Source organism: Oncorhynchus mykiss, chromosome 23 (assembly GCF_057628025.1).
Source record: "Oncorhynchus mykiss isolate SJ-2025 chromosome 23, ASM5762802v1, whole genome shotgun sequence".
NCBI classification, from domain to species: domain Eukaryota; kingdom Metazoa; phylum Chordata; class Actinopteri; order Salmoniformes; family Salmonidae; genus Oncorhynchus; species Oncorhynchus mykiss.
In genome coordinates, this window is record NC_143044.1 from 39843052 (window position 1) to 39915140 (window position 72089).

The 72089-nt window shown below is 41.9% G+C and overlaps 4 protein-coding genes and 1 long non-coding RNA gene across 10 annotated transcripts in view; 3 read left to right on the plus strand and 2 right to left on the minus strand.

Annotated features, from left to right (window-relative positions):
- LOC110502914 (uncharacterized) overlaps positions 1-7206 on the minus strand; it is a 31459-nt gene extending 24253 nt beyond the window's left edge. For 3 of the 6 annotated variants that reach the window (XR_005039229.2, XR_016491131.1, XM_090217462.1), the window contains exon 1: positions 6806-6958. The gene's annotated coding sequence lies outside the window, so the exon portion shown is untranslated. Of the gene's footprint in view, positions 1-6805 lie in introns of all 6 variants that reach the window. The other 3 variants (XR_005039231.2, XM_090217461.1, XM_090217459.1) reach the window with 2 other exon arrangements.
- An 11996-nt stretch (positions 7207-19202) lies between these two features.
- LOC110502915 (parvalbumin-2) lies at positions 19203-22203 on the plus strand. Its single transcript, XM_021581260.3, has 5 exons — positions 19203-19483; positions 20288-20357; positions 20485-20617; positions 21110-21219; positions 21906-22203. Exons 2-5 carry the CDS (start codon positions 20297-20299, stop codon positions 21929-21931), a joined length of 330 nt encoding a protein of 109 aa, XP_021436935.1. The 5' UTR covers positions 19203-19483; positions 20288-20296; the 3' UTR covers positions 21932-22203.
- Positions 22204-26366: 4163 nt separating this feature from the next.
- On the plus strand, positions 26367-28969 carry LOC110502916 (parvalbumin beta 2). Its single transcript, XM_021581261.3, has 5 exons — positions 26367-26437; positions 27508-27571; positions 27870-28002; positions 28302-28411; positions 28569-28969. The coding sequence occupies exons 2-5, from the start codon at positions 27514-27516 to the stop codon at positions 28592-28594; spliced, it is 327 nt and encodes a 108-aa protein (XP_021436936.1). The 5' UTR covers positions 26367-26437; positions 27508-27513; the 3' UTR covers positions 28595-28969.
- Positions 28970-38754: 9785 nt separating this feature from the next.
- LOC110502917 (parvalbumin, thymic CPV3) lies at positions 38755-47634 on the plus strand. The gene is made up of 5 exons (XM_021581262.3): positions 38755-39076; positions 39905-39972; positions 40646-40778; positions 43351-43460; positions 47290-47634. The coding sequence occupies exons 2-5, from the start codon at positions 39912-39914 to the stop codon at positions 47313-47315; spliced, it is 330 nt and encodes a 109-aa protein (XP_021436937.1). The 5' UTR covers positions 38755-39076; positions 39905-39911; the 3' UTR covers positions 47316-47634.
- A 1436-nt stretch (positions 47635-49070) lies between these two features.
- On the minus strand, positions 49071-54803 carry LOC149972599 (uncharacterized). The gene is made up of 2 exons (XR_016491132.1): positions 54682-54803; positions 49071-50709 (listed from the first exon to the last, which is right to left on the minus strand). It is a non-coding gene; the product is annotated as an uncharacterized LOC149972599 (long non-coding RNA).
- Positions 54804-72089: the final 17286 nt, after the last annotated feature.

A 72089-nucleotide genomic window follows, 5' to 3' on the forward strand; every position in this document is an offset into this window, starting at 1 on the left:
GTGAGATCACACCAGCAGAGGGGGATATCTGTGCGTGGGGAAGTCTCTCTCCTGGTCTTTAACCAGGAGAGAGACTGGTCTTTAACTGGGACGGGTGTTTTTCTCAGTAAACAAATTGTTGGTTAAAACATTGTCCATTTAATTAAGAACACCTAACAGTATGCAGGTAAGTTGTATTTGATTAAAAGTGTTCATGCAACCCACCTGATAACTGTCTCCATATATTATGCCTAGAAAACATCTGGTCATTTTCATCCCTGGATAAAACTATGTCCTGTTGTGTTCATCCTTCCCTCACAAACCCACAACGGTGTAGCCTACCCTTGGCTCAAGTGCAGATTGCAGAGTGTATGTGAGGGAGGGTGCTTAGGTTGTTGTTGTGGAGCTGACAGGGTACTCAGCCAGCCTGCCAGTAAGTTAGGCCGGAGGGAGGAGTAACGTGAGCATTGATGATCAGAAGGTGAGCAGAAATCAGACAGAAGAGTCTTGTTTTCCATTGGTTCCTGTGAGAAGTGGGACAGGGTCACTACAGGGCTCCCATCAACACACACTTGCACTCACGAACACACTGTTTAATCTTGAGTGATTAATGTCAGCGCATCAGGAGAGCGAAACAAAACAGCTTGAGGAGGGAGAGGGAAGGAGAGGGAGAGGGGGGTTAGAGGTAAAGAGGAGGAGACGTGAGGAGAGAGGGACTGCGGAGGAGTGGAGAGGGAGGGGAAGGAGAGGGAGATGGAGAGGGAGGCAGAGGGGATGAAGAGGGGAGGTCAGGAGAGGGGAGGAGTGGAGCGGGGAGGAGAGAGAAGAGGGGAGGAGAAGGGAGTAGAGGAGAAGGGAGGGAGGAGTTTGGAGGGGAGGAGAGAGAAGAGGGGAGGAGAAGGGAGTATAGGAGAAGGGAGGGAGGAGTTTTGAGGGGAGGAGAGGACTGGTGATGGGGTTGGGGGGGGGGGTTGGGATGAATCTGAGAGCGCTATCGGTATGTCCCCTGAGTCCAGGAGAGAAGAGGAGCAATCGCTTTCCCAGGATGGATGGAGTTCAAGCAGTCTCTCTCCTTTATTTTTTCTCTCTCTCTCTCTCTCTCTCTCTCTCTCTCTCTCTCTCTCACTCTCTCTCTCTCTCTCTCTCTCTCTCTCTCTCTCTCTCTCTCTCTCTCTCTCTCTCTCTCTCTCTCTCTCACTCACTCACTCACTCACTCACTCACTCACACTCTCTCTCTCTCTCTCTCTTTCTCTCTCTCTGTCTATGTCTCTCTCTCTCTCTCTCTCTCTCTCTCTCTCTCTCTCTCTCTCACTCTCTCTCTCTCTCTCTCTCTCTCTCTCTCTCTCTCTCTCTCTCTCTCTCTCTCTCTCTCTCTCTCTCTCTCTCTCACTCACTCACTCACTCACTCACTCACACTCTCTCTCTCTCTCTCTCTTTCTCTCTCTCTGTCTATGTCTCTCTCTCTGTCTATGTCTCTCTCTCTCTCTCTCTCTCTCTCACTCTATTGACTCAATGGGTCAAATGTTTAAAACATAAAAACCACAGCATACTATAAACAACTATCTTAATTATATTTGTCCACAGTAATTACCCAATTACAATATCCTGTTTGTACAACATGGCAGATAGATACCAAGCCCAAAGCCCGAACCCATGGCAGCCAGCTAGTGGGCTGAGCGAGCGAGGGCGGGCTACAGATCTCTGTGCCTGAGTGTAAGAGGAGGACAGTAGGCTGACTAGCTCAGCAGCTGAGCTCCAGATATACTCCTTGTAACTTCACCAACACCTTATCAGATATACTCCCTGTGACTTCACCAACACCTTATCAGATATACTCCTTGTAACTTCACCAACACCTTATCAGATATACTCCCTGTGACTTCATCAAGACATTATCAGATATACTCCCTGTGACTTCATCAAGACATTATCAGATATACTCCCTGTAACTTCACCAACACCTTATCAGATATACTCCCTGTGACTTCATCAAGACATTATCAGATATACTCCCTGTGACTTCACCAACACCTTATCAGATATACTCCCTGTGACTTCACCAAGACCTTATCAGATACACTCCCTGTGACTTCATCAAGACATTATCAGATATACACCCTGTAACTTCACCAAGACATTATCAGATGTACTCCCTGTAACTTCACCAACACCTTATCAGATATACTCCCTGTGACTTCATCAAGACATTATCAGATATACTCCCTGTGACTTCACCAACACCTTATCAGATATACACCCTGTGACTTCACCAAGACCTTATCAGATATACTCCCTGTGACTTCACCAAGACCTTATCAGATATACTCCCTGTGACTTCACCAAGACATTATCAGATGTACTCCCTGTGACTTCACCAAGACATTATCAGATGTACTCCCTGTAACTTCACCAACACCTTATCAGATATACTCCCTGTAACTTCACCAAGACCTTATTAGATATACTCCCTGTAACTTCACCAAGACCTTATCAGATATACTCCCTGTGACTTCACCAAGACATTATCAGATGTACTCCCTGTAACTTCACCAACACCTTATCAGATATACTCCCTGTAACTTCACCAAGACCTTATTAGATATACTCCCTGTAACTTCACCAAGACCTTATCAGATATACTCCCTGTGACTTCATCAAGAACTTATCAGATATACTCCCTGTGACTTCATCAATACATTATCAGATATACACCCTGTAACTTCACCAAGACATTATCAGATATACTCCCTGTGACTTCACCAAGACCTTATCAGATATACTCCCTGTGACTTCACCAAGACCTTATCAGATATACTCCCTGTGACTTCACCAAGAACTTATCAGATGTACTCCCTGTGACTTCATCAAGACCTTATTAGATATACTCCCTGTGACTTCACCAAGACCTTATCAGATATACTCCCTGTGACTTCACCAAGACATTATCAGATATACTCCCTGTAACTTCACCAAGACCTTATTAGATATACTCCTTGTAACTTCACCAACACCTTATCAGATATACTCCCTGTGACTTCACCAATACCTTATCAGATATACTCCCTGTGACTTCACCAAGACATTATCAGATATACACCCTGTGACTTCACCAAGACCTTATCAGATATACTCCCTGTGACTTCACCAACACATTATCAGATATACTCCCTGTAACTTCACCAAGACATTATCAGATGTACTCCCTGTAACTTCACCAACACATTATCAGATATACTCCCTGTGACTTCACCAAGACATTATCAGATATACACCCTGTAACTTCACCAAGACATTATCAGATGTACTCCCTGTAACTTCACCAACACCTTATCAGATATACTCCCTGTAACTTCACCAAGACCTTATTAGATATACTCCCTGTAACTTCAACAAGACCTTATCAGATATACTCCCTGTGACTTCATCAAGAACTTATCAGATATACTCCCTGTGACTTCACCAAGACATTATCAGATGTACTCCCTGTAACTTCACCAACACCTTATCAGATATACTCCCTGTGACTTCATCAAGACCTTATCAGATATACTCCCTGTGACTTCACCAAGACCTTATCAGATATACTCCCTGTGACTTCACCAATACCTTATCAGATATACTCCCTGTGACTTCACCAAGACCTTATCAGATATACTCCCTGTGACTTCATCAAGACCTTATCAGATATACTCCCTGTGACTTCACCAAGACCTTATCAGATATACTCCCTGTGACTTCACCAATACCTTATCAGATATACTCCCTGTGACTTCACCAAGACATTATCAGATATACACCCTGTAACTTCACCAAGACATTATCAGATGTACTCCCTGTAACTTCACCAATACCTTATCAGATATACTCCCTGTAACTTCACCAAGACCTTATTAGATATACTCCCTGTAACTTCACCAAGACCTTATCAGATATACTCCCTGTGACTTCATCAAGACCTTATCAGATATACTCCCTGTGACTTCACCAAGACCTTATCAGATACACTTCCTGTGACTTCACCAATACCTTATCAGATATACTCCCTGTGACTTCACCAATAGCTTATCAGATATACTCCCTGTGACTTCATCAAGAACTTATCAGATATACACCCTGTGACTTCACCAATACCTTATCAGATATACTCCCTGTGACTTCACCAAGAACTTATCAGATATACACCCTGTGACGTCATCAAGATCTTATCAGATGTACTCCCTGTAACTTCACCAACACCTTATCAGATATACTCCCTGTGACTTCACCAAGACCTTATCAGATATACTCCCTGTGACTTCACCAAGAACTTATCAGATATACTCCCTGTGACTTCACCAAGACCTTATCAGATATACTCCCTGTGACTTCACCAAGACATTATCAGATATACACCCTGTAACTTCACCAAGACATTATCAGATGTACTCCCTGTAACTTCACCAACACCTTATCAGATATACTCCCTGTAACTTCACCAAGACCTTATTAGATATACTCCCTGTAACTTCACCAAGACCTTATCAGATATACTCCCTGTGACTTCATCAAGAACTTATCAGATATACTCCCTGTGACTTCACCAAGACATTATCAGATGTACTCCCTGTAACTTCACCAACACCTTATCAGATATACTCCCTGTGACTTCACCAAGACCTTATCAGATATACTCCCTGTGACTTCACCAATACCTTATCAGATATACTCCCTGTGACTTCACCAAGACCTTATCAGATATACTCCCTGTGACTTCATCAAGACCTTATCAGATATACTCCCTGTGACTTCACCAAGACCTTATCAGATATACTCCCTGTGACTTCACCAATACCTTATCAGATATACTCCCTGTGACTTCACCAAGACATTATCAGATATACACCCTGTAACTTCACCAAGACATTATCAGATGTACTCCCTGTAACTTCACCAATACCTTATCAGATATACTCCCTGTAACTTCACCAAGACCTTATTAGATATACTCCCTGTAACTTCACCAAGACCTTATCAGATATACTCCCTGTGACTTCATCAAGACCTTATCAGATATACTCCCTGTGACTTCACCAAGACCTTATCAGATACACTTCCTGTGACTTCACCAATACCTTATCAGATATACTCCCTGTGACTTCACCAATAGCTTATCAGATATACTCCCTGTGACTTCATCAAGAACTTATCAGATATACACCCTGTAACTTCATCAAGACATTATCAGATATACTCCCTGTAACTTCACCAACACCTTATCAGATATACTCCCTGTGACTTCACCAAGAACTTATCAGATATACTCCCTGTGACTTCATCAAGAACTTATCAGATGTACTCCCTGTGACTTCATCAAGACATTATCAGATATACTCCCTGTGACTTCACCAAGACCTTATCAGATATACTCCCTGTGACTTCATCAAGAACTTATCAGATGTACTCCCTGTGACTTCATCAAGACATTATCAGATATACTCCCTGTGACTTCACCAAGACCTTATCAGATATACTCCCTGTGACTTCATCAAGACCTTATCAGATATACTCCCTGTGACTTCATCAAGACATTATCAGATATACTCCCTGTGACTTCACCAACACCTTATCAGATATACTCCCTGTAACTTCACCAAGACCTTATTAGATATACTCCCTGTGACTTCATCAAGACATTATCAGATATACTCCCTGTGACTTCACCAAGACCTTATCAGATATACTCCCTGTGACTTCATCAAGACCTTATCAGATTTACTCCCTGTGACTTCACCAAGACCTTATCAGTGGCAGAAACATTGTCCATAAACAGCAAACAGTGTATTTCAGTGTATTATTTTTTTTGCATTCTCACCCTGAAATTTGCACATACCCTAACCGAAACAGGATTTGTTGTCTTTCAAATACTTATTAAGGTGCACTTGATTTAGCTTGCTCTATGCAGTGGCACCAATGGATAAAAAGCAAGAGAAAGAAAGCAAGCCCAAACCCAGCAGGTGAGCAGGCTCTTGCTCTAGCATCTTACCCTGGCAGTAAGAAGAGCACCGCCTGGTTGGCTTGGCAGCTGAGAGTCCGTCCCCATGTCTGTCAGAGAGCCACAGCTATGCCAACAGGACTCAGCTCTCGCCACACCAAAATAGCTCCAAACAATCCCAGCCAGGCATGAGCTGATTAAAACAACTATGTGGTAATCATGGTCCAGGGATCTGGGTTAGATCCCTCAGGAGGCGAATGTGTTTTACTATCACTCTGTTTGATCACTCTGTTGTCACAGAGAACTTTCCTGCTGAGCAGGAAATGCAAATTACCGTGGATTCGAAGTTTAAAAAGCTTCTAAAGTTTGTAATTAACACTTTAAAATGTCAAACTGTATTTATACTAACTAAAAATGTATCAACACCTAAAAAAAGGCCATGAATGATAATCCAAATAATAGTTCACATTTCCTGTTGCTGCAGGATTATTTTCCCATTGTGAGAAACTGGTCAAATTAAGATAGTACACCTGTATGTGTGTTTTATTCACTGAGCTAGCCAATGTGCCAGCGTGTTTTTTAGTAATTCTGTAGTTAGCAGTTAGACAGCTGTAATGCTGGACTACAGATCCCCCAGGAGGATATATGGACAAGTTTTTACACTAAACATAATATAAGGGCTAAAATAGATCAACAAAATATTTTACAAACCCAGACAATTCAGTCTTGTCTCAAAATGTCATAATATCTGGCAAAGTGGATACAGTAAGCTCTATCAACCAGCTCAACACAAAACAGGAATACAATGACAAACACAAATCACAACCACAAAAATGTAGTTTCCCTATCACATACCAACCTGTTTGTTCATGTAGAAGAAGGCTGCTCTGGTTCTTAGTCCCATTGTCTTTCCTCCACCTCCTCCACTGCTGCATCTTGTCTTCATGGATCTCATCAAGCTGCACCTGCGCAGAAAACGACATAACACAACAACATCCACACACAGCTAAAACATAAAGTCAATCTGTACCATCTCTACGTGCACAAGCCCAGCCGTCGCTTCCCCTCTCCCTCATCCCCCTCTCCTCCATCACACAGGAAACCTGGCCTTCCTGCAAAAAGCGTCAGAGCATGGAGAGGGGACAAGGCCATGGCCGGGGGCAGGTATGGAGGGAGAGGATGTTTTTGTCATTCCTCAACCCCCCTGGTTGAGAGACCTGCTGTCGTCTATCCTGAGGAAACTGGCTCACGTCATTGGTGCTCAGAGGAGCACTACAGCTCCAGCCATAGGCCTGCACATGCTCAGTAGCAGGCCCACAGCGACACAGACACCATAGCTGCAGAGAGGGCCTGATGCAGATATCAGCAATGTTCCTCCCACATGGGAGGAACAAAGTAGCTTTATTTTTATGGATAGTTGGAATACTGTACAGTAAGCCAATGTTTAATGTAAAGGGAAAGGTGTCAAAGTCAGTTCAATATCTTTATCGATATGTTTCTCTCCAAAGCTAGTTGCTGTTGAACCAGCAGGAAACATTATACTTGACTGTTTCCAAGCCAACGGCAATTATCCATTTCCTGTACATAATAGGCTACAGTAGGGCCTGGCCAGCTGTGAATGTGTCAATGCTCCAGCAGGTGACTGCTCAGTGAAAAACAGCCTAACAGCCTCAAAGGGAGGTGGCTCTTCAAAATGAATCAGTCATTAACACTTCATTTATCAGGCACCAACAGCTGTGTCTGGCCCAAAGACATAACACGTACAGTACGACTGACACTGGCCATTTGAAGACTCAAAACCTAATATTTTCATAAAACTACGTTTTACCTCTACCCGTGATGATAGTGAGCCTACCCACATCACAGGGGAAAGTACAAATGTGACTGGGCCTCCGAATAACAGGATGTTTATAGATACGGCTGGGGGATCCTGTGCCAGAGAGACAGCTCTGTAACATGGGGAGGGAGATGGGTAATGGGAGTGGAGGAAGAGAGGGAGAGAGGGAGAGAGGAAGAGAGGGAGAGAGGAAGAGAGGGAGAGAGGAAGAGAGGGCAAGCGGAAGAGAGGGAGATAGGGAGGGAGCAGAGCAGGTCAGCCAGGCGGCATCTGGCCAACCAAATATAAAGCCTTCTATTTTCTTTGTCACTTATCTGTTCTAAAGCCTTTCCCCAGCATTACCTAAAGCCTTTTGCCAGAATGTCCTTAAGTCTTTCCCGAACATGTCCTAAAGCCTTTCCCTTTTATGTCCTAGAGCAGGAGTCACCAACCTGTCGATCGCGGTCGACAAGTTGATCTTGAAGCATTCCAAGTCGACCGCGAGTAGTGTTCAAAATTAGAGAAAAAAGTAATCAGAAATGTCGAAACGTTTTAATTTATTAATGATTATTTATGACTTTCATTTCAATTGTGCCATGTGTGAGCCCTGTGTGTAGTGATGGGGGTTGAGGGGCGGGGGAGGTGTACTGGATATCTGGCCAATCAAATACAGTTTCTAGGTTTAACGTCTGACAAATTATGTCCCTGACTCCCGCCTTAACTAGCTCAGGCACTTGTTGTAACGCTCACGAGCTATCAAGCTAACGATACGCAAGCTAACTTAACGATGGAGGAGGCACAACGTAAAAAGCAAAAAACATCATTTTCATGTAGAATGGGAACACAATTTTCTGTTCACCATAGTTAAGGACAAAAGGATTTGCCTGATTTTGTCACCAGGCTGTAGCGCTCTCAAAAACAGGTAATGTGGAGTGGCACCACAACACCATCCACCCCAAGTTTAAAGAAACCTAACCACTAAAGAGCAAGCTTCGTTCACAGAAAGTTGACGAGCTCAAGTCTGTATTGAAAGCACAGCAGTCGCTCTTTACCAAACCGACAGCTAAACGTAATGCTGCAACAGAGGCATCCTTCCCTGTCAGCCATGTCTTGGCTAAACGTAATGCTGCAACAGAGGCATCCTTCCATGTCAGCCATGTCTTGGCTAAACGTAATGCTGCAACAGAGGCATCCTTCCCTGTCAGCCATGTCTTGGCTAAACATGAGAAATCGTTCACCGATGGAGAGCTATACAAGCAGGCAATGGCCCTTGCCGCAGAGACGTCATCCAAAGATTTCAAAAACAAAGAGAACATTAAAAATGCTATCGGAAGTGTGCCACTTGGCCCAGCCACTGTGACAAGGGTAGAGTCGTTATCGGAGGACGTGAACCAACAAGTGCTCAAGGATTTATCACTTTGTGAGTGCTTTCGCTGCAATTTGATGATTCCCAGGATATGACAGACACTGCACAGCTGATGGGGTTTGTTCTCATGGCTTTGAAGGATTCAACTGCTAAGGAGTCTTTTCTCACCCTTTTATCATTAAGAAGGAGGACAAGAGGTGAGGACATTTATAACGAGTTTAAACATTATGTGCATGATAACAGCATTCCCATTCATAAGCTGGTAGCAATCACTACAGACGGGGCACCGGCAATGCGTGGGGTGCATTCGGGCTTCGTTGCACTGTGCCGTCGTGATCCCGATTTCCCAGAGTTTTTGAACTATCACTGTGTGATCCATCAGCAAGGACTAGCTAGTAAAGTAGTGGACTTTTCTCATGTCCTGACACTTGTCGTCATGATTGTTAATTCGATTCGTGCAAAATTACTTCAGCACCGCTTGTTTAAATCTTTCTTAGATGAGCTTGATGCCGCATAAGGTGACTTGATTCTCCACGCTTGCGTAAGGTGGTTGAGTGGTTGATTTGTTGACTTGCTGCCCGGGATCAAATCATTTCTGGAGTCACGAAATGAGGAGCGTGAGGAACTGTCTGATGATGCACGGCTGCTAGACTGAGGTTTCCTCACAGACATAACAGCAAAACGGAACCAGCTCAACTATGAGCTTCAGGGAAAAGACGTGGCACACATGATCAGTGCTGTCAAGCCTTTAAGGCCAAGGTGGGTGTGTGGGCCTCTCAGCTGAGGAATGGAAGTCTGGTGCACTTCCCAAACCTGGAGAAAATGTTCCAAAACATCGGAAACAAAGATGCTTTTCTCCCACAAGAATTCTCTGCCCACCTGGAGAAACTGGCATACGAATTCTACAGGCGTTTTCAGGAGTTAAATGACATAGGGGAGGTTGTTGCATTTATCTCACTTTCCTCCCCATTGAGATTGAGGAGTTGTCCGCCAAATTCCAGTAAATATTTGCTTTACCAATCGGAGATGACATGGAGATAATTGAATTGCAAAATTACATTGAGTTGAAAGCAAGATCAAGAGACAGTGACCTTTGGGGTCTTGTAAACACTGAAAAGGTTTTCCCTCCTTTCATCCTGCACACTTAAGGTGAAGGCCTACTTTGGATCAACATATCTCTGTGAGACATGGCCTTTTCACAGATGAAAAGAATCAAGACAAAGAACAGGTCTTGTCTAACTAATAGACATCTCACAGACAGTGTCAGACTTGCTGTGTCAAACTATGAGCCAGACTACAGAGCACTTGCTGATAGTGGGCAATCACAGCCATCACATTGAATGTGTGTTTGTGGGGAGGGGATCTCATCCTCAGCCATCTGAGTGAGTGAGTATTGCCAGTTTGAAATCTGTTGCAGGCCATATTGTTTACAAAAGGATATGATCTGTGTTGTATGTTGTTCTAAAAGGGAAAGTGAAACAGTACTGTACATGATTGGCTTAGGCCTGTAATTGACTGATCATTGAGGTGATGAATGGTAGTAGGGCTGTGATTTGTGCTAAGCATGTCCTAAAGCCTTTCCCAAACATGTCCTAAAGCCTTTCCCTAGCATGTCCTAAAGCCTTCCCCAGCATGTCCTAAAGCTCAGAGACAGGACTGTGTCGAGGCACAGATCTGGGGAAGGGTACCAAAGAATTTCTGCAGCACTGAAGGTTTCTAAGAACACAGTGGCCTCCATCATTCTTAAATGGAAGAAGTTTGGAACCACCAAGACTCTTCCTAGAGCTGGCCGCCCGGCCAAACAGCAATCGGGGGAGAAGGGAGAAGGGAGGTGACCAAGAACCCAATGGTCCCTCTGACAGCTCCAGAGTTCCTCTGTGGAGATGGGAGAACCTTTCAGAAGGACAACCATCTCTGCACCACTCCACCAATCAGGCCTTTATGGTAGAGTGGCCAGACAGAAGCCGCTCCTCAGTAAAAGGCACATGACAGCCCACTTGGAGGGCACCTAAAGGACACTCAGACAATGACAAAAGAGATTCTCTGGTTTGATGAAACCAAGGTTGAACTCTTTGGCCTGAATGCCAAGCTTCACGTCTGGAGGAAACATGGCACCATCCCTACGGTGAAGCACGGTGGTGGCAGCTGTGGGGATGTTTTTCAGCAGCAGGGACTGAGAGACTAGTAAGGATCGAGGGAAAGATTAACAGAGCAAAGTACAGAGAGATCCTTAATGAAAACCTGCCCCAAAGCGCTCAGGACCTCAGACTGGGGTGAAGGTTTACCTTCCAACAGGACCACGACCCTAAGCACACAAATTAGATATTTCCATTTTTTTATTTATAAATTAGCTTTCCATTATGGGGTATATTGATGGGGGGGATTTATGTCATTTTAGAGTAAGGCTGTAACGTAACAAAATGTGTCGTTTAGAATGAGGAAGGACGATTTATTGTAGTGAGCATGGCCTTATTTATATTACAGCCATTTGGATGACTGTCATTCATATTCCATTCACCCCGCTCAATGTATCATCGATAGGTTTAATTTTCCCTATACCCATCATGAGGTTGTTACAATCTAATTTACGAATGAAAGTTTACAACTTAGTTGCACAGACAGTGGCACATTCATTAATGCCTTGAACACTCTTTCCTGCATCTAGGTGATCTAGAGTGTAATCATTAGTTCAACAGTTGCAAACAAGAGTTTCTATTAGACAAATTCAGGTATATTTATCCCAGTGGTGGTCAGTGCCGTTTAAGATGAGGGAGGCCAATATATTTTTTCCATGAGCATGGCCTTATCTCTATTACAGCATATTGGATGACTGTCATTCAAATTCCATTCACCCAGTTCAATGTAACAGTGTTAGGTTTAGGTTATTACATGATACTAACATTTTCCCTATATGCATTATGAGGTTGCTACAACCTAGCCTATGAATGAAAGTTTACAACATAGGTGCACACAGGTCGAGAGAAAAATTGGAGATGGCAGACAATGAGACATGGACAGACAGTGACACAGTTGCAAGCGAGAGTTTCCATTGGACAAATGTGGGTATGTTTATCCCCGCTTTGAGAAACTATTTTCAACAGAATCGGCGGAATGAATACAGCTCTGATCACGAGTAAACACAGTTCACTTTCATTACAGCCACCCTGTATTCATCTCACATCTATGTGCTCACCTCCTCTCATTTTTCCCTTTATCACTTTATCAGTGCACAACACATCAGCTGTGTGACCAGGCAAAAAAACCTTACCAAGCCAAACCATATCATAACTGCTACACACAGCCCACATTGTTGTCACCATATTAGCTAAAGTAACATCATAGTCAACATAGCTAAAATAACTAACGCGTTAGAAAACCCACTACAATCATGCAGTAACGTTAAAGTGTACCGTGAGTAAGCAGTTACAACAGCGGGCCCCGGTGGCAATAAATTAGTAAAACCAAAAGCTTACCTTGACTTGGAAGAGTTCCAGTGTTGTGTTGGATAGTCATAGCCAGCTAGCTAATATAGCATCCCTCTGTTTGAGCAGGGTGTTTGAGAAGGCTAAACTAGCTAGCTGCATTTGCTAACAAAGTAAGTGAAACTGCAAGTGAAAAATAATGTAAATCTCTCACTTTATATATTTCTTGCTTCTCCTTCATTTTGGAAGAAATTAATGTGTTAAAAACTGTTCAACTATTGTATTTCTCTCTCTTTGAGTCAACTACTCACCACATGTTATTCACTGAATTGCTAGCTAGCTGTATCTTATGCTTTCACTACTAGATTCATTCTCTGATCCTTTGATTGGGTGGACAAAATGTCAGTTCATGCTGCAAGAGCTCTGATAGGTTGGAGTTGGAGTCCGGAAGTTGTCATAATTACTGTGTAAGTCTATGGAAAGGGGTTAGAACCCTGAGCCTCCTAGGTTTTGTATTTAAGTCAATGTACTGTGGAAGGACCGCCAGAGGGCAGGCTGGGCTCATGGATAGTAGCCCAACAAGGCATGGGAGACAAGGTAACCAGAGGCAATTAAAGTTCCATCAATGGACCTATACAGCTGATCAACCCGTCCGTGCCCAGATCTTCGCATTAATACGACTGTCGAAACAGTGGCTAGAACCTGGAAAGGGAGTAGGACATGTGATAGAGACTCTCGTAGTGGACAAGATATTGAGAGAATTACCCGGTGACTTAAAAAGGGTTGTGGGGCAAGCCAACCCGTTGTCAGCCGACGACATAGCCCAGGCGGTGGAAACATATCTGTCTACAGGGGAGTTGTTAAAAAGTGACAAGGAGGAACGGAAGGAGTCTTCCAATCCTGTACCACGACTCACCCCGGCGCGCCCGCCACCGAAACGTCCAAGCCCCCCCCGGAGGTGGGAGAAGTCAGCCACCACACAGCAGGGTCAGTGTTATAAATGTCAGTCTCCCAACCATTATGCCCCACAATGCCCTAGCAAGGATGAGCCCATGGTTACGGAGTCATCACTGCCTACCCCCACACATCCCGTTTTGAGGGGGCAGGATCAACACTGTTGGTTAGCAGAGATAGCCCCAGCCTCAGAGATTCCGGTGCGAGTCGAAGGACAAGATGTGGTAGCTATTCTCGACTCGGGAAGTATGGTTACGTTAGTAGAGGAGCGGATGGTGACCTCCGCAACACTGCTACCAGACAAAGTAGCCGTATCCTGTATCCATGGAGACACCCACTATTACCCCACTGTGAATCTGCCTATTCTCACTCCAAAAGGAAGGTGTACAGTCAGGGCAGGGAAAGTGCCCCAGCTGAAGGTGCCATTATTGATCGGGAGAGACTGTCCCCTATATAAGGAGCTTCAGCAGATGACGTTATGCACGGGAAGAACGGGGACAGGAAAGAAGAGAAAATCCAAGCCCGAGGTAGTAGTCCTACAAGGAGACGTAGCCGCGTCCTCGTCCTCTGCAGCAGAGGAAGAAATAGCGACCCAACGTTTACGGCAGATATTCCAGGAAACCACCGATGAAGACACATGTGAAGGGTTATACACAACGCAGGAAGGAAGGAGCAACCAGGCGCTAAGGGATATATTTGAAGCTCCATCCGAGGAGGGAACCTGGAAGGGATTCTCCTCAGTCACCCCTAATGGGGATGTGGAACAACCTCCACATCCCTCTACCAGAGGTCGACCTGCCCCAGGAATTAAAGGGACAGTTCGGCACCTCGCAGCATAGAGACCCAGACCTAAGGGAGGCCATGAGGAAGGTGAAGGTGATCGACGGGAGGAACGTCGACGGATCAGGTGAGCCCCCTCTTCCTTACTATGCAATAAGGCGGGGTCTCTTATACTGGGTCGTACGACGAAGGGGGGAAAACCAGGAATTACTAATGGTGCCTAGGCCATACAGGGATACAGTTCTACAGTTAGCCCATTCCCACGTCCTAGGAGGACACCTGGCACGAGACAAGACTATTGACAGAATCATGCAGAGATTCTATTGGCCCCGGGTCACCCGGGATGTGGCCAGGTATTGTAGGATGTGTGATCAATGTCAACGTACAGCCCCACGGCCACACCTACGTAACCCTTTGATTCCTCTCCCCATCATAGAGACTCCCTTTGAACGCATAGCTATGGACCTCGTAGGACCCCTCCCAAAATCCGCCAGAGGACACGAGTACATCCTAGTGGTTATAGATTACGCTACCAAGTTCCCGGAGGCCATACCCCTGCGTAACATGTCGTCAAAGGGAATTGCCAAGGAGTTATTCCTGATGTTCTCTCGTGTGGGCCTCCCCAAGACTATCTTAACCGAACAAGGAACCCTGTTCATGTCCCGGTTGATGAAGGACTTGTGTCGGTTATATCAGGTTCAACAGATACGTACAAGCATATTCCACCCTCAAACAGACGGGTTGTGTGAACGCTTGAACAAAACGATTAAAAGCATGTTGAGAAGAGTGGTGTCCCGAGACGGGAAAAACTGGGACATGCTTCTCCCTCACTTAATGTTTGCCCTGCGAGAAGTACCCCAGGCATCCACTGGATTCTCTCCGTTTGAATTGCTCTATGGCAGACCCTGTCGAGGAATCCTCGACTTAGCCAAGGAGACCTGGGAGACCCAACCATGCCCCTTTCGATCCACAATAGAACACGTTACCCTGATGAGAGACCGCTTGTCAGCAGTGTGGCCCATAGTCAAGGAGCATATGGAGAAGGCCCAAAGGACCCAAGGCCGGGCCTATGATAAGTCCGCGACCCCCCGTGAGTTCACCGTGGGAGAGAGAGTGATGGTGCTTGTGCCCACGGCCGAACATCGCTTGCTGGCGCAGTGGAGGGGGCCCTACGAGGTAATGAAAAGGGTCTCACCGGTCAAATACCTCATCAAGCAACCTGACAGGAGGAAGAAGGTCCAACTCTATCATATAAACCTGCTGAAGATGTACCATGGACGAGAGGAGGAGGTGGCTTTGATGGCCCTGGAGGGCAAAGGAAAAGAGGAGGCTCTACCACAGGTGCGCCGTGGCCAAACTCTCCTACCGGAGCAGTCAAGACAGCTAGACAAGCTGATTATGAACTTCGGTCGAATATTCTCTCCATTCCCAGGACAAACAGATGTTCTGTTCCACCATATCCACACTGAACCCGGCAAGAAGGTGCATATCCGCCCTTACATGATTCCTGAGGCTCGCTGAGTCATCGCTAAGAAAGAGGTGAGGGAGATGTTGAGGATGGGCGTGATCGAGCCCTCGACGAGTGAGTGGTCCAGTCCCATAGTCCTGGTCCCCAAATCCGATGGTAGTATGAGACTCTGCAACGACTTTAGGGGCGTGAATGCCATCTCTACATTCGATGCGTATCCCATGCCCCGCGTGGATGAACTCTTGGAGCACTTAGGAAAGGCCAAGTTCATCACTACCCTGGATTTGACGAAGGGATATTGGCAAGTGCCGGTGGCTCCGGAGGATCGCCCAAAGACTGCCTTCGCCACCCCAGAGGGGCTTTTCCAGTATGTGAGGATGCCCTTCGGACTGCACGGTGCCGCTGCAACCTTCCAACGCCTCATGGATGCCATTCTACGGCCCCATCAAGAGTATTCAGCGGCGTACATAGACGATGTGGTCATCCACAGCGAGGACTGGGATAGTCACCTCCTGTGATTACGGGCGGTGCTCGTGAGTTTGGAAGCCACAGGGATGACAGCCAATCCAAATAAATGCTGCCTGGGCCTGTCCGAAGCAGAATACCTGGGGTACACCGTGGGGAATGGGAAAATACACCCACAGGCAGAGAAGACCAGGGCAATTCGTGACTGGCCTCGACCCCGGACCAAGCGAGACGTTCGGGCCTTCTTAGGGATAACAGGATATTATCGCCGTTTTATCCCGGGATATGCAACCATTGCCAACCCCCTCACAAACCTCATCAGGAAAAACCTGCCAAACCAGGTAGAGTGGAAAGACGAGACGGAAGAGGCCTTTCAATTGCTAAAAGATGGCCTGTGTTCTGATCCCGTTCTACAGGCTCCGGACATCTCACAAGAGTTCATTGTGCAGGTCGACGCCTCGGATACAGGGCTCGGGGCCGTACTAGCTCAGGGTAAAGGTGAAGAAGAGAAGTCTACTGTAGATTAATGGAAATTGGGAACGTTCTGACCTCTTCTGTAGCTTCTTTGGAATGACGAATGTTCTGACCTCTACTGTAGCTAAATGGGTAAGGGGAATGATCTGTCATCTACTGTAGCTAAATGGGTAAGGGGAATGATCTGTCATCTACTGTAGCTAAATGTTTAAGGGGAATGATCTGACCTCTACTGTAGCTTAATGGAAATTGGGAACGTTCTGACCTCTTCTGTAGCTTAATGTGTGCAGGGATTGTTTTGACCTCTTCTGTAGCTTAATGTGTACAGGGATTGTTCTGACCTCTACTGTAGCTTAATTGGTATGGGTAATGTTCTGACCTCTACTGTAGCTTAATTTGTATGGATAATGTTCTGACCTCTACTGTAGCTTAATTGGTATGGGGAATGTTCTGACCTCTACTGTAGCTTAATTGGTATGGGGAATGTTCTGACCTCTACTGTAGCTTAATTGGTATGGGGAATGTTCTGACCTCTACTGTAGCTTAATTGGTATGGGGAATGTCATTTTGTCAGCCCCCGCATCTCTCCAAACCTCTATATTTATGTGGGTCCTTAGGAGTGGTCGGGTTAAAAGCAGAATTAAAATTTCAGTTGGACCTTGTTTGCAATTGACCAATAAAATTATTTGAATTTTAATCTTACATTAGGGATGTTAGGTTGCCCACAGGGTCTCGTGAATGCAGTATATCTTTGTGTATATGATTGTGGCTTCACAAATGTGTTTATATTAAGACTGAAGAAGTCCAATGAAAAGGAAACTCAGTGAGATATGAACTAATAACTTCAAACGTCAGCGGTTTGTTTGGTCACTGTCTTGTCATTTTGCATTGTCCATTCTGCTATTAGCAAACGACTCCTTCAGCCCAAAGAAGTTTTTTGCGATGGTGGGATTGTCCAAGAAGTCTCCCCCTGAAATTGAGAAGATCTTCAGTGATCCTGGACCAGAACAAGAGTGGCTACATCGAACAGGACGATCTACAGTTGAGTCTCAATGTAACATACTTGAACCCACGATCAAAACAGCAGCTGATACTAAGCAGAAATCACACTAAGAATTATTTTTCTTTAGTTTCTCAACAATTGATGCCTAATACAAGTACTTCTGATCCGTTAGATGGATACAATCAAACACACAAAACCTATACTGTATAGTGTACTGTATGTAATACTACTTTAATGTTTTGTATTCCATGCTTGTGTGTGTGTGTATTAGGCTGTTCCTCCAGAACTTCTCCAAGGGGGCTCATCCCCTGACAGCGGCTGAGACCAGAGCCTTCCTCCTGGCTGGGGACAATGACAGGGGTGGGAAGATAGGCTGGGACGGTAGAGTTACTAGGCAACGAGGGCCGGGGCCAGAGTTAACATTTGTGATTCTTGTGGCAGTTTCAGGATCACTGGATCAGAAACCTAGTTTGGAATGTGGTTTTAAAGTAATTCCATCTCTACATTCTGCATATTGAAGGTTAATGAGCACATTTTCATTTTTGGTTTGTTTGTCTCTCTATCAGAGTCCTCCAACCTTGTCATGTCTTCATAAAGACATGAAGAGGAGGAAGATATGTATTTTGACAATTTGAAGACAAGCTGTACATGGTCTGTGTGAATCTGCTCGGTGCCTTCTTGGGTTGGTCCAGCCTCTGTCTGTCAGTACTAGTAGTATAATCTGAGGTAGTTTTGACAAAGAAAAATATGATATTGTAAACCAACACAAATAAACAGTCTTTGGCTTAACCCTTGCCTCGCCTGCAGCTGTCTTTCTCTGATGGAAAGTATATACATATACTGTATCTGGGTTTGACCATAAATAATGTAGCACCTGTCTTCGTACGACACTGTGATGTATCCGAGCCATGTCATTGACAGGCTGGGCCTTACATGAGCATGTAGCCCAGGGTAAGGAGTCAAGTCAACAAACATCTATATTCCTCTCATGTGTATCCAACTGCAGTAGATCATCCGAACCAGGTCATTTCCTCATGATTATATGAAGGGCAGACGAGGGATTAAGTTTCTTGCTATAAACTGATGACTTTGGAACCTTTCAACTGTCAAGAAGATTATGTATATGTTTCTATCAACAACAACAGCAACTTTTAACATTTTTAAATGAGACTGTGCTGGTATGTAGGTGATTTATATTGTTTACAAGTATGACAAGCATAATATCGTCTAGCATAAGAATGATGAAGTATAAAATTGAGGCCTACATCACATGAATATATCAATTTGCGGCAAACAGAGATGTTAGTGTCCATAATAGTTAATACTGTAATGTACACTAGCTTAAAACAGTTACATTTGTATATAAATCATATAAAACTAAATGATGTGATTTGACAAATACTAAATGGTTCATATCTGTTTTATGATGTAAGACTTGTTCTACACATTCAGAAACTCACTGAGGTTGCAGATAAGGGGTCATATTACAAAACCAATATGCATTGCAGGCATTTTACCTCCAACATGCAGCTGAATGAGTAGATGAGCTTGAGCCCAAAAATGCACGCCTTGCGTTTCACCAAGGACTGCATGCATATCCTTAGTTGAAAGGATAAAAATAGCACAATTTGACTACTAGACACATTTTTCCAAAACTAACCCTAAGCATATGGTGTGCGTTACACCTTGAAGGGCGAGAGTATATAATGTGAGAGCTAAAGGAGAATTGCTTCATCCGGCCCTACACTGAGATACAACTGCCTCCTCGCCACTAATCTTCCAAAGGTGAGTTCCCTCAATCGGACTGATGTTCTAATTTACTGACCACCAATGGTTTTCAACAACACGCAAAGATCTTTATTTACAACCTCCACGGAATACATTCAATAAAAATGAAGAGGGAAACGTTTCTATCTGGAATGTGTTTGGAGTTGGAGTTTAAAAATAAATAAAATATATGGGACTTCAAGCGTTTACCTGAGAGATGGAGATGGAGGACTTATGCCATGGTTTTGGCTCACGAGGAATGTCAGTTCGAGGACCACTCTAAAAAAGACTTACTGTCGCTGGCAGACATGTCTTACTCAATCTTTCTTTCTAAACCAATGCTTGTTCTCAATCTAAAATACCATGGCTGGACTTTCATGACAGTGAAAGTCCTATGTGAATCTTTGTTTGTGAATGGTTGAGAGACAGAATAGAAACAGGTCTAGCAGAGCTAAAGGTCATGGGTCACAGCATACTACTGCATGCGTGCTGGCCTACTGTAGTTTCTTGCATTGGGGGACTCTGCCTTTGAGCACAGAGGAGCTAAGTTTGGAATGTAAACTTGTAGGATACAGATAAAACAGAACCAATGCTATTTCTTATCCATTTAAATCCATGAATCAACTAAATAATTAGTTAATTAATTAAAGAACATTTGAAAAAAGGTCTATCTATAAGCCTAAGACAGTTTTCTTGACAGTTGTGCTTATCAGTCAAAAGATAGTCTATGTATTTACTGTTAAATATTTATGTTCAGGACTTCGAAAATGTTTATCTCGCTCTCTTCTCTCTTCTCTCACTTTCTCTCTCTCCATTTCTCAGAATCTAAAAATGGCTTTCAAGGGAATGCTTAAGGATGAGGATATCGCTGCTGCCCTCAAGCATAGTGCAGGTGTGCTACACTTAATTGATTTATGACAACCAATGTCAGTGAAAGTGGAAGGGGCCATATTGACCAGGTTTAATCATCCATGAGCAGGTTGTGATGTTGAAATGACCACTGTGTTTATCCCTCACAGCTGCTGAGTCCTTCAACCACAAGGAGTTCTTCGCCAAGGTTGGCCTGGTCGGAAAGTCTGCTGAGGATTTGAAGAAAGCCTTCTACTTCGTTGACCAGGACAAGAGTGGCTTCATTGAGGAGGATGAGCTCAAGTAAGTCTCATGTTGATTCAGTTGTCAAAGGCTACGTTACTGTCCAGTACAACGCAACACTACCCTTGAAACTGAAATTAATACCAGTGCATATCATATGACTATTCCTTGCTCTCTACCCACCAAGTCTCATATTCATTTGATTGCATAGGGGTAACATAAACACACCCTTCAACTGAAATGAACACCAGTAACCTCCATATTTGGGCTATGCCCAAATAGGCCAGAAATGGCCAGAAATGTAAATCTTTTCAACTAAAATAGATCCAAGGGTCAATTCGAGGGTTAAATGCATTTTATTCAACTAATGAATTCAAAAGTCATGAATTCACATAGGAAAATAGCACACAATTTTCAAAAAATGCCTCTTCCCTCTCTATCTCCTCCTTCCTTCCTCCTGCTCTCCCTCCCTTCCTCCCTCTTGCTCTCCCTTCCTCCCTCCTTCTTTCCCTCTCTCCCTCCCTCTCTTCCACCCTCCTCCTCTTTCTCCAGGCTGTTCCTCCAGACCTTCTCTGCTGGTGCCAGAGCTCTGACAGAAAAAGAGACCAAGGCCTTCCTTGCAGCAGGAGATGTTGATGGTGATGGCATGATCGGAGTAGATGGTAAACAAATCACTTTTACACATTTCAATTAAACTATCAAACTAGCAACTATGTACTTTACGCTATTCAGTTGGCCAAGTAACTGTAACAAGTAACTAGGCCTCCTTAGTGGCACAGCGGTCTAAGGCACTGCATCGCAGTGCTTGAAGCGTCACTACAGACCCGGGTTCAATCCCGGGCTGTGTCACAGCTGGCCATAACCGGGAGACGCATGAGGTGGCGCAAAATTGGCCCAGCATTGTCCGGGTTAGGAGAGGGTTGGGCCGGTCGGGATGACCTTGTCCCATCTAGCGACTCCTTGTGGCAGGCCAGGCGCATGCACACTGACTTCGGTCGCCAGCTGTACACATCCTCCGACACATTGCGCAGGGCTTCCGGGTTAAAGTGAGCAGTGTGACTTGGCTGGGTCGTGTTTCGGAGGACGCATGGCTCTCTACCGTCACCTCTCCTGAGTCATTATGGGAGTTGCAGTTATGGGACAAGACTGTAATTGGATATATTGGATATAAAAGTACCCCTAAAAATAACAAGTAACTGCTTTTATGAATCGTGTAACTACTAGTTACATTTTAAATGCCTTTTAAATGCCATGTAGGAATGAGGATTTTATGAGGTGCATTTTTTAAAAGATCTCATCAAGACCTGCCACTGCAATAACTGTTGTTGTTTCCTCCTTGTTTCCACAGAGTTTGTCACCTTGGTGAACGCATAAGTCATCTACCATTGGCTTGGTTATCATGGAAACACAAATCTGCTGTTGAGGTTTTGTCCTGGCCCGCTGCCTGTCACATACTGCATCTTTTTTATATTCATTTTATTTATGAATGTCGCACAGACTGTTTTGACTGTAACCCCACACCCCCAAAGCGTGTTGACTGTTATGTTTTTTAAATATGTCTTATGTTCGCATTCAGCCGGTGTGCAAAAATTTACCACCATGCTTTTGCACTTTTTGAAAATTGAAATAAATTCACATTTGGATTAGCACTGACTTCTGTTATTAATCGAACATTGAGTGTCACAACTGAGGAAGTCCTTCAAAGAACTAAAAAATGTTTATTTAGAATATTAGAGTATATAGGACTGATTCAGCACGAGCTACGCTGGGATTCCCAGGACCTCTTGGAGCCAGCTCTTTAGGGGGCTGGCCAGCTAGAGGATCTCTGTTCAGTTAGAGCCAGCACATTCCAAAGGGCCCCAGCCAGTACCCGGCTAGGGTTTCAGAACTCCCAAGTTACACCATTTTTGTCAATGAGGCACATTTATGAATACGTTTCTCTCTCTCAGATATCAGACTGAGAGAATGTCATACTCGGTGACATAGAATAAGGCCATTTCTATTTATGAAGAAAGGGAAGGAGAATTGAAAAAATTGCACTCTGAACATTTACTTGGAGATATTTGTTTCCAGCTAGAATGTACACTAACTGTATTTAATTATTTTTACATACTAATTGATGACAAGGTGGAATTTAGTCCAAGGATCACCTCCAAGTGGAGTTTGGAATGTCAGAATGTCAGAATGTCCCACATCAGCTTGGATTCAGTCCTAGTTTCATCCAATAACGAGTTGTCCACTGTTCTGACATTTTACAACAACACTCATATTAAATAATGTCAGGATCCTCAAAAAGTTCTTCATCTGCACCATTGAGAGCATCCTGAATGGTTGCACCACCGCCTGGTATGGCAACTGCTCGGTGTCTGACTGGAAGGCGCTACAGAGGGTAGTGCGTACGGCCCAGTACATCACCAAGCTTCCTAACATTTTTTTCCCCCAGGACCTATATACTAGTTGGTGTCAGAGGAAGGTCCAAATAATTGTCAAAGACTCCAGTCACCCAAGTCGTATAATGTTCTCCCTGCAACCGCACGGCAAGCGGTACTGGACCAAAAGGCTCCTTAACAGCCTCTACCCCCAAGCCATAAGACTGCTGAACAATTACTCAAATGTATATTATTACCTCGACTAACCTGTACCCCCGCACATTGACTGGTTGTCACGTTTGTCGTAATGATGAGACCAAGGCGCAGCGTGATAAGAATGCATTCTTCTTTAATTAAAAAAGAACACTTACACAAACTAACAAAACGAACGTGACGCTATGCTAAACTGAGTGCTGACATGCAACTACACATAGACAATAACCCACAAAAACCACAATGGAAAATGGCAATCTAAATAGGATCCCCAATCAGAGACAACGATAAACAGCTGTCTCTGAATGGGAACCAATTCAGGCCACCATAGACCTACATATACCTAGACATACCAAAACCCCATAGAATTACAAAAAAAACCTAGACAAGACAAAAACACACATACCACCCTCGTCACACCCTGACCTAACCAAAATAATAAAGAAAACAATGATAACTAAGGTCAGGGCGTGACACCGGTACCCCCGTATATAGCCTCATTATTGTTATTAAATTTTCTTGTGTTACTTTTAGATTTGTTTTGTTTTGCTGGTAGAAATGAGGTAAAACAGATTTAAGTTTGCCTTCATTAAAGTCCCCGGCCACTAGGAGCGCCGCTTCTGGATGAGCATTTTGTTTTCTTAAGGCCTTATACAGCTCGTTGAGTGCTGTCTTAGTGCCAGCATCGGTTTGTGGTGGAAATAGACAGCTATGAATAATATAGATAAGAACTCTCTTGGTAGATAGTGTGGTCTACAGTTTAGCTCTATATTATCCGTCATCGTTCAGCAACGACTCGGTGAAACATGAGATATTTGTAAACGCTCGTCGTCAGTGGAAGGAAGAGTGGACCAAAGCGCAGCGTGGAAAGTGTTCATGATATTTATTTACAAGAAACACTCAAACAAAAATAACAAATACAAAAAACGAAAGCGAACAGTTCCGTCAGGCACAGACACTAAACAGACAATAACACCCCACAAAACCCAAACGGAAAATCACAACTTACAGTATATATGATCCCCAATCAGAGACAACGATAGACAGCTGCCTCTGATTGGGAACCACACTCGGCCAAACCAACAAAGAAATAGAAAACATAGATATTCCCACCCTAGTCACACCCTGACCCAACCAACCATAGAGAATAAATAAGAATCTCTAAGGTCAGGGCATGACAATATTACAGTTTTTAACATCCCGTTGGTAGGATAGTCTTAATCGTAGATTGTCCAGTTTGTTTTCCAATGATTGCACGCTGGCCCTTAATGCTGGGATAAGTGGTGGTTTACCTACTCATCTGCAAATTCTTACAAGGCACCCATTCCTCCTCCCCTTTTCCCCCCACCGTTTCTTCACACTGATGACGGGGATTTGGACCTTGTCTTGACGAAGCTTTATAACCTTTGCGTCGGACTCATTAAAGAAAAAATCTTCATCCAGTTCGAGGTGAGTAATCGCTGTTCTGATTTCCAGGAGCTCTTTTGGTCATAAGATACGGTAGCAGCAAGATTATGTACAAAATGAGTTACCAACAATGCGTAAAAACAAGCAAAATAGCATAGTTGGTTATAGGAGCCCGTAAAACGGCAGCCATCCCCTCCGGCACCATTATATACAGAATTACAATGACACTGAGAAAAAGCAATCACATTCCTCAGCAAAGAGGTCCCCAGTCAACATGTTGAACTGCCCAGGAGGGACCAGTACATCCAACTGTGGGGAAAGATGTGTGACAAGCTATTGAACAGATTCATGATTCCAGAAGTTATTAGGCCCTAATTGGAGCTCTATGAATTCATATGTTTCATGTGGTCTGGTATAATTTTGTCTTCATTACAAAATGTGCAAATATTATATAACAATTACAACAACATATATAACAATTAAAACAACATATACAATTGAATGTGACATTTTGGGTTCATAGCAAAGAGCCATTTCTCAATCAAGAATTTTGCTAGGAATGTCTGGGAGTGGCCTGAGTGGGGAGGGGGATATTGAAAACTAGCTGTTATTGGCAGAGAAGTTTGGAACTGTCTTTGTTATTAGTCTACTAACTAATCTATCGTCTGGTGATGTCCCCAGCCATTCCAAAACTCCATCCCAAAACAGTCTGACATTTCAGACAGTCTTTTCAAACAGCTCTTACACTAAAACTGCATGATCATCATTTTCACAATTTCATAGTATTATTCCAACCTTAAAGTGTGGAAAAATATATAAAACACAGGAAATCACATTTTTGACTGCAATGGGCCTTTAAATGGTGTTTTAAAACTATTAACATAAAAGACACATCAACACTACTATAATTAGCCTTTCAAGTAATTCAAGTGTCTTTGTTTCCCTCTGCAACATGACACAGCACTCTACACCTACAGCAATACATCATAAACTCCACTTTTGTTCAACACTTAGGCTACATGAGCAACCACTCATTACAGACATTTTGCACATGCCAATAACTCATTAGAGCAACTCAGTTGTAAATTAGACCTTTGAACTGTTAAACTAAGTGGTTATTGATGCATTTTGTAAAACAGACAGTAAAACATAAATAAAAAGTAAAAAGTAAGCATTTCACTGTTATGGCTTTTTTCAAAGTGTAAAGCTGAAGCGATATAAATGTAAAGGTCATTTCAGATTGAGTCGATATATGCATCGTTTACCGAGAATGCGGTCTATGCTAAAGCAGAAACATTGTCTTTAAATTTCAATCACTCTGCAAAAGCTGAACTTCTGCGATGCGGATTGAAAAGAGCCCTGTCTACACCTGTTGTTTACAAAGCATGTCACAAATAACATTTCATTTGAAATCTAAACATTTTAAATCATTTTTTCAAATATCACAGTAACGTTTGCGCACGTGCAGGTGCTCACTTGTGAACTTCGAAGCCAACAAAAGATTTAGACATCTGTGTGTAAAATCTGGTTTTCAATAACTACAAAATCCAATTTACCTCATCACACCATCTGTATGGCTTTTCACAGGATATAAATCTGCATTGGCAGCAAGTATATTTCATCCATAGCAGAAGTGTATATTATTAGCCCGATTTAATATTAAGCATACAAGTACCTTTTAAGCATCTTCATGTATGTATATATAAATAGAAAGGACCCCGACTACTGGACACATTTTCAACCAACTGCTTTGCATGCGGTGTCTATTACATTACGTCTCATGTTTCAGGTGAGTAGGATATATAAGGTCGAAGGCTTAGGCAGGGGGGGCTTACACCATTTGGCAGAATCATCTTTGCGAATCCACTCAAGCCTTAGAGCCAAACCTGAGGTGAGTCTGTTGCAGAGGGATAAATCTTAATCTTGTCAGGTCGACAACATCTTGCATGTATCTTCAACCCTTCGGCTTTACTACACCTTGCTATGGAACTGAACATGGAGGAAGCATCTACTATAAACGATATCTCAATTAAATAAGTTTTTTGCCTTTGGAATAATCAAGGAACCAAATGGAAGGACATCATACAACTAAATCCCTAGGCTACATCATTGGGATGATATCCTTTATCATTCACTTCCTGCAAGTCTGGGCTTTGGAATAGAAGACCTTCCATCCTGATGCTCTCTGCTGTGTGAACCTATCCTAACCAAAAGAACCAAAACTAATGAAAAGAACCTGTCCTAACCTATCCTAACCAAAATAACCAAAACTAATGAAAATAACCTGTCCTAACTTGTCCTAACTTATCCTAACCAAAATAACCAAAACTAATGAAAAGAACCTGTCCTAACCTATCCTAACCAAAAGAACCAAAACTAATGAAAAGAACCTGTCCTAACCTATCCTAACCAAAATAACCAAAACTAATGAAAAGAACCTGTCCTAACCTATCCTAACCAAAATAACCAAAACTAATGAAAAGAACCTGTCCTAACCTATCCTAACCAAAATAACCAAAACTAATGAAAAGAACCTGTCCTAACCTATCCTAACCAAAAGAACCAAAACTAATGAAAAGAACCTGTCCTAACCTATCCTAACCAAAATAACCAAAACTAATGAAAAGAACCTGTCCTAACCTATCCTAACCAAAATAACCAAAACTAATGAAAAGAACCTGTCCTAACCTATCCTAACCAAAATAACCAAAACTATCCAAAATAATAGAACTTGATTTTCAGATATTAATAACATAACAATAACTATGTTATTACCACTTATATTATTAGGAAATGCAATTGTTTAATATGGGTTGAGAGGTTCAATCTTCCAAATATCCAAGGACAAAGGACAAAGTTTCAGCATAATGAAATCAGTAGTTTCAGTTGCTATACAGAATCAGGTGAAGAACAGAATAACATTTGCTTTGCTGTAACTGATCTTCTCCGCTTTCTACACAGCTAAACATGTCCTTCGCCGGTCTTAACGATGCTGATGTTGCTGCAGCCCTCGCTGCTTGCGCAGGTAAACCTCTTATAGATGCCTCAGTTCACTTTCACTCTCTAATTTCTGTCTGTCTGTCTGTCTGTCTGTCTGTCTGTCTGTCTGTCTGTCTGTCTGTCTGTGTCTCTCTCTCTCTCTCTCTCTCAATTCAATTCAATTCAAGGGGCTTTATTGGCATGGGAAATGTGTTAACATTGCAGCTCTACCACTAGACTATCCCTGGGCAAGCAGGCACAGCCATGGCCCACCAGCATCGTTCAGTGTAGTTGTAACTGTGAAATCCTCCTACAGCACTAATGGATACCTGATCTCCCCTCAGCTGCTGACTCCTTCAACCACAAGGCGTTCTTTGCCAAGGTTGGCCTGGCCAGCAAGTCTAACGATGACGTGAAGAAGGCCTTCTACGTCATTGACCAGGACAAGAGTGGCTTCATTGAGGAGGATGAGCTCAAGTAAGGACCCCTCTGATATTCCACTCATCCTCTAACACCTCTGATTCTGGTTCATGCCTGCTCTCTCATGCCTCACCAGGCTCACAGCTCCGATGGTGTACTGAAAGGGAGAGTTTGATCATGTTCCTTAGAGTGAATGGGGGCTTGACTGATTGTTTAGAGTGGGGGGAAAAATACCTAACTTCAAACCTACCTCTCTGTATTTTTAGCTCAGCAAAATATGAGTGGAGAAGGAAAGCAGCAGGATAGTCTGTATTCACGGTCTTTGCTCATTGCCTGTATGCACTGTATCCATCCAGGCTGTTCCTGCAGAACTTCTCTGCTTCTGCCAGAGCCCTGACTGACGCTGAGACCAAGGCTTTCCTGGCTGATGGGGACAAGGATGGTGATGGCATGATTGGAGTTGATGGTGAGGAATATTCCTTTTGGAATTTTGGAGCATTCTTTCAGCAACAAGACATGCATGTTCCTGGCAAGTCTTTGCAATCTCAGATGTAATTGAAAATTAACTGTTGAATAAGACATTATTGAACCATTGATATACATTTTTGTGTTCACATTTTCAGAGTTTGCTGCCATGATCAAAGGATAAATAAAGACCTGACCAACACATCTTGATCTGAAGGAACAACTTGACCCAAGACATCCCCCTTTTCATCTTAACACTTTTATACACGTGACTGTGACTGTCTGAGATGACACCCTATCCTATAGATAGTGCACTACCTTTACCCATTGCCGATTGGCAAAAGTAGTGCACTACATAGGGAATAGGGTGTCACATCATACATAGCCTGTGACTGTCTACCCATAGTGCATATTTCTGTCCACTTTGAATGTAAATGTAGCCTGGCTGTGTCTCCGCTGTCCTCGTTAATTTGAGTTTCGCTTTACTGTCAAATCAATGGTGCACTTTTTGGGAAATAGACATCGAATGATATAGAAGAGAATAAACGTTCTTTTTCAATATGGTGTCTCATCTTTTCTTAGGAGTTTGCTTGAATTTCAGTAACACTCCACATGCGAGTACCTTTTTAGACAAGAGGGGAATTTTGTCATCACCTGACACACTTTAATAGAGCTTTTCTCACAATACTGATCTGAACTGAACCAAGCCAAACCAAGCTGTACTGAGCTGGCCTAGTTACACATCCCCCATAGTTGCTGAAAAGGACAATGTGAAAAAAAAATATTGAAACCAGCATAGTTTGACTCAGTAGGATAGTGCGAAGTGGATATAAGCGGAGCATCCGCTATTTATAATCAGAATGATCACCACATACAGTAGAAACTAAGGCGAGGAGATGAGCGGTCAATGGTTGAACTGGAATAGTCACGTCATATAGTAGCGAACAAGTGGTTAGTCATGTATATTTCTGTCACTAAGACCGAAATCTAACTTTCAGTTACTTGAAAATGAGATAATCTCCAAAATATACAGTTGAAGTCAGAAGTCTACATACACTTAGGTTGAAGTCATTAAAACTAGTTTTTCAACCACTCCACAAATTTCTTGTTAACAAACTATAGTTTTGGCAAGTCGGTTAGGGGATCTACTTTGTGCACGACAAGTAATTTTTCCAACAACTGTTTACAGACAGATTATTTAACTTCTATAATTCACTGTATCACAATTCCAGTGGGTCAGAAGTTTACACTAAGTTGACTCTCCCTTTAAACAGCTTGGAAAATTCCAGAAAATTATGTCATGGCTTTAGAAGTTTCTGATAGGCAAATTGACATAATTGGAGTCAATTGGAGGTGTACCTGTGGATGTATTTCAAGGCCTACCTTCAAACTCAGAGACTCTTTGCTTGGCATCATGGGAAAATCAAAAGAAATCAGCCAAGACCTCAGAAAAATAATTGTAGACCTCCACAAGTCTGGTTCATCCTTAGGAGCAATTTCCAAACACCTGAAGGTACCACGTTCATCTGTACAAACAATAGTACGCAAGTATAAACACCATGGGACCACGCAGCCGCCATACCGCTCAGTAAGGAGACGCGTTGTGTCTCCTAGAGATGAACGTACTTTGGTGAGAAAAGTGCAAATCAATCCCAGAACAACAGCAAAGGACCTTGTGAAGATGCTGGAGGAAACAGGTACAAAATAATCTATATCCACAGTGAAACGAGTACTATATCGACATAACCTGAAAGGCCGCTAGGCAAGGAAGAAGCCACTGCTCCAAAATTGCCATAAAAAAGCCAGACTACGGTTTGCAACTGCACATGGGGACAAAGATCGTACTTTTTGGAGCAATGTCCTCTGATCTGATGAAACAAAAATAGAACTGTTTAGCCATAACGACCATCGTTATGTTTGGAGGAAAAAGGGGGAAGCTTGCAAAACCAAAGAACACCATCCCAACCGTGAAGCACGGGGGTGGCAGCATCATGTTGTAGGGGTGCTTTGCTGCAGGAGGAACTGGTGCACTTCACAAAATAGATGGCATCATGAGGGAGGAAAATTATGTGGATATATAGAAGCAACATCTCAAGACATCAGTCAGGAAATTAAAGCTTGGTCGCAAATGGGTCTTCCAAAATGACCCCAAGCATACTTCCAAAGTTGTGGCAAAATGGCTTAAGGACAACAAAGTTATTATAGTGGCCATCACAAAGCCATGACCTCAATCCTATAGAAAATCTGTGGGCAGAACTGAAAAAGTGTGTGTGAGCAAGGAGGCCTACAAACCTGACTCAGTTACACCAGCTCTGTCAGGAGGAATGGTCCAAAATTCACCCAACTTATTGTGGGAAGCTCGTGGAAGGCTACCCGAAAAGTTTGACCCAAGTTAAACAATTGAAAGGCAATGCTACCAAATACTAATTGAGTGTATGTAAACATCTGGCCCACTGGGAATGTGATGAAATAAATAAACGCTGAAATAATTAATTCCCTCTACTATTATTCGGAAATTTCACATTCTTAAAATAAAGTGGTGATCCTAACTGACCTATGACAGGGATTTTTTACTAGGATTAATTGTCAGGAATTGTGAAAAACTGAGTTTGAATGTTTATTTTATTTATTTATTTCACCTTTATTTAACCAGGTAGACTAGTTGAGAACAAGTTCTCATTTGCAACTGCGACCTGGGCAAGATAAAGCATAGCAATTCAACACATACATGGAATAAACAAAACATACAGTCAATAATACAGTAGAACAAAAGAAAACAAAAAGTCCATATACAATGAGTGCAAATGAGGTAAGTTAAGGAAATAAATAGGCCATGGTGGCGAAGTAATTACAATATAGCAATTAAACACTGGTAGATCGGCAGAAGATGAATGTGCAGGTAGAGATACTGGGGTGCAAAGGAGCAAAATAAATAAATACCAGTATGGGGATGAGGTAGAAAGATAGATGGGCTGTTTACAGATGGGCTATGTACAGGTGCAGTGATCTGTGAGCTGCTCTGATAGCTGGTGCTTAAAGCTAGTGAGGGAGATGTGAGTCTCCAGCTTCAGAGAGTTTTGCAGTTCGTTCCAGTCATGGGCAGCAGAGAACTGGAAGGAAAGACGACCAAAAGAGGAATTGGCTTTGGGGGTGACCAGTAAGATATACCTGCTGGAGCGTGGGCTACGAGTGGGTGCTGCTATGGTGACCAGTGAGCTGAGATAAGGCGGGGATTTACCTAGCAGAGACTTGTAGATAACCTGTAGCCAGTTGGTTTGGCGACGAGTATGACGCCAACCAACGAGAGCTTACAGGTCGCAATGGTGGGTAGTGTTTGGGGCTTTGGTGACAAAACGGATGGCACTGTGATAGACTGCATCCAGTTTGTTGAGTAGAGTGTTGGAGGCTATTTTATAGATGACATCACCAAAGTCGAGGATCGGTAGGCTGGTCAGTTTTACGAGGGTATGTTTGGCAGCATGAGTGAAGGATGCTTTGTTGCGATAAAGGAAGCCGGTTCTAGATTTAATTTTGGATTGGAGATGCTTAATGTGAGTCTGGAAGGAGAGTATACAGTCTAACCAGACACCCAGGTATTTGTAGTTGTCCACATATTCTTAGTCAGAGCTGTCCAAATTAGTGATGCTAGACGGGCGAGCAGGTAGGGGCAGTGATCGGTTGAATATCATGCATTTAGTTTTACTTGCGTTTAAGAGCAGTTGGAGGCCACGGAAGGAGACGGGCGAGCAGGTGGGGGCAGTGATCGGTTGAATAGCATGCATTTAGTTTTACTTGCGTTTAGAGTTGTCTGGCATTGAAGCTCGTCTGGAGGTTAGTTAACACAGTGTCCAAAGAGGGGCCAGAAGTATACAGAATGGTGTCGTCTACATAGAGGTGGATCAGAGAATCACCAGCAGCAAGAGCAACAGAAAATAGAGTCGGCCTGAGAATTAAACCCTATGGCACACCCATAGAGACTACCAGAGGTCCGGACAACAGGCCCTCCGATTTGACACACTGAACTCTATCAGAGAAGTAGTTGGTATACCAGGCGCGGCAATCATTTGAGAAACCAAGGCTGTCGAGTCTGCCAATAAGAATGTTGTGATTGACAAACTTGAAAGCCTTGGCCAGGTCAATGAATACGGCTGCACAGTAATGTCTCTTATCGATGGCAATTATGATGTCGTTTAGGACCTTGAGCGTGGTTGAGGTGCACCCATGACCAGCTCTGAAACCAGATTGCATAGCGGAGAAGGTACAGTGGGATTCGAAATGGTCGGTAATCTGTTTGTTAACTTGGCTTTCGAAGACCTTAGAAAGACAGGGTAGGATATATATAGGTCTATAGCAGTTTGGGTTTAGAGTGTCACCCCCTTTGAAGAGGGGGGTGACCGCGGCAGCTTTCCAATCTTTGGGAATCTCAGACGATACGAAAGAGAGGTTGAACAGGCTAGTAATAGGGGTTGCAACAATTTCGGCAGGTAATTTTAGAAAGAGAGGGTCCAGATTGTCTAGCCCGGCTGATTTGTATGGGTCCTGAATATGCAGCTCTTTCAGAACATCAGCTATCTGATTTTGGTGAAGGAGAAATGGTGGGGGCTTTGGCGGGTTGCTCTGGAGGGTGCCGGGCAGTTGACCGGGGTAGGGGTTACCAGGTGGAAAGCATGGCCAGCCGTAGAGAAATGCTTATTGAAATTCTCAATTATTGTGGATATATCGGTGGTAACAGTGTTTCCTAGCCTCAGAGCAGTGGGCAGCTGGGAGGAGGTGCTCTAATTCTCCATGGACTTTACAGTGTCCAATAACCTTTTTGAGTTAGTACTACAGGATGCAAATTTCTGTTCGAAAAAGCTAGCCTTAGCTTTTCTAACTACCTGTGTATATTGGTTCCTAACTTCCCTGAAAAGTTGCATATCATGGGGTCTATTCGATGCTAATGCAGAACGCCACAGGATGTTTTTGTGCTGGTCAAGGGCAGACAGGTCTGGAGTGAACCAAGGACTATATCTATTCCTAGTTCTACATTTGTTGAGGGGGGCATGCTTATTTAAGATGGCGAGGAAGGCACTTTTAAAGAAAAGCCAGGCATCATCTACTGATGGGATGAGGTCAATGTCATTCCAGGATACCCCGGCCAGGTCGATTAGAAAGGCCTGCTCGCAGAAGTGTTTTAGAGTGCGTTTGACAGTAATGAGGGGTGGTCGTTTGGTCGCAGACCCATTACAGATGCAGGCAATGAGGCAGTGATCGCTGAGATCTTTTTTGAAAACAGCAGAGGTGTATTTGGAGGGCGAGTTAGTTAGGATGACATCTATGAGGGTGCCCGTGTTTACTGATTTGGTGTTGTACCTGGTAGGCTCATTGATCATTTGTGTGAGATTGAGGGCATCAAGCTTAGATTGTAGGATAGCCGGGGTGTTAAGAATGTCCCAGTTTAGGTCACCTAGTAGCACGAGCTCAGAAGATAGATGGGGGGCAATCAATTCACATATGGTATCGAGGGCACAGCTGGGGGCAGAGGGAGGTCTATAGCAAGCGGCAACAGTGAGAGACTTGTTTCTGGAAAGGTGCATTTTTAGAAGTAGGAGCTTGAATTGTTTGGGTACAGACTTGGATAGTAATACAGAACTCTGCAGGCTTTCTTTGCAGTAGATTGCAACACCGCCCACTTTGGCAGTTCTATCTTGGCGGAAAATGTTATTGTTAGCGATGGAGATTTCATGTATTTGGCTAAGGTGTATGTAAACTTCCGACTTCAACTGTAGCTATTTTTAAAGCAAAACATAGTAAGTTCATTGGTGTTTCAGTTAAATCCACCAGAAAATACATATAAAATATTACAACAAATATTATGATTAAAGTCAAATATATTTTCAGGTCTCTCCAGAGATGTTCGATCGGGTTCATGTCCGAGCTCTGGCTGGGCCACTCAAGGACATTCATAGACTTGTCCCGAAGCCACTCCTGCATTGTCTTCACTGTGTACTTAGGGTCATTGTCCTGTTGGAAGGTGAACCTTCGCCCCTGAGCGCTCTGGAGCTGGTTTTCATCATGGATCTCTCTGTACTTAGCTCCGTTCACCTTTCCCGCATGCTGACTTTTCTCCCATTCCCTGCTGCTGAAAAACATCCCCACATCATGATGCTGCCACCTAATTCTTCACCGTAGGAATGGTATTGGCCAAGTGATGAGCAATGCCTTGTTTCCTCCAGACGTGAAGCTTGGCATTCAGGCCAAACAGTTCAATCTTGGTTTCATCAGACCAGAGAATGTTGTTATTGTGACCCACATGACCACACAGCGAGGAAGAGCTGTGACTCACTGGTCTGGACAGGAAGCTATTTAACAAAGCAATATTCACTCAGGAATTGAGCGGACGCATCGATTGGTCCTGTAAAATGTTTTTTCCCCTAGGGGGTTGAGACGTCTCATTGTTTGGATTTGAAAATCCAACAGTTGTATTGGAAGGGGCGGCGCTCGTGGGCTGTGTGTGGCTCTGCCTGTGGGTGTTTGAGTGAGAAAGACACACAGGAGAACCAACCAGTAAAACCACAGACCCCTTAATAATCAACACGTCGTACCAAAAACATAAAGACAAATTTTCCAGACTCTGAAGTCAGGAGGATTTCGAGTAACGTGTCAGTGAATTGCAGGAAAAAGATTCAATCCAATGTCCATAAACTAATTATCATCACATTGTGTATCAATACATTGTGCAGTGCTAGCTGCGTTACTACAGATCCTGGTTCAAAAAGACCCATGAGGTGACGTACAATTGGCCCAGCGTAGTCTGGGTTAAGGGAGGGTTGGCTGGCCGGGATGTCCTTGTCCCATCGCGCTATAGCGACTCCTGTGGCAGGCCGGGCGCATGCACGCTGACACGGTTGCCAGGTGTACAGTGTTTCCCCCGACATGTCTGACTTCCGGGTTAAGCGTGCATTGTGTCAAGAAGCAGTGCGTCTTGGCGGGGCTGTGTTTGGGAGGATGTACGGGAGTTGCAGCGATGGGGCAAGACTTTAACTACCAATTGGATGTGATGAAAAGGGGGGTAAAAATAAATAAGTAAATAAACATAACAAATAAATAAATCATATAAAAAAATATGTATGAAAAAGATTCCCTCCGATGTCCATTAACTAATTATCAACACATCGGACCAAAAACATAAAGACCATCTTTCCAGACTCTGAAGTCAGGAGGACTTTGAGTTAGGTGACAGCCAATTGCATGATGAATGAAATGTTCATGCAGACGCTATAGCTGGTTGGACTTTTTGCCCATTTATTAGCAGCAAAATTCAAAAACATTAATTGCAACAATTCCATGCAGGCAGATGTAATTAGTAGGTTCTCCATACCTGTGCCAAAGATAGTGGATTTTAAAGATAATGCCAAAAGGCATTTTACCACTGGATAAAAAAAATCACAGTTCCGGTCTACTAAGGAGGTGGCTCTCCCATACGCACCAATGCGATAGCAGCTGGGTCTGGTCTACTTAGTTCTCCAACTCACCACAGATTAATCAGAAAAAAGGCCCTATGAAATGTCTTGCTTTCTCTATTGTCTCTGCCTGTGCCATAGAGCCCCACAGTGGAGGTGTCATAATACCCATAACACCTAGCGGTCAAACAGGGAAATGGTTCCAATCGTATTTCCACCATTAAGTTTTCCCATATGGGATTTTAGAAACACTTCAAATAAGGGCTGTGTTTCATGTAGGCTTACCCTGATGTGACGTTTTGATATCCGTGTAAATCTCTCTCAAACAAGGTGTCTTTTATCAATATATCCGGCTGTGCAGACAGACTTATTTGCCATTCCTTTTGCCTCATCCCTCTCAACCATACAATTTTTCAATTCCTCATCAATCCATGGGGATTTAACAGTTTTACAGTCCTTTTCTTAATGAGTGCTTGCTTACTAGTAACTGGGATAAGACATTTCATAAATATGTAAAGTGCAGCATCTGGTTGCTCCTCACTACACACCACAGACCAGCAAATATTCTTTACGTCAACAACATAGGAATCACTACATGACCTCATACACTATATTAGGCCCAGCCTTTGGAACTTTGCTTTCCTAGATATGGCTACTATATTGTGATCATTAAGATGGGATCAATACATGTTGATAATTTAATTCCTGTGCTGTTTCTAACTACTCTGGTAGGTTAACTGATAACCTGAACAAGGTTGCAAATACTAGTTACAGTTTGAAGTTTTTTTTGTTTGTGGGCAGCATAATGAAAGCCAGTTAAAATTTAAATCATGCAGAAAATATACCTCTCTATTGATATCACATACATGATCAAGCATTTCACACATGTTATCTAAATACTGACTGTTAGCACTTGGTGGTCTATAGCAGCTTCCAGCGAGACAATGGTTGGGATTAACTGACCTGGGTTTGGGTAATTGATATGTCATTGGAATGTTTGCTCACGAGTATAATTCATTGGCTGATCCCTCCTGATGACCTGAATGGAATTATGTGATCCTTCCTTAAAGCACAGGAAGTCCCACCATGTTGACTACTTCAAAACTGTGAAAGTCCTCAATGGTGCTGCCCAATCTAAAACGGTCTTTTGGGCACTAGAGTTCTCTATCTATGTTTATTGCCTTTGCATCCCTACTTCCTGGTCACCTGTGTGCCTATGGGCTACAGGTGACCAGTGACCCATGACCCATGCCCCATGCCTCTAGTGTAGGCCTACTAGACTGCCGACAGATAAAATATAGACAACACAACTTCTGACTCAAACTCCAATCAATCAAACTAGAGGGTTGGGGGGGGGGGGGGGGGGGGGGGGCAGCCTTATCCCTTATTGATTTAATAAGCATATGCAACAGTGAACAATTGGTCGAATACTTAGAGGCCATTTTGGCCTACTTATGTGGATGTTATGTTGAGGCCCGTGCATTGGCAGAGACAAACCGCTAGGTGGTGTGAAAGTCAAACGATCTAATGCCAGAGGCACTGTCTGGCACTGAATCAAATTATAACAATTTCACAAACATGTTTCTTCTTCTATGCATGCCTTCATATCATCTATCAAGATCTGTCAATCAAGAGATGAATGGTTGATTAGGGGTTGGACTGGGTTTTGGGTCGAGTATAATTGAGAAAAATCATTCCCTTGGTCCCTTCATCTTCCCTCCACCTTCATTTTGTCCTGACTAAATGAAGTCATGAGAGATGCTGCTGCTGCTGTTCCGGATGTTTTGAAAGCCTCTACTGATCCCTTACACATCCCTCACCACAGCCAAGAAGGTTGTTATAGTGACCAGGTGGAATCACAAGCACAGTGTGCAGGCTATCAGCCAACATGTAGGTTGAGTGAATTTATTCAGGGGGCAGAATACTGTGTGTGGGCTATTCACCTTTACAGTGGAACAGAACACTGTTTGGTACCCTGAGAGTATAACAAAACCGTGCAGAGCAAACATTTCATACAGTAGTTTTTATTCTAACAATTTCCTGCATGTTCATATAAACTAAAAGACTTTTGAAAAAAGAAAAAGGAAAATAACATGTACAGTAGACTTTATTCACTAAGTATTGAGATTAAGATGTATGTGAGTTAATATGTTGGATTCAAGTGCAACCTTATACTGGTGGGGTGTGACATGGTTAAATTGCCATGCCGTTTGCTGATGGATGGCCAGTGTAATATCTGTCTGACAGCCTACATTAGATTAGCATGAGAAGATATTAGATAATCTGTCCCCATCTGCTCCCACTTGGTTTTTGACAGAATGGTAGGGGAATTCATATTTTAGGATTACTTACTTAACAGGCAATGCTAATTTTAATCTTCTCATGGATCAGTCAGTAGATGTTTCTTTTGATTATTTGTTAATAACATTTCTCAATGTTCAATGTTATTATATAAATTAAAGTCATACATCATTTAGCACTGACTACCACCATTTAAGACTATAGGGCAGGGGATGGTCAGGGGCAAGAACACGGGTATATATCATTTGCAGACTGCAAATTGACAACAAGAATCCCAAACAGATATAGCATTTGACAAAAACAGAATCATTTCAAACCTTTATTACATTGGGATAAGATCCCAAATGCCTCTATTTATGCGTGGGAATACTTTGAGAACAGATTTCCTAAATTAAAATCACTTTCAGCTGATTAGCTGGTGATTTTACAGTCTTTTATGTCCAACAACGAAAATGCATATTTTTTAAAGAACAGAAAACTTGGGGGACCTAATAAAATCATTGGGGAAATGCCTATAGAGAACCTTGCTATAGGGAATATCAATACGTGGTGTATGTGTGTGTGTGTGTGTGTGCACGCGAGTTTGAGGGGGAGAGAGAGAGAGAGAGGGAGAGATAGAGAGAGAGAGAGAGAGATGCGTAAAACACTTGCTGCTATAGTATAAGGGCGGTACAGTTGCCAATGCCTCTTTGCACGCATCAGCCAGTGAAGACGGATATAAATAGTAGGCTAACGGTTAATTAGTTAGGTAAGGAATTCGAGAGGGGCCTGGCTGTGAGAATTTGATACACGGACAGGTAACTCAAGCATTGCTGATTCTCGGTGTATCCAGTCCATATATAAGTCCTCATCGGCTGACATCAGTCACCACAAAGCCTTACATCCTCTGCTTTGGACACCGGCAAGGCGAGACAATCAAAGCGGTGAGCAGGATAAAACACTATTGGAGTTTTTTGTGTGACGTGTGCGTGCTGTAACTTTGCCGACCGAGATATGTTTAGGTAGCCCAGTGCGGCCCAGGTGATACGGAGGAAGTTTCAGGTTAATTTACCTGGCTGACCCTCTCTTAGGTAATTTTTCTCGGGAATTTGTGTTTTTAACGGAATTTGGTTTAAAGGTTTTCGCTAAATAGCCCAGACTATTCCTAATCCATCTGGCAGACGCCATTATGCATATGCATGCAGATGTGTTGTTGCGTGTTCATCGATTGCCTTTTTGCCAGATAATTTCAAATCGGCTAAATCAGAGGAATCAGATCCAGCAGCCAGATTACGACAAAACAGACAGAACAGGGACATAGACATATGTAGATTAACAGAGTAAGGAGAGGAAAGAAGCTGACAGAACGAACTAAAACTGTACTTTTAGAAGTCATCACCTGGGAGGGAGGGAAAGGGACATATAGGTAGGTTTAAACGGTTGTGTTGTTCAATTCATGGCAGTGTTGTTGGTTCTGGTTACTTAAGATTGATTCATTTGAGAAAGATTCTGAAGAAATTGATTTGTAACATTGCATAGTTTGATTAATTTTGTATCAATGCATTATTATTAGCCTACTGTACACCCTTGTGTAATCCAGCTGCTTTTTTCCATTCATTAAGGAATATGAATGCAGTCAGGATTACTGACTCATATTCTCAAAATGAAGAGACTGGATTTGACCGTTTAAATAGCCCTGGTGTGTGTGTGTGTGTGTGTGTGTGTGTGTGTGTGTGTGTGTGAATAATTTTCGATGTTCCTCTGTCCTACAGGATTAATATGTCACTCACTTCTATCCTTTCCGCGGAGGATATTGAGAATGCCGTTAAGGAGTTTCAAGGTAGGTCTTACTTCAGGAGGCAGGACTACCTGAGAAAAGGGAGAGAGTATTGAGAAAGAGAGAGAGAGAGAGAGAATGAGAGGAAAACAGAGAGACGAGAGAGATGGTCAGATTCTAACAGACAGTTATCAAGTACTGTAGGAGTTATTGTTAGGTGAAGTGCTTCCTACTCAGTAGTAGTCTGACAGTAGTCCACAAACTATTGCAGTAGAATTTAGCATCCTGAGGATCGGTTTACTCTACGTGCTGGGGTGAAGAGGACTGTACCAGTTTAGGAAGAGTGTATGTGTGCCAGCCTATAAAGGGAGACATTTCCAGTCTGGACTGCAGCCACGCTACCTAAGCTCCTCAGCAAGTCAATCTTGCCTGAACTCTAACCTGTGTGTATATGTTTGTGTGTGTTTGTGTGCACTCACATGCTGTGTGCCTACTGTCTGTGTGTGCATGCATTGGTGCATTTATGGGTGCATGGGTTCCAGCGGTGGCTGGTGGCACTTTAAAAGGACGGGTCATAGTAATGGCTGGAATGGAATTAATGGAATGGTATCAAACACATCAAACACCTGGTTTCCATGTGTTTGATACCATTCAATTTACTCCATTCCAGCTCATTATTATGAGCCGTCCTCCCCTCACCAGCCTCCTCTGACATGTTCTCTCTTACTCCATTCAGCCCCAGACTCCTTCAGCTTCAAGAAGTTTTTCCAGCTGTGTGGCCTGACCTCCAAGTCTCCCAAAGAAGTCAAAGATGTCTTCCAGATCCTTGACGATGACAACAGTGGCTACATCGAGGAGTCAGAGCTCAAGTATGACATTTGGAGTAATCCTTTAGAAGGAGGGACACTTGTGACCAATTTCCTGTGTAATGATAAAATAGGAATGCAAATTACATAGTCGTTTTACTGACACCTTTATTTAATTACATGGTCATTTTACTGACATATTTATTTAATTACATGGTCATTTTACTGACACCTTTATTTAATTACATGGTCATTTTACTGACATATTTATTTAATTACATGGTCGTTTTACTGACACCTTTATTCAAGTGACTTATCGTAATACATTCAGTTGGCTGTATGTCGCACTGGGGGGATTCAAAACTACAACTGTGCCAATTAGCAGATGCTTTTATCCATAACAACTCACAGTACAGTGAATACATACCATACATTTTTACTAGAGGTCGACCGATTAATCGGAATAGCCGATTAATTAAGGCTGATTTCAAGTTTTCATAACATTCGTAAATCTGTATTTTTGGACACCGATTTGGCCGATTTATTATTATTATTTTTTTACACCTTTATTTAATCTTCATTTAACTAGGCAAGTCAGTTAAGAATACATTCTTATTTTCAATGACGGCCTAGGAACGGTGTGTTAACTGCCTCGTTCAGGGGCAGAACGACAGATGTTTACCTTGTCAGCTCGGGGAATTCAATCTTGCAACCTTACAGTTAACTAGTCCAACGCTCTAACCACCTGCACTCCACGAGGAGACTGCCTGTTATGCGAATGCAGTAAGCCAAGGTAAATTGCTGGCTAGCATTAAACTTATCTTATAAAAAACAATCAATCAATCATAATCACTAGTTAACTACACATGGTTGATGATATTACTAGTTTATCTAGCGTGTCCTGCATTGCATATAATCGATGCGGTGCATATCGTTGCTCCAATGTGTACCTAACCATGAAGATCAATGCCTTTCTTAAAATCAATACACAGAAGTATATATTTTTAAACCTGCATATTGAGCTAAAATAAATCCAGGTTAGCAGGCAATATTAACTAGGTGAAATTGAGTCACTTCTCTTGCGTTCATTGCACGCAGAGTCAGTGTATATGCAACAGTTTGGGCCGCCTAATTTGCCAGAATTTTACGTAATTATGACGTAACATTGAAGGTTGTGCAATGTAACAGGAATATTTAGACTTAGGGATGCCACCCGTTAGATAAAATACGGAACGGTTCCATATTTCACTGAAAGAATAAACGTCTTGTTTTCGAGATGATAGTTTCCGGATTTGACCATATTAATGACCTAAGACTCGTATTTCTGTGTGTTATCATGTTATAACTATGTCTATGATTTGATAGAGCAGTCTGACTGAGCGGTGGTAGGCACCACCGCTCAGTCAGTCATTATTACAAAAAAATAAAAAATGTCAGATTAATCGGTATCTGCTTTTTTTGGTCCTCCAATAATTGGTATCGCAGTTGAAAAATCACAATCGGTCAACCTCTAATTTTTTACTAAGCGTATGTGATTCCTGTGGGAATTGAACCCATGACATTGGCATTTTGCCAGCAGCACACTCTTATAACCTGAGCCACACAGGACCACCAACTATGCGGGCAGCAACCTGCTGAGCCATCAGAACCACAGAGAGCATTTCTAAATGTATGCTGTGTGACAGGAGACTTCATATTATTTAATACAATGAGCTATTTTTGTTGTTGCAAGTGCAACGAATGCCAATGAGATCAAATTGTCCAATCCAACTGCCCTGTCATTTTAATGAAAGGCTACCATTATTACTTTTTCTTAATAAAATCCATGGGTAAGAAAACAAGTATAATTGTTATATTTGCATTATATAATGTGCTGTCTACATTAAATAAATGTGCCAGCCAGCAGAATTTTGGACACCAACTGTATGACCCAAGTACAGTTGAGTTCATGGACAGATGCAGTATAGCAGAGATTTTACTCAATTGACTGTCCCTCATCTTCTATGACAATGCATATAAAAAACACTCGTTAGGAAGCTGTCAAGAAACTAGGCTGAACATTTTTACAAAGCTGGCGAGAGACCAGGCTGAACATTTTTACAAAGCTGCCGAGAAACCAGGCTGAACATTGTTACAAAGCTGGAGAGCAACCAGGCTGAGCATTGTTATAAAGCTGGCTAGAGACCAGGCTGAACATTTTTACAAAGCTGCCGAGAAACCAGGCTGAACATTGTTACAAAGCTGGAGAGCAACCAGGCTGAGCATTGTTATAAAGCTGGCTAGAGACCAGGCTGAACATTTTTACAAAGCTGGAGAGAGACCAGGGTGAACATTGTTACAAAGCTGGCGAGAGACCAGGCTGAACATTGTTACAAAGCTGCAGAGAGACCAGACAGAACATTGTGCCAGGGAGTTTATCATTTGATGTTTTGGCTATATAACCTAGCTATATTACTTTCAATCCTTGTTTAAGTTGAGCCAAATAACCTTTATGCCAGAAGGGCTGTCCTGGAAAACAAGTTGTGTGTGTGAGCACGTGACAGATGCATGGTATGTATGTGTAAGGCTCACAAAATGATTGTATATGTGTTTGTATTCTGATTGTATGTGTGTATGTGTGTGTGTACTCCCCTAGGTTCTTCCTGCAACGGTTTGTTCCCGGGGCGCGGACGCTGACGGACGCTGAGTGCAAAGGCTTCCTGTCTGCGGCTGATGATGACAACGACGGCAAGATCGGAGTAGAAGGTGAGTCGCTCTCTGTAATCGCCTGCAGGCTGGGTTATTATCATGAGCCAGTTGGTAAGGCTGTTAGCATTTCCTTGTATCAAATAGTTTAAAGTTCTTTCTTAGTATTCTGCCATCCTGTCCAGTATGGCAGAATACTATTGAATCTAAGCCAAGCATGCCGATGGTCGGGTCTCTCTTCATATTTATGGCATTGCATGGCCGTGTGTATTTTGTAGTATGAGATTAACGTTATGCTCTTTGGAGTTGTAATCTGCCCTGACACCTGTCAACACACATGTATGGCTTTGAAGGGCCAGCCCAGGATAGACAGAATAGAATAGGTAGAGTGTAGGTTTTACAGACAGCAGATGTTTCAGGTCATTAGGAAGGCTTTGGGACAGGCCTGGTAGAGTTTAAAGTAGCATGTGTTTTGAGGGTGACAAGAACAGATTGTGGAGTTCAATTGCTCTTAATGGCAATCCCTGTTGGTCTTCTTGCCAAGCAGAGATCCATAAGTCACAGCTTCCAGCAGACCTTGGTTTTAAATGGTATTCGAAACCTTTCATATACTTCTAGCGTTTCATTGAGCCTACCTGGAGTGCCAGATGGGTGACGTTTGCATTTTTGGGTCTATTCCATTGATTACAATAAAGCAGACAATTCAGACAACCCTAAACATTATTCTCTGGTTACAAACCAACTATTTGGTTCAGGGTAATTTTGGTCCTTTTTTCCCCACTTTCCCTCTATTGATGGAATAATGAACCAAAAGGTTGTGTAAGCGTTTGGGTGTTTGTATTACCTAAGGTTTTTTGTTATACTTTATCCAACATCTTTTGAACATGGGGGCGAATTGATTCTGTGAAAGATACTTATGTACAGTGGCATGCGAAACTATTCACCACCTTGGCATTTTTCCTATTTTGTTGCCTTACAACCTGGAATTAAAATAGATTTTTTGGGGGGTTGTATAATGTGATTTACACAACACTTTGAAGATGCAAAATATTTTTTATTGTGAAAAAAACAAGAAATAAATGAAAATGAAAATGAAAATGAAAACTTGAGTGTGCATAACTATTCACCCCCCCCCCCCCCCCCCCACAAAGTTAATACTTTGTAGAGACACCTTTTGCAGCAATTACAGCTGCAGGTCTCTTGGGGAATGTCTCCATAAGCTTGGCACATCTAGCCACTGGGATTTTTGCCCATTCTTCAAGGCAAAACTGCTCCAGCTTCTTCAAGTTTGATGGGTTCCGCTGGTGTACAGCAATCTTTAAGTCATAGCACAGATTCTCAATTGGATTGAGGTCTGGGCTTTGACTAGGCCATTCCAAGACATTTAAATGTTTCCCCTTAAACCACTTGAGTGTTGCTTCAGCAGTATGCTTAGTGTCATTGTCCTGCTGGAAGGTGAACTTCCATCCCAGTCTCAATCTCTGCAAGACTGAAACAGGTTTCCCTCAAGAATTTCCCTGTATTTAGCACCATCCATCATTCCTTCAATTCTGACCAGTTTCTCAGTCCCTGCCGATGAAAAACATCCCCAGAGCATGATGCTGCCACCACCATGTTTCTTTGTGGGGATGGTGTTCTCGGGGTGATGAGAGGTGTTGGGTTTGCGCCATACATAGCGCTTTCCTTGATGGCCAAAAAGCTCAATTTTAGTCTCATCTGACCAGAGTACCTTCTTCCATATGTTTGGTGAGTCTCCCACATGCCTTTTGGCGAACACCAAATATGTTTGCTTCTTTTTTTCTTTAAGCAATGGCTTTTTTCTAGACACTCTTCATGTAAAGCCCAGGTCTGTGGAGTGTACGGCTTAAAGTGGTCGTATGGACAGATACTCCAATCGTAGCTGTGGAGTTTTGCAGCACCTTCAGGGTTCTCTTTGGTCTCTTTGTTGTATCTCTGATTAATGCCCTCCTTGCCTGGTCCGTGACTTTTGGTGGGCGGCCCTCTCTTGGCATGTTTGTTGTGGTGCCATATTCTTTCATTTTTTAGTAATGGGTTTAATGGTGCTCTGTGGGATGTTCAAAGTTTCTGATATTTTTTTATAACCCAACCCTGCTCTGTATTTTCCACAACTTTTTCCCTGACCTGTTTGGAGAGCTCCTTGGTCTGTTCCGCTTGCTTAGTGGTGTTGCAGACTCTGTAAGGCAACAAAATAGGAAAAACGCGAAGAGGAGTGAATACTTTTGCAAGGCACTGAATGTGTATGGTGGTATGCACAAATAAAAGTAAGGCATGTGATACAGTGCATTCGAAACTATTCAGACACCTTGACCTTTTCCACATTTTGTTATGTTACAGCCTTATTCTAAAATGGATACAATTATTTTTCCCCTTGTCAATCTACAGACAATAAGAAGGCTTCCATTAATCAAAATCATTGCGACACGTGTAATAGAAACGTCAGATATTGGAGACATTTTCTAAAGATGGTCAACATTTTTACCTGTTGTTTTACCTGTTGGACAGGAGTGGATTTTTATTTTTTCTGACTGTCTTTATTGCCACAAATTATGACGGAAATGATGTGATGTTTGCCGAATACATTTGAAGGTACGCGGGGCACGGAATGTAACTATGAAGCTCCACTTCACACTCATTGGTGTAAAGTCCTGAAGTAAAAATACTTACAAGCACTTTTGAAGTATTTTTGGGGGTATTATACTTTACTATACATTTCTTTGACAACTTTTACTTCACTACATTCCTAAAGAAAATAATGTAGTAAAAAAGTACTCGTTACATTTTTTATGCTTAGCAGGACAGGAAAATGGTCCAATTCACACACTTATCGGGAGAACACGTGGTCATCTGTAGTCGGCTTTGCTTAATATAAATCATTTGAAATGATTTATAATTGTACTTTTACTTGTAATATGTAAGTATATTTGATAAATTACATTTACTTTTGATACTTAAGTATATTTAGAACCAAATACTTTTAGACTTTTACTCAAGTAGCATTTTACTGGGTGACTTTAACTTTTACTTGAGTAACTTTCAACTGTTTCCACCACTGGAAACACTTCAACCACTACATTTTTATTCAACACATCTTTTTTTAGGTGTGACGTCATTATGTCCAACTGTTTTTTATTGACACAAGATAATTAAATGGAAACGTACTTTAGCAGGCAATTGTTGTTTCTATTTTCTATAATTCCTAAATGTCGACCAAAAAAATCCACGCCCCTACATTTTTTTAAGGTATATGTGACCGAGAGATGCATATCTGTTTTCCCGGTCATGTGAAATCCATAGGTTAGTGCCTAATGAATTTATTTCAATTAACTGATTTCTTTATATGAACTGTAACTCAGTCAAATCTTTTAAATTGTTGCGTGTTGTGTTTAGATTTTTGCTCAGTGTAGTTGAACATATTATTACTCCAACCTTGTGAAAGTGACAAACTGACATGTTTTCGTTTTCATCAAATACAACTTTATATTCGAAGGAGTGCCATTGATTTGAAGGCCTGCACATGTGCATTTCGGCATGAGACGACTGTTAGACCCAATGACATGTTTCTGCACATGCGTTTAGCTAGCCAACGTCGCCATGACATTGCCTAAAAGTGTGATTGGGGATTTCTATTGGAGAAGCAGTTTCTGCCTATCTTCATACTGTACTGTCTTTGATAACAAAGTTCATGTCCATTCTAGTATACCAATTGTTAATTCTATGGGCTGTTTATTGAAGTGATTACATAAATAACCAACGCTTGCGGAGTACTGCTCTGATCTAATCTCAGAATGTTCTTGGTTCTTATCCAGAATTAGAACTAATCTCACAATGGTTTTTGCATTCTAATTCTATGGTTTCTCTCCCGCCACAGAATTCCTGATCATGGTCCAGTCCTGAGAGATCCATGGGCGCAGAGAGAGCAGCAGGTGTTCGTTCTCCTCTCCTTCCTCCAGCTTCCAGCCTCCAGTCTACTTCCTCAAGCCTACAGCAGCATCCATTCCTGGAAATTTGATTTTCTCTGTCCTGCTTGAATTGTACCCTTCAAGTTTGATTTTTGTCAGAGCCCCTCTCGATTCAATTACATTTTGAATCCATGAGACCATTTTTTTGCCTTTTGATTAAGTTCTAGAAGGTTGTATAGCTGTGTCGCTCCATGTTTCCTTCCAATGCACACCACATTGTCTATCAAAGAGATGAATAAACACATTGTAACTTATTGTGGTGAATTGCATTGCTTTTTTTTTCAAACACAACTCCTGAACATTTCAAACACAACTCCTGAACATTTACATCTGTTAAATGACTGTCTCGTAACCATACAACAGATGCCATGTAAGGAAGTGTTGTATGTTACACTTATCCCTCAAGAGAGTGCATTATCCTATTGTCCTGTAATTGATTTAACATAGCTTTTGTGCTAATCCACACTGGAAATCAATTTAATGCACTATTACTTTATGTTACGTAGTGTTGCCTAAAATGTAAAGAGCTGCTATGTTAGTTGTAACATTGTGTAACACAGTTCTGTCCATCCAAATCACAATATGAATACACTACAGCTTGTATGACACAGTGGTCTGTCTTAGTTGTGTAAAGCTCAGAGGTCATTACAGTGGTTAGCGTCATTGCTAGCCCAGCATCAACCCACATATACATTGACCGACTGCACATGAAACAGAAAACAAGATACCATTGAGGTGCCCATTCAGACAACTGTTGAAGGAGTAAGCGAAAACCTTGCCTGCTGTTTCTGACAATCAAGTGTAAAGGGAGCTGTTCTGTTATATTTTCCTTAGTGCTTAAGTAGCTAGTAAAAGTGAGCTATGACCTTAATTGACACCAGTCTATCTCTCAGGCTATATCGGGTAACACTTGTGTCCGTTACACCGCATTAAGTATGCCTGTGTGTGTGTTTACCTGAATAGAAGAGGGCACAATAACCAACCACCATAGGAAATTCTGTCAAAATATATAGAATATTTTTTTTACACTGAGCATAAGATTATTACATTACATTTACAAGATTTGTTTTGATATCTTTGTTTTAATATTTGATAATTAGGTGATGAATAATATATGAATAGTTTACTGAAAATAACATTGTTTATTCTTCAGAACAATGGGAAACCGTATTTTGTGGTTGATAGAAATTTCAATAATTCAAAAAATGGATGTTGCTCATTGTTTATCCAGGAATAGGTCTGGAATAAGAGTGTTAAAGATTTAAAGCAAATGGAGGTGACACAGGGTGCAGGTTAAGGCCTCTCAATGTCTCAGTGGAAAAACTACCCCTCTTAGGTTTCTGTTGAATGAATTCAACTTAAAACTGAAGAGACAGAAACATGTCCAGTTCCATAGAAATAGGAATTAGAATACTAGAATGTCCATGAACCTGGTCTAAAGGTCAGCCCTTTTTGTCAGGGAGTTAGTTGGTCAACCATGGTTTGCCAGCACTAGGATAAGATATTGTGTAAAATAATTAATTTGAAAAATATCTATACTGTATGTTTGTTAGCTAGCCAGCCCATTTTAGAGGAACGATTCCATACATTTTTCAAGTTAACTACCAATATGGCAACATTCCAACAATGCACTCAATCCAAAGCCATTCTGTACACTGGCCAAATCAGTTGATGATAGGACTTAGACACGTTTTTAAAGTACTCATATTGTTTAATACAATAGCACTCACAGCTTTCCAAGAAAACAAAAATTGAGACATTTATGGTCCGTTTACATATAGAGGCAATATATACAGAAAATTGGTATAAAACCCATATAAACTGTATTTATATGACAATATTTTAGGTTGACAATAATTTGATTACACAATTTCTGATATCACATGCCTTACTTTTATTCTCTTACATAAGTAAAATCAGGATTATGCATCTATTGCCATTCATTTCAATTAGACTGGTTCGGATTTCTCCCTGACCAATATGGCTGCCATTTTCGTCCCCACTTGTAATTTAATAGGATCTCTATGGCAAGTTCGCATATTACATTATTACTGATAATTTATCCAAACTGTAGTATCAACATCATACAATAATGACATGATTGAATTTGAAAGTTGTCAATTGCCTGTCACTTGTTTAATTGTTCCATCAACCATTTTTAATAAACAAAGACCAATCCATGATCATCAAGACCAATTAATGTTCTTAATGTTCTCCTTCAACATTGTATGCACAGCCTGGAAAGGCAAGGGCATCACAGGAACTTTTGTTGTGGAACCAAGGTAAGTCGCTTCGTTGTGTTAAATTGTCAAATTCATCTGTGGTCCAGAATTAGTTTCCCCAGATCGCTGCGAAAACAACTACAGTGTAGCGGATTGTTGGCGCTGCTGCAGTGCAACCAGCATACAAATTGACCACCTAACTGCTTTCTATATTTAACAATTTAGCTTTTTAAATGTATAAACTTAGCTAGTTTGATTGCTTTGTATCACGTGTCTTGTCAGATGGCAAAATATTCCCCGTTGTGCTCACCTGGCTAGGCCGATGTGGAATCCCTAGCCCTTGATCACGACTCTCAGTTCCATTACACAAAAGAGTGATTGGATGAAGGCTTCTTCTGTACAGGGTGTTTTGTTAAGAACACCGACACTCATTCTGAACATTAACACAGAAGCTAAGCATTTTAGAGACAGATTGACATTTACTGGGGGAGGGGCAGTGGTGTAAAGTACTTAAGTAGAAATACTTCAATATTACTGAAGTAGTTTTTTGGGGGTATCTGTACTTTAATCAATCAAATGTATTTATAAAGCCCTTTTTACATCAGCCAATGTCATTAAGAAACCCAGCCTAAAACCCCAAACAGCAAGCAATGCAGATGTAGAAGCATGGTGGCTAGGAAAAACTCCCTAGAAAGGCAGGAACCTAGGAAGAAACCAGGCTCTGAGGTGTGGCCAGTCCTCTCCTGGCTGTGTCGGTTGAGGTTATAACAGTAAATGGCCAAGATGTTCAAACGTTCATAGATGACCAGCAGGGTCAAATAATAATCACAGTGGTTGTAGAGGGTGCAACAGGTCAGCACCTCATGAGTAAATGTCAGTTGGCTTTTCATAGCCAAGCATTCAGAGTTAGGGACAGCAGATGCGGTAGAGAGAGAGTCAAAAACAGCAGGTCTGGGACAAGGTAGCACTTCCAGTGAACAGGTTAGGGTTCCAAAGGTGCAGGCAGAACAGTTGAAACTAGAACAGTAGCACTACCAGGTGGACTGGGGACAGCAAGGAGTCATCAGGCCAGGTAGTCCTAAGGCATGGTCCCAGGGCTCAGGTCCTCTGGGAGGGAGAGAGAGAATTAGAGGGAGCATACTTCAATTCACCCAGGACACCGGATAAGACAGGAGAAATACTCCAGATATAACAGACTGACCCTAGCCCCCCAACACAAACTATTGCATCATAAATACTGGAGGCTGAGACAGGAGGGGTCGGGAGACACTGTGACCCTGTCCGATGACACCCCCGGACAGGGCCAAACAAGAAGGATATAACCCCACCCACTTTGCCAAAGCACAGCCCCCACACCACTAGAGGGATATCTTCAACCACCAACTTACTACCCTGAGACAAGGCAGAGTACAACCCACAAAGACCTCCCCCACGGCATGAACCCGAGGAGGGTGCCAAACCCGACAGGAAGATCACGTCAGTGACTCAACCCACTCAAGTAATGCACCCCTCCTAGGGACGGGGTACTATTTATGGTTTTGACAACTTTTACTCCATACATTCCTGAAGAAAATGATGTACTTTTTTACTCCATACATTCCTGAAGAAAATGATGTACTTTTTTACTCCATACATTTTCCCTGACACCCAAAAGTACTCACTACATTTTGAATGCTTAGCAGGACATGAAAATCGTCCAATTCACACACTTATCAAGAGAACATCCCTGGTCATCCCTACTGCATCTGATCTGGCGGACTCACTAAACACGAATGCATAATTTGAAAATTATGTCTGACTTTTGTAGAGTGCCCCTGGCAAAAATAATTTTCACATGACCCTCCCATTGTACTGTAAAATAAATTGAACACCCTCCCCCCTCATAGAATGAACTCAAAATAATGTTTACAACCACAAAGAACAATAACTGTAGTGACCCTGTGTTCATAAACATGGATGTCGACTTTGCCACTTCAACATGCTTTTATGGCACAGTTGATGCCACGGACGAGCTAACTCTCCATGTTTGTTTCATTAGGCTACAATAGTAGTCGGCTGCAGACAATGATCAGCTTGGGGAAATCTGATTTTCAACATTTTGATGCCCTATTTATAATTATATAAAATATATGCAACAGATTTTCCAACATCAGGATTCTGTGCCAATGCACCACACAACCAATAAACAAAGCATACAGACTTCAAGCACTTCAATATCATGGTTTTCAACACCACAATAAATAGACTATGTCTATCTCGACAAACAGAAAATGCATCCCTCCTGACCTTGTATCGAAATATTGGCAATCTCTGAATGCCGTTAAAACTTTTTGCCGTTTTGTAACCCATCTCTTTCCCTTCATCATTTGGTCGCGGCACAGTTTGGATTGATTGATTGACTGATTTTATTTGTCAGTTAAAAAAACACAAGTATACACAAAAACAAGTGACCTGGGATTGCACATTAAAGTCAGAGACTTATTTCCATTGTGGTCCCCATTTTTTTTCCACATAAATACATATACAATTACATAGATAAAGACACATTGGGGCTACAAAGATGGGAAAATGCTCAACCTCCAGATCAGTATGAGGGGGGAGTTTAAGTCAAATTCTTACAAGCTTGTTTGGCTGGTAGCTTATACTTTAGATGATTGGGGTTGTTGGTAAACCATGTGGAGGCATAATCAAACTGACACCTATAGCTAGGTTTCCATCCAGTTTGCAACAAATTTTCATGTGAACATTCTAAAATCTTCGTAAAAACAATATGCCATTTCAGAGTTTAATTTAGGAAAATTTGGCACCAGACAACATAACAGGGAAGACTATAATTTACCAAACATTTGAGACATTTTATGGACATCCATATGCATTCACATCCAACCTGTCGCAGGCATTGCCATCAAACGAGGGATGTTGGCCAAATTAGCCTAATTTACGGGTTCTTAAAAACAGCTTATAACAAATTTCAACAAATTATAACAAATTTCAAAAACACAATTTCTTGTGTTTCGATGTGTAGCATATACAGTGCCTTGCAAAAGTATTCGGCCCCCTTGAACTTTGCGACCTTTTGCCACATTTCAGGCTTCAAACATAAAGATATAAAACTGTATTTTTTTGTGAAGAATCAACAACAAGTGGGACACAATCATGAAGTGGAACGACATTTATTGGATATTTCAAACTTTTTTAACAAATCAAAAACTGAAAAATTGGCAGTGCAAAATTATTCAGTTTTTGATTTGTTAAAAAAGTTTGAAATATCCAATAAATGTCGTTCCACTTCATGATTGTGTCCCACTTGTTGTTGATTCTTCACAAAAAAATACAGTTTTATATCTTTATGTTTGAAGCCTGAAATGTGGCAAAAGGTCGCAAAGTTCAAGGGGGCCGAATACTTTCGCAAGGCACTGTACAAAACTTTATAGCCTGTTTTAAGCTACTATGTGGCTCAGTTGGTAGAGCATGGTGCTTGCAACACCAGGGTTGTGGGACCAGTATGAAAATGTATGCACTCATTAATTTAAGTCGCTCTACATAAGATCATCTGCTAAATTACACAAATGTTAATGTAAATACTATCCTAAAACAATAATTGCCCACCTCATGGTTCAGCTGTCAGTGATTTGAGCACTAAATGTATCAGTGCATTGCATGCAAATGCCTATAGGCTTAGGTGTCCACTGTATAATATTCATGTATTAACAAAAGTATGCATGTATTGAAAGCACAGAATTGTCTAGAATGTCATTGTATGCTGTAACGTTAAGATTTCCCTTCACTGAAACTAAGGGGCCTGGCCCCAGACCATTATTGCTCCTCCACCAAACTTTACAGTTGGAACTATGCATTGGGGCAGGTAGCGTTCTCCTGCCATCCACCAAACCCAGTTTTGTCCATTGGACTGCCAGATGGTGAAGTGTGAGAACGCGTCTCCAGAGAACACGTTTCCACTGCTCCAGAGTCCAATGGCGGCGAACTTTACACCACTCCAGCCGGCGCTTGGCATTGCACATGGTGATCTTAGACTTGTGTGCGGCTGCTCGGCCATGGAAACCCATTTCATGAAGCTTTCATGAATCAGTTTTTGGGCTGACGTTGCTTCCAGAGGCAGTTTGAAACTCGGTAGTGAGTGTTACAACTGAGGATTTTTACGTGCTAGGCGCTTCAGCACTCGGCGGTCCAAGTTTTGTGAGCTTGTGTGGTCTACCACTTTGCGGCTGAGCCGTTGTTGCTCCGATGTGTTTCCACTTCACAATAACAGCACTTACAGTTGACCGGGGGCAGCTCTAGCAGGGCAGAAATTTGACGAATTGACTTGTTGGAAAGGTGGCATCCTATGACAGAGCCACGTTCAAAGTCACTGAGCTCTTCAGTAAGGCCATTCTACTGCCAATGTTTGTCTATGAAGATTGCATGGCCGTGTGCTTGATTTTATACACTTGTCAGCAACGGATGTGGTTGAAATAGACAAATCCACTACTTTGAAGGGGTGTCCATATACTTTTGTATATGTAGCCTATATAAAGGAATAGAAACTTAGGCCTAACCCCAGAGACACCGACATGCATTTCTTTATGTAAGAATGCTACTGCGTCTGCTATACAGATGTACAGAAGGAGGGTAATTTGTAAAATCTGAATATTTTGTTAAAGATAATCATTATATTGTTAGATTATAGGAGAACTCTGGTAGGCCTGAAACAGTCTTCCTCACCTCAAGTTCAACGGTCAGATTCAGTTGGAGTGCCTCCCTACCATAGGTCTGCTGTAGCTAAAGCTTAATAATAGCCACACCATATCAAACCTTTGCAAACGTTTCTAAACTTAATTAGGGTAATATCAAAAGTCCAGCCATTGTTTATTGGGAAAATACGAGCAGAAGAGCGAACGTAAATTAGGGGAAAAATGCACTACCTTCCCATGTGCCGCCCCCCCCAAAAAATAAAGTTTGACAACCCTCTCCTATTTTGGACCACCCCTCCCCCCAGTACATTTAGATCTGTCCCTTATCTTTCATATTAGCTAGAAATAATATTATTATTAATAATACAAAGGTTACATTGATACACACCTTGATAAAGTTACTTTTCCAACACGGCCATATCTCCACGTTACAGCACTTGTTTGCCGAAGACAGACTGAAGACAAGAGGCGAACACCTGTGTGTAAACTTAACTCGGGAAGTGTAGTTTCATCGGATGGAGACACCCATAGTTGTATGGATTTGTGCAAAACTGCTACAGTAAGTGTATATTTTTTATATTGGAAGGATTCTTTCTTGTTAATGAAAGATAAGGGCTGTATGTTTTGAAAGCTGTACAGCAAGCGATTATTGACATTTATAAACATTAAAATGCAACGTCTGGATTGTAGTTCACATGAGCCAGTCGTGGGCGAAGTTAATGACTGAGAACTGTAGGGAGAAGGCAGAATGTCGCCTAGAGGTTGAGCGCTAGGGACTCCCTAAAAACACGGCACCTAAATACGAGTGACTTTTGTAGCAGGTTAGGAGAGCATTTTCGCTAACCCTAGCCAGAATTGTTTTCCGACCCTACGCTTACTTACAGCTGCACTGGGGTCGAACAGGCTTCCTGTTTACATTAAGACACCATGGAACCGCCGTGAGATATGGCTCAGTAAACGTACCTCAATCCAGGAATGAGAAATGCGTTATTCCCCGAATTGCTCCATTATCCCAACTGTTACACCGAGAAGATTGAATTTCTGTTATAATCTCAACCCGGCACAGCCAGAAGAGGACTGGCCACCCCTCAGAGCCACTTGATTTGAGATGTTTCTAACCCAGTGCAAGGTGTGCAGATTGGAAAATGCATAGCTATCTTTCAGCCCTGGGTCAAGAGATCGAGATTGAGATTTTGATGCAATTTACTGTCTAAAGTAAACTGACCAAATTAACTGACACACTCACTGATTCTCTGAATCTGAAATGATGTGTAGAGTTTAAAGCTGATATTATTTTTGTCTGCAGCCACAAGGCTCAATTCACTCTAGAACAGAGGAAGTCAAGACACAAACCAAACTAATGCTGATGAGGTAAAACCAGGGTCTCATTGTGATAACAAGTGATACATCTTTCAGTCTGTTCAGTCACAGACAGTTGATCAGCATCTTCCTCTGTTGCAGTCCAAGAATGACTTTGCGAATGCAAGAGAAACGGTACACTTCATCTCTACTCAGTTTTTTTTATCTATAATCCTTCATTTTGGCCATGGGAGGGAGAGGTGAGCTCCACTTGGTGGTTTTGATTTCCTGTGTGTGTTTCACATGTTTTCACTATGAACTTCAAACACAGTTAGCTGCTATAAATGATACAATGTGAATATCTGGCAACTTTGTTGTCTCCATTTAAATACTGTGCCTCATGGAAACTGTCTCCTTGTATGCATTATAGGAGAAGAAGATTTTATTCTACCATCCCAGTGAGGTCGAGAAGAATGAGAAGATCCGTAATGTTGGCCATTGTACAGTTTACCAGGTACACAAGAACTACAAACAAATCGATAATCTGGAAATACAACATCTCACATCTATGTTAGTTGTGTGTATTGTCTTCCTGACCACCATCATTGCTATATTCCAGAACCTTCTGTCAAACAAAAGCTGCTTAATCCCTCCACTCACAGAAGAACAGGCAGTTCTTCTTTGAAGTGGAGGACAGTTTCTGGATCGTCATGGTAAGCTGGTGTTCCAGCTCCTTTACACATATTATAAACTGAGTGTAGAAAACATTAATAACGCCTTCCTAATATTGAATTATACCCCCCCCTTTTTGACCTCAGAACAACCTCAATTCGTCAAGGCATGAACTCTACAAGGTGTCGAAAGCGTTCCACAGGGATGCTGGCCCATGTTGACTCCAATGCTTCCCACAGTTGTCAAGTTGCCTGGAAGTCCTTTGGGTGGTGGACCGTTCTTGGAGGAGGAAATACTTGTAGGTCTTATTTTGTTGTGTCTTTTATTCATGTTTATTGATCTTTGTCCATTTATGAGCAAATTCAACTCTTCTATGCAGAACTTTTATTTCTTATTCAGATGTTTATTCTCTTTTTCCTGTAGGACACAGTTTATGGCGCAGTACTACGGGAATGCTACAGTATGTACAAGGTGAGCACCTGGTTGGGACTCAAGTCATACTGGCTCACATTCTTTAGTAAAGATCCTTACATCTAGTAAGGATGTGGTTAGCTGATGGTTCTTTAAAATGCTCTTTTCTCCAGCTCTTCAATGGCACATTTGGCAGAGCAATGGAAGCAGGTGGGGTGGAGCTGCTCATGCAGAAGCTCGAAACGTTCTTCTACAGGGTAAACAATAAACACAACATAGTAAATGATTCTCTGCATCTACAGTACCAGTCAAAGGTTTGGACACATCTACTCATTGAAGGGTTTTTCTATATTTGTTATATTTTCTACATTGTAGAAAAGTGTGCAAAGCTTTCATCAAGGTGGCTACTTTGAAGAATCTCAAATATAAAATATATTTTGATTTTGTTACACTTTTTTGGTTACTACATGATTCCATATGTGCTATTTCATAGTTTTGATGTCTTCACTGTTATTGTACAGTGTAGAAAATAGTCATATAATGTAAAACCCTTGAATGAGTAGGTGTGTCCAAACGTTTGACTGGTAACTGTATATGCATAGTAATGGAGGGCACTAGGTGGAGGTGATTTGTCATGTCTTATTGGATGCAGAACATTTGTTTTACAAGTGTGATTATATACTTTGAGAATTGTAGCTTGATTGCATGGTTCAACTGAAATAGTCCAAGCATGTGTTTTCTCAATTGTTTTGCTAGGAGCAGGGCACTGCTATTTCAATGCCGGATTCTTTATTATCTTTGTAAATATAACATATTTGACACACATTGACTCATACTTAGTAAGTCCTACCTTTTATGCTGCGTTTAGACAAGGGACGTAAAACCGTCATACCAGTTAGCATAGCGGGACAAGAAAGCAAGAAAGAGGGTGACTGCAAAACCAAGCCAGCACGACGGAATGCGTTGCTGTGATGATTTCAGTAAACAAACAGTGCAAATCAGCATCCGGTAGAAAACAACGTTACGGCAAAAGTCAAAATATTTAAACTCTTTACCAATGGACTATGTACAGCTGCAGCGATTGGTTAGCTGCTCAGATAGCAGATGTTTGAAGTTGGTGAGGGAGATAAAAGTCTCCAACTTCAGCGATTTTTGCAATTCGTTCCAGTCACAGGCAGCAGAGAACTGGAAGGAAAGGCCGCCAAATGAGGTGTTGGCTTTAGGGATGATCAGTGAGATACACCTGCAGGAGCGCGTGCTACGGGTGGGTGTTGACATCGTGACCAGTGAACTGAGATAAGGCGGAGCTTTACCTATCATGGACTTGTAGATGACCTGGAGCCAGTGGGTCTGGCGACGAACATGTAGCGAGGGCCAACCGACTAGAGCATACAGGTCGCAGTGGTGGGTGGTATAAGGTGTTTTAGTAACAAAACGGATGGCACTGTGATAAACTGCATCCAGTTTGACTGTGAAAACATTAGCATCCAGTGTTGTAAGCTACAATGCGTAAATACTATCCACTTTGCTAACAGTCTGATGGTGGTGTCCAGGCCAGGCTGCCTGCTTGACAGACAGGGTGCTTCTAGCCGTCACCAGAAGGGTTGATCTTGTATTGCGTTTCCAGTGACTAAATGCAGGATCAGATGACAGTCTTCAAATATGGCCTCCCCCACTAATTAGCCCTGCTCAGAAATAGTGCCTTCCTCAAGGAGAGCTGGTCAAAGCTTCTGCCATACTACAGGCCCAGCCCATTTATTTCCATGACCTGTCAACATTATTCATACCTAGCCAATCAGAGGAAACCCCCAACTCTCCCTAATTGTATGAAGGGCTTCCCCTTCCATTATGTAACCTAAAGACACAGAAGGCATGTGGTGTCTGTATTGTATCCCAGGTTGAATGTCACTGTTCTAGCCATTTGAGATGGCGTCCTCTTGTCTTTGGGAACAGCAATGTATGCACTATGCAGGTAAACTAATATCTCCAGCTTTGACCTAACAGGGACCCACCTTGGACAGAAAAATTGTTGCTGCTGAAGCTGGAAATGGGAGCATTGTATTGTCCAGCATACAGTTTGCAGGCCTTTTGTGTTTCTCAATGAGGTTTCTCAGATCTGAAATCTGAGCACAATGGGATGTGTGTATAATGTTGCTTTCTAAGCTAATACCTCACCTTCCCCAAGTATCCCTAAATTAAATTAACCAAAGTGATACATGTCTTTCTATTCACCTTCCATTGTCCACTCAGACTGCGTGTATAACTGTCCTCTATCCCTGGTCTCCTCCAGTACCTGCAGGCGCTGCACCTGCAGTCCTGTGACCTGCTGGACGTCTTCGGGGAGAATCACCTTTTCCCACCTGGACAAGATGACCTACCTGAAGATCCAGTCATTTGTCAACAGAGTGGAGGAGTGCCTCAGGCTGATCAAATGCTCAGCTTTCCTCTACAACGACCAGCTCATATGGTACAGTTGGGGGAACCAGATCGTGTGTAGGATGTGTGGGGGTGGTCTGCTGTACTTTGGTCTTAAACACCTGCCCACATGTAGAAACCAAATTTAGCCTACAATTTGCAAATGCATGGGTAGGAATAAAGCTAACAGAGCTGGTTGGAAAAACATAAGCTCTGAATTGTATTCTCCCATGATCTTGAGACACAGGCTGCTCCACCATTCCAATGGCCAGGCTCTGTATCTAGTAGGCTCTTTTTCAGGCCTCCCCACCATGCCAAAGCCAGGGAGGGGAGGAGAGAGCTTATTGGGCTTCCCCTCCTGGTGTGCGTGCTAGAGCCCTGATCTAGCCCTTGGTGCCTCCAGGCAGCCCTTTACCACTGTAAGGTGTGGGGGAGCCTGGCAGCAGTGCCAGGCATCCCTCCAACTCTCCTCATCCCATTAGGGTTGGGGCTGGGAGGCACAGAGACTTTAAATACATACCTTAATCTGATTACAGTAACCCTGTAATCCCAACATGTCTCTCACTTTTAACTCAGTCTGACCTGATATCTAATCAGGTGATTATGTGAACGATAATATAATTATCGTAATGATTTGATTGATTGCTAATCAAAGAATTTGAGCAGTTTTTATAGCATTGGGCCTGGAGATGATGGGCTTAGTTTATCAATACTCCTGAACAGACTGTGAACCGGAACAGGACATGTTTGATGCTAACTAAGGTGTGTCCCCTTTCTTTGTTGTCCCCATTCAGAAGTTGTCTGGAGCAGGATGACATGCGGATCCTGTACAAGTACCTGACGACGTCACTGTTCCCCAGACACTCCGAACCAGAGGTGTGTGTGTGTGTGTGTGAGAGAGAGGGTCTCTCAGAGCATACACAGTCAGCCCACTGACACCCCTATCAGATCACAGCAAAATCACATTCTACTTCAACAGAGCAATACTCAATCATGAGGCATCAGAGCCAAAGGAACTGCATAATATTAAGAAATGCTATTGATGGAAGGAAAGTAGTGTAGAAATCTACCAAAAACAATTAGGCAACAAGAAATTAAATCCCTTTTAGACAACTTCTGGGGCAATACATTTCACAGTAATAGTGAAGGTGTAAACTTGGCAGTTGACAACCTAGACAGTATACAGTGGGGAAAAAAGTATTTAGTCAGCCACCAATTGTGCAAGTTCTCCCACTTAAAAAGATGAGAGAGGCCTGTAATTTTCATCATAGGTACACTTAATCTATGACAGACAAAATGAGAAGAAAAAAATCCAGAAAATCACATTGTAGGATTTTTTATGAATTTCTTTGCATATTATGGTGGAAAATAAGTATTTGGTCACCTACAAACAAGCAAGATTTCTGGCTCTCACAGACCTGTAACTTCTTCTTTAAGAGGCTCCTCTGTCCTTCACTCGTTACCTGTATTAATGGCACCTGTTTGAACTTGTTATCAGTATAAAAGACACCTGTCCACAACCTCAAACAGTCACACTCCAAACTCCACTATGGCCAAGACCAAAGAGCTGTCAAAGGACACCAGGAACAAAATTGTAGACCTGCACCTGGCTGGGAAGACTGAATCTGCAAGAGGTAAGCAGCTTGGTTTGAAGAAATCAACTGTGGGAGCAATTATTAGGACATGGAAGACATACAAGACCACTGATAATCTCCCTCGATCTGGGGCTCCACGCAAGATCTCACCCCGTGGGGTCAAAATGATCACAAGAACGGTGAGAAAAAATCCCCGAACCACACGGGGGGACCTAGTGAATGACCTGCAGAGAGCTGGGACCAAAGTAACAAAGCCTACCATCAGTAACACACTACGCCGCCAGGGACTCAAATCCTGCAGTGCCAGACGTGTCCCCTGCTTAAGCCAGTACATGTCCAGGCCCGTCTGAAGTTTGCTAGAGAGCATTTGGATGATCCAGAAGAAGATTGGGAGAATGTCATATGGTCAGATGAAACCAAAATATAACTTTTTGGTAAAAACTCAACTCGTCGTGTTTGGAGGACAAAGAATGCTGAGTTGCATCCAAAGAACACCATACCTACTGTGAAGCATGGGGGTGGAAACATCATGCTTTGGGGCTGTTTTTCTGCAAAGGGACCAGGACTACTGATCCGTGTAAAGGAAAGAATGAATGGGGCCATGTATCGTGAGATTTTGAGTGAAAACCTCCTTCCATCAGCAAGGGCATTGAAGAGAAAACGTGGCTGGGTCTTTCAGCATGACAATGATCCCAAACACACCGCCCGGGCAACGAAGGAGTGGCTTCGTAAGATGCATTTCAAGGTCCTGGAGTGGCCTAGCCAGTCTCCAGATCTCAACCCCATAGAAAATCTTTGGAGGGAGTTGAAAGTCCATGTTGCCCAGCAACAGCCCCAAAACATCACTGCTCTAGAGGAGATCTGCATGGAGGAATGGGCCAAAATACCAGCAACAGTGTGTGAAAACCTTGTGAAGACTTACAGAAAACGTTTGACCTCTGTCATTGCCAACAAAGGGTATATAACAACGTATTGAGATAAACTTTTGTTATTGACCAAATACTTATTTTCCACCATAATTTGCAAATAAATTCATTGAAAATCCTACAATGTGATTTTCTAGATTTTTTTTTCTCATTTTGTCTGTCATAGTTGAAGTATACCTATGATGAAAATTACATTCCTGTCTCATCTTTTTAAGTTGGAGAACTTGCACAATTGGTGGCTGACTAAATACTTTTTTGCCCCACTGTATTTGACCCGAAGAATGTATTATAACAGGCACAGTTAGTTGAACACCCATTGTTACCCCACAGGCTCCAGACAATGTTGATAATGATTTGTTAAGTTATATTAAAGCAGGTTTTCGCTTTCTCTCCACCATCTCTCTTCTCCACCCACTCTCCCTCTCTTCCCCTCCCTCCCTTTCTCTCTCCAGCTGGCTGGTAGGGACTCTCCCCTAAGACCTGAGGTGGCAAGAAATCTGCTTCACTATGGGAGGCAAGTCCTTAAACACCCTCTCTGGTCCCCTGCCTCCCTCCCTCCCTTTATCGTGTTCATTCAGGATGGGTTTTAGTGGATATATTGTTAGGTCAATGTAGTGATGGAATAAATATATTATGTTAACGTAGTGATGGAATAACTATATTGTTAGGTCAATGTAGTGATGGAAGAACTATATTGTTAGGTAAATGTAATGATGGAAGAACCAAATTATGTCAACGTAGTGATGGAAGAACTATATTGTTAGGTCAACTTAGTGATGGAAGAACTATATTGTTAGGTAAATGTAATGATGGAAGAACTATATTGTTAGGTCAATGTAGTGATGGAAGAACTATATTATGTCAACTTAGTGATGGAAGAACTATATTGTTAGGTAAATGTAATGATGGAAGAACTATATTGTTAGGTCAATGTAGTGATGGAAGAACTATATTGTTAGGTAAATGTAATGATGGAAGAACCAAATTATGTCAACGTAGTGATGGAAGAACTATATTGTTAGGTCAACTTAGTGATGGAAGAACTATATTATGTTAACGTAGTGATGGAATAACTATATTGTTAGGTAAATGTAATGATGGAATAACTATATTGTTAGGTCAATGTAGTGATGGAAGAACTATATTGTTAGGTAAATGTAATGATGGAAGAACTATATTATGTCAACGTAGTGATGGAAGAACTATATTGTTAGGTCAATGTAGTGATGGAAGAACTATATTATGTTAACGTAGTGATGGAATAACTATATTGTTAGGTCAATGTAGTGATGGAAGAACTATATTGTTAGGTAAATGTAATGATGGAAGAACTATATTATGTCAACGTAGTGATGGAAGAACTATATTGTTAGGTCAACTTAGTGATGGAAGAACTATATTATGTCAACTTAGTGATGGAAGAACTATATTGTTAGGTCAACTTAGTGATGGAAGAACTATATTATGTTAACGTAGTGATGGAATAACTATATTGTTAGGTCAACTTAGTGATGGAAGAACTATATTGTTAGGTCAACTTAGTGATGGAAGAACTATATTGTTAGGTCAACTTAGTGATGGAATAACTATATTGTTAGGTCAACTTAGTGATGGAATAACTATATTGTTAGGTCAACTTAGTGATGGAAGAACTATATTATGTCAACTTAGTGATGGAAGAACTATATTATGTCAACTTAGTGATGGAAGAACTATATTGTTAGGTCAACTTAGTGATGGAAGAACTATATTATGTCAACGTAGTGATGGAAGAACTATATTGTTAGGTCAACTTAGTGATGGAAGAACTATATTATGTTAACGTAGTGATGGAAGAACTATATTGTTAGGTCAACTTAGTGATGGAAGAACTATATTATGTCAACTTAGTGATGGAAGAACTATATTGTTAGGTCAACTTAGTGATGGAAGAACTATATTATGTCAACTTAGTGATGGAAGAACTATATTGTTAGGTCAACTTAGTGATGGAAGAACTATATTATGTCAACTTAGTGATGGAAGAACTATATTGTTAGGTCAACTTAGTGATGGAAGAACTATATTATGTCAACTTAGTGATGGAAGAACTATATTGTTAGGTCAATGTAGTGATGGAAGAACTATATTGTTAGGTAAATGTAATGATGGAAGAACTATATTATGTCAACGTAGTGATGGAAGAACTATATTGTTAGGTCAACTTAGTGATGGAAGAACTATATTATGTTAACGTAGTGATGGAATAACTATATTGTTAGGTCAATGTAGTGATGGAAGAACTATATTGTTAGGTAAATGTAATGATGGAAGAACTATATTGTTAGGTCAATGTAGTGATGGAAGAACTATATTATGTCAACGTAGTGATGGAATAACTATATTGTTAGGTCAATGTAGTGATGGAAGAACTATATTGTTAGGTAAATGTAATGATGGAAGAACTATATTATGTCAACTTAGTGATGGAAGAACTATATTGTTAGGTCAACTTAGTGATGGAAGAACTATATTATGTCAACTTAGTGATGGAAGAACTATATTGTTAGGTCAACTTAGTGATGGAAGAACTATATTATGTCAACTTAGTGATGGAAGAACTATATTATGTCAACTTAGTGATGGAAGAACTATATTATGTCAACTTAGTGATGGAAGAACTATATTATGTCAACTTAGTGATGGAAGAACTATATTGTTAGGTCAACTTAGTGATGGAAGAACTATATTATGTCAACTTAGTGATGGAAGAACTATATTGTGTCAACGTAGTGATGGAAGAACTATATTATGTCAACGTAGTGATGGAAGAACTATATTGTTAGGTCAACTTAGTGATGGAAGAACTATATTGTTAGGTCAACTTAGTGATGGAAGAACTATATTATGTCAACTTAGTGATGGAAGAACTATATTGTGTCAACGTAGTGATGGAAGAACTATATTATGTCAACTTAGTGATGGAAGAACTATATTATGTCAACTTAGTGATGGAAGAACTATATTGTTAGGTCAACTTAGTGATGGAAGAACTATATTATGTCAACTTAGTGATGGAAGAACTATATTGTGTCAACGTAGTGATGGAAGAACTATATTATGTCAACGTAGTGATGGAAGAACTATATTGTTAGGTCAACTTAGTGATGGAAGAACTATATTATGTCAACTTAGTGATGGAAGAACTATATTGTTAGGTCAACTTAGTGATGGAAGAACTATATTATGTCAACGTAGTGATGGAAGAACTATATTGTTAGGTCAATGTAGTGATGGAAGAACTATATTGTTAGGTAAATGTAATGATGGAAGAACTATATTATGTCAACGTAGTGATGGAAGAACTATATTGTTAGGTCAACTTAGTGATGGAAGAACTATATTATGTTAACGTAGTGATGGAATAACTATATTGTTAGGTAAATGTAATGATGGAAGAACTATATTATGTCAACTTAGTGATGGAAGAACTATATTGTTAGGTAAATGTAATGATGGAAGAACTATATTATGTCAACGTAGTGATGGAAGAACTATATTGTTAGGTCAACTTAGTGATGGAAGAACTATATTGTTAGGTCAACTTAGTGATGGAAGAACTATATTGTTAGGTCAACTTAGTGATGGAAGAACTATATTATGTCAACGTAGTGATGGAAGAACTATATTGTTAGGTCAACTTAGTGATGGAAGAACTATATTATGTCAACGTAGTGATGGAAGAACTATATTGTTAGGTCAACTTAGTGATGGAAGAACTATATTATGTCAACTTAGTGATGGAAGAACTATATTATGTCAACTTAGTGATGGAAGAACTATATTGTTAGGTCAACTTAGTGATGGAAGAACTATATTATGTCAACGTAGTGATGGAAGAACTATATTGTTAGGTCAACTTAGTGATGGAAGAACTATATTATGTCAACTTAGTGATGGAAGAACTATATTATGTCAACTTAGTGATGGAAGAACTATATTGTTAGGTCAACTTAGTGATGGAAGAACTATATTATGTCAACTTAGTGATGGAAGAACTATATTATGTCAACTTAGTGATGGAAGAACTACAGTTGAAGTCGGGAGTTTACATACACTTAGGTTGGAGTCATTAAAACTCGTTTTTTCAACCACTCCACAAATTTCTTGTTAACAAACTATAGTCTTGGCAAGTCGGTTAGGACATCTACTTTGTGCATTACACAAGTAATTTTTCCAACAATTGTTTACAGACAGATTATTTCACTTATAATTCACTGTATCACAATTCCAGTAGGTCAGAAGTTTACATACACTAAGCTGACTGTGCCTTTAACCCTGCTTGGAAAATTCCAGAAAATTATGTCATGGCTTTAGAAGCTTCTGATAGGCTGATTGACATAATTTGAGTCAATTGGAGGTGTACCTGTGGATATATTTCAAGGCCTACCTTCAAACTCAGTGCCTCTTTGCTTGACATCATTGGAAAATCAAAATAAATCAGCCAAGACCTCATTAAAAAATTGGAGACCTTCACAAGTCTGGTTCATCCTTGGGAGAAATGTCCAAATGCCTGAAGGTACCAGGTTCATCTGTACAAACAATAGTACGCAAGTATAAACACCATGGGACCACGCAGCCGTCATAATGCTCAGGAAGGAGATGCGTTCTGTCTCCTAAGAGATTAACATATTTGGTGCGAAAAGTGCAAATCAATCCCAGAACAACAGCCTTCACCTTGTGAAGATGCTGGAGGAATATTTCGACATAATCTGACAGGCCGCTCAGCAAGGAAGAAGCCCATGCTCCAGAACCGCCATTAAAAAAGCCAGACTATGGTTTGCAACTGCACATGGGGACAACGTCATACTTTTTGGAGAAATGTCCTCTGGTCTGATGAAACAAAAATAGAACTGTTTGGCCATAACGACCATCGTTATGTTTGGAGGAAAAAGTGGGAGGCTTGCAAGCCGAAGAACACCATCCCAACCGCGAAGCACGGGGTTGGCAGCATCATGTTGTGGGGATGCTTTGCTGCAGGAGGGACTGGTGCACTTCACAAAATAGATGGCATCATGAGGGAGGAAAATTATGTGTATATATTGAAGCAGCATCTCAAGACATCAGTCAGGAAGTTAAAGCTTGGTCACAAATGGGTCTTCCAAATGGACAATGACCCCAAGCATACTTCTAAAGTTATGGCAAAATGGCTTAAGCACAACAAAGTCAAGGTATTGGAGTGGCCATCACAACGACCTCAAACCTATAGAAAATATGTGAGCAGAACTGAAAAAGCGTGTGCGGGCAAGGAGGCCCACAAACTTGACTTGGTTACACCAGCTCTGTCAGGAGGAATGGTCCAAAATTCACCCAACTTATTGTGGGAAGCTCGTGGAAGGCTACCCAAAACCTTTGACCCAAGTTAAACAATTTAAAGGCAATGCTACCAAATACTATGTATGTATGTATACTGTGTATGTAAACTTCTGACCCACAGGGAATGTGATGAAATAAATAAAAGCTGAAATAAATCATTCTCTCTACTATTATTCTGACATTTCACATTCTTAAAATAAAGTGGTGATCCTAACTGACCTAAGACAGGCAATTTTTACTAGGATTAATTGTCAGGAATTGTGAAAAACTGAGTTTAAATGTATTTGGCTAAGGTGTATGTAAACTTCCGACTTCAACTGTATATTGTTAGGTCAACGTAGTGAAGGAAGAACCATATTGTTTTAGATTATCAAGTGAAATCAATCAAGCGTGATGGCACAATTGGGGTGGGGTATTTTTTTTATCGTTTTGCTACGAAAGTGTCATTATTGTAGCATTAGGTTGTAATTAAAGTGTGTTGGTGGCCAGGCAGGCGTAATATCCAGTCTGATTGTTTAACAACATGGAGGATTACTGATCAGTGTTACAACACAGCGTGGTCTTACCCCACTAACAATAATGAGATTTGCAGCTCTCTACCATCCCACACACAGACACAAAGGAGGGGGATTGACTCTGGGATCACACTTAAAAGAGAGAGGGAGGGAGCGCTAAGCTGTTTAAGAGTCCCGGTCTAGCCTAGTCCACCCTAGAGCCCTCTGTGCTTGAGAGGAAGAGACACTATGCGACCAAAAGTATATGTGGACACCTGCTTGTTGAACATCTCATGCCAAAATCATGGGCATTAATATGGAGTTGGTCCCCCCCTTTGCTGCTATAAGAGCCTCCACTCTTCTGGGAAGGCTTTCCACTAGATGTGGGGACTTTCTTCCATTCAGCCACGAGCATTAGTGAGGTCGGCACTGACGTTGGGCGATTAGGCCTAGTTCGCAGTCGGTGTTCCAATTCATCCCAAAGGTGTTCATGTGTTCGATAGGGTTGAGGTCAGGACTCTGTGCAGGCCAGTCAAGTTATTCCACAACAATCTCGACAAAACATTTCTGTATGGACCTCGCTTTGTGCACATTGTCATGCTGAAACAGGAAAGGGCCTTCCCCGTAATGTTGCCACAAAGTTGGTAGTACAGAATCATTGTCTATAATGTCATTGTATGCTGTAGCATTAAGATTCCCCTTCACTAGAACCAAGAGGCCTAGCCCGAACCATGAAAAACAGCTCCAGACCATTATTCCTCCTGTACCAAACTTTACAGTTGGCACTATGCATTCGGGCAGGTAGCGTCCTCCTGGCATCCGCCAAACCCAGATTGGTCTGTTGGACTGCCAGATGGTGAAGCGTGATTCATCACTACAAAGAACGCGTTTCCACTGCTCCAGAGTCCAATGGTCGTGAGTTTTACACCACTCCAGCCGACGTTTGGCATTGCACATGGTGATCAAAGGCTTGTGTGCAGCTGCTCGGCCATGGAAACCCATTTCATGAAGCTCCTGACAAACAGTTGTGCTGACGTTGCTCCCATAGGCAGTTTGGAACTCGGTAGTGAGTGTTGCAACTGAGGACAGATGATTTTTATGCGCTACGCGCTTTAGCACTCGGCGGTCCTGTTCTGTGAGCTTGTGTGGCCTACAACTTCGAGGCTGAACCAGTTGACTGGGAGCAGCTCTAGCAGGGCAGAAATTTGATGAACACTGAGCTCTTCAGTAAGGCCATTCTACTGCCAATGTTTGTCTATGGAGATTGCATGGCTGTGTGCTCAATTTTATACACTTGTCAGCAACGGTTATGACTGAAATAGCCTAATCCACTATTTTGACAGGGTGTCCACATACTTTTGTGTATATATAGTGTAATTTGCAGAGGCGCTCCTCAGTTTAGCCCAAGTCCCAGAGGTGGGCCTGTTGTACAGCTGTGTCTGAGAAAAGCCCTGGGCTCTGTATGAATACTGTAAAAGTGCACCCTTCCTGCGTCCCTTCCAATCACTGATTCAACACAGCTGTATAGATGAAAGAATGGGTTCCACTATACTGATTCAGCTTTAGCTGTATAGATGAAAGAATGGGTTCCACTATACTGATTCAACACAACTGTATAGATGAAAGAATGGGTCCCACTATACTGATTCAACACAGTTGTATAGATGAAAGAATGGGTCCCACTATACTGATTCAACACAGTTGTATAGATGAAAGAATGGGTCCCACTATACTGATTCAACACAGTTGTATAGATGAAAGAATGGGTCCCACTATACTGATTCAACACAACTGTATAGATGAAAGAATGGGTTCCACTATACTGATTCAACACAACTGTATAGATGAAAGAATGGGTCCCACTATACTGATTCAACACAGTTGTATAGATGAAAGAATGGGTTCCACAACATGGCTTTCACCTATCCTGTCTGGTCAGATCAGCGATTACCTCATAGAAGGGAAGAGAATGAATGATCTCAAAGAATAGGTAGAATTAAGAGGTTATCCCTTTAGGGCAAGTAGCTTGGCAGAAAGTAGTCAAACACACACAGACAACATTTTATGTAGATCTAAGTAGAGGCACAGAGAAGACAATACAAGCACTTCATATAAATGCATTTTCAAAGCATTGAAATAGAGCCGTTGTTAGAGGAGGAGGTGGGGGGAGGTGACCCCTAAGAGTGTACTGCTGTCGGTGTGACTCGTGACTGCGAGGGGAATTGGATACGCCAAGCTCAGGCTGACTCCTGGGATACACAGAGAGAGAGAGAGGATCATTTAACAAGGAGATTATCCAGCAAAAGCCCCAAGGGCAGGGGAGAACTGTTAAAGTGTAAATGATGGAAGGGTCGCACGCACGTACAGTACGTACGTACACACACAGTATGCAAACCCCACAGTCATACAGTATGCAAACCCCACAGTCATACAGTATGCAAACCCACACAGTCATACAGTATGCAAACCACACAGTCATACAGTATGCAAACCACACAGTCATACAGTATGCAAACCCCACAGTCATACAGTATGCAAACCCACACAGTCATACAGTATGCAAACCCACACAGTCATACAGTATGCAAACCCACACAGTCATACAGTATGCAAACCCACACAGTCATACAGTATGCAAACCCACACAGTCATACAGTATGCAAACCCCACAGTCATACAGTATGCAAACCCACACAGTATGCAAACCCACACAGTCACATAGTATGCAAAACCACACAGTCATACAGTATGCAAAACCACACAGTCATACAGTATGCAAACCCACACAGTCATACAGTATGCAAACCCACACAGTCACACAGTATGCAAACCCCACAGTCATACAGTATGCAAACCCACACAGTCATACAGTATGCAAACCCACACAGTCATACAGTATGCAAACCCACACAGTCACACAGTATGCAAACCCCACAGTCATACAGTATGCAAACCCACACAGTCATACAGTATGCAAACCCACACAGTCATACAGTATGCAAACCCACACAGTCATACAGTATGCAAAGGACCTGCTAACCTCAATGACCCAGAGGCCAAATTCCGCTTCCCCAGAATATTCGTCAACACAGAGGACAATTATGAGGAGCTGCATCTGATTGTTTATAAGGTGAGGAGCTGCATCTGATTGTTTATAAGGTGAGGAGATGTCTGCGTCCCAAATGGCAACATATTCCCTATATAATGCACTACTTTTAACCAGGGCCCATAGGGCTCTAGTCAAAAGTAGTGGAAGGCTCTGGTCAAAAGTAGGACACTATATAGGGAAAAGGGGGGGTTATTTGGGATGCAACTAAGGAGAAGGGAACTGTGGTCTTGATAACTGCTGGTTATTAGGAACTCGGTAGCATTAATTATGGAAATCACCCAAAGAGGCTTTTTTTTATGTTTTAAATAGAGCGAGATTGGTAGTACTCCCAACCCATTATTTGTTTGGCAGACAATTTGGTAATCTGGTATTATTTCATAACTGAAGGACAGAGGGAGGGTTTGACCCAAGTTGACCTCTTGTTGGGAATAGACAGATTTGTTCTCTGGTCTCTCAAATGGCTTCTAAATTCAATATATTTGGTAAGTTCTAAATGATAGTATTCCTTTCTCTAGACCCATTATATTCAAACGGCACATTGCTTTATTTCAGGCGATGAGTGCAGCGGTTTGTTTTATGATCAGTGGCGAGTATCTTCTCATATCATATGGTCAAACTCCCCCCTTCTAAACATCTGGGCTGATGCTTATTACATTTTCTTAGTCTGCTGTTCTTGTGAATATAGCAATGGCAAATTATTGGCAAAATATTATGTGGACTGTGAAAAGAAAAAAACCTAAAGTTCCTAAATCCATTCTACTAATTCTAACTGTATGGTCATATTCTCTCCCAGTGTCGGTGGAGCTGACGAGGGAGTTCTGTGAGCAGCTGGATGGCCTGGTGGGTCCTCAGCTCACCCTGCTGGCCTCAGACGTATGTGAACAGTACAACGTCAACCGCAGGATATCAGGGTCAGTACTGTCACTTTAATCCGCAAAGCCTCTAACCTCCACTCCAATTCCTCGGCCTGTGTTGCTTCAACATGCAATGATGGAGATTACGGTCCGAAATATTGGAAGAGGTATATAGTCGAACGACCCCTCATTACACTTAGCATCCGGAACCAAATCTCACATGTGCGCTTGCCAACTTCGTCTGTCACAAGAGACTTACCCCTTATAAATACAACAGCTAGAGACTATTGTCACAGCATGCACTGAAGTGGAGCTTGCCCTTATCTGGAGCAAATGAATGTAATTGAATTTGGACTGGAAGATTGTTCAGCAGCCAAACAGTTTTATTTTAGCTGTTTTAACACAAGCCATTTCTCTGTTGTCAGGATGGGTACCACCAGCCTATTTCCGCAACATTTAAGAGCGTTGAAGCACGAGATTAACCTTCTCTACCGTTGTTGTCTTGTAGCTGCCCAGTGTAGCAATGTGAAGCGCACCTGCGCAGATACTCTGTGTGACTCTGAGAGCAAAGTCTTGCATCGTGCTCATCTCAATATCTGCGGTGCTGCGTCTACCCTTAACATAACATGTTGTGCTGGCAAGGATATTTTATTTTCATATTGGCCT

Coding starts and splice junctions, on each gene's coding strand:
- LOC110502916 (XM_021581261.3), top strand. CDS start 27,514: ATGTCCTTCGCCGGTCTTAACGATGCTGATGTTGCTGCAGCCCTCGCT. Junction 27,572..27,869: donor AGCCCTCGCTGCTTGCGCAG/GTAAACCTCTTA, acceptor ATCTCCCCTCAG/CTGCTGACTCCTTCAACCAC. Junction 28,003..28,301: donor ATTGAGGAGGATGAGCTCAA/GTAAGGACCCCT, acceptor GTATCCATCCAG/GCTGTTCCTGCAGAACTTCT.
- LOC110502917 (XM_021581262.3), top strand. CDS start 39,912: ATGTCACTCACTTCTATCCTTTCCGCGGAGGATATTGAGAATGCCGTT. Junction 39,973..40,645: donor TGCCGTTAAGGAGTTTCAAG/GTAGGTCTTACT, acceptor TACTCCATTCAG/CCCCAGACTCCTTCAGCTTC. Junction 40,779..43,350: donor ATCGAGGAGTCAGAGCTCAA/GTATGACATTTG, acceptor GTACTCCCCTAG/GTTCTTCCTGCAACGGTTTG.
- LOC110502915 (XM_021581260.3), top strand. CDS start 20,297: ATGGCTTTCAAGGGAATGCTTAAGGATGAGGATATCGCTGCTGCCCTC. Junction 20,358..20,484: donor TGCCCTCAAGCATAGTGCAG/GTGTGCTACACT, acceptor TATCCCTCACAG/CTGCTGAGTCCTTCAACCAC. Junction 21,220..21,905: donor TGGCATGATCGGAGTAGATG/GTAAACAAATCA, acceptor TTGTTTCCACAG/AGTTTGTCACCTTGGTGAAC.